A 72,089-nucleotide genomic window follows, 5' to 3' on the forward strand; every position below is an offset into this window, starting at 1 on the left:
GGCCAGTGCAGACACTCCACGGTGCTTCCAACACTCAGACAGACCTGGAATTTGGTCTTGGAGTTTCCACTAACTGACTTCAGTTATTTGACCTCTCTAAAACCATAAATGTTCTCATTTTCCGAGGGGAAGAATAACAGTCCTCGCCTCATCGGTGTCTGAGGATGACACACGCAGATGCCTAAAGGGCTAATGATGGCTGAGCTCTTTCCTGTGCTCCCAGAAGGCACTGGGACAGGTGCATGGTCTCATTTAATTCATGCAAACATCCCATAATGGTCCCCATTTTACAAAGGTGGAAAGTGACCCTCAGAGGAGTCAACAACCCGACGGAGCTAGTGAAGGGCTGAGCGCAGTGCTGGGGGCAGGGGCGAGAGTTGCATAAACGTTAGCTCCATTGTCTCCCAGATCTCAAGGAGGTTGGGACTGGAGATGAAGCCGGACCCCCAGGTGGGTGGAATCCCACAGCGACCAAGCCCAGAGCTCAGGGGTGGGTAAAATGTCCACAGTGTCTTCTCGGAGCCAAGCACTTTGCTCTTCCCATTTCAAAACTAGAAGAATCCCCTCATTTGTAATTGTCCCTGATTTTTTTGTTAACCAGTTCTTCTCAGATGGTTTCCTCTAACTGCAGCTGACAGCCCAGGGTCAGGCTCAAGCCGACAGCCAAGCCCAGACCCAGATTCTCTGGGTTTCTGTTTATGGAGCCGCAGTCATTGAACCCTCTCTGTGAACCTAAGGACAAGACCAGACAGTGGGGTGCGGACCAGACGGTCGTCAATTCTGTGCTAGATTCTCCCACTTCTGATGCTTTTACAGAGCCTGTGACTTGTTGCTTCAAGGTCCCTCCACTAAATCACAGCTGCTTGGGGGCAGGGGAGGCACCGGCCGCAGGAGCCAGGGCTGTTTTTCTAAGAAGGGATCACAGGCACGCACCAGCCTTCCTTTCCTCCTCTGTCCCCTCCCCACTATACCTCTGCCTTGTTCCAGCAAAGCAGCATTAAAGGATCAAGCATCCCTAGAGGAGTCCTGGGGTCCCATTGATAAGGCTGAAGAGGAGAAACCAGCATCAGACCCACCGGCACTTGCCCTGAAATGGCGAAGCCTTCCCACAAGGCCTGGGCCAATGGGTTGAGCCCTGTAGGCCATCATTTTCTCCTGGCTCCACCAAGCTTCTCTCTAGAGATGAATGTGTTCCATTCTTCCTGGCTGCAAGGTGAATTTTCATAGCTGCACGGCCTTTCCTGTAAGACCTGAAACTGTCTCCCACTTGTAACACTTTTCCCTGCTCTGGAGCTGTAGCATGTATGTCACACATGTCCACGTGCAGATGTATGAGTTGGCATGGGGGCGAGAGGAGTTCTGCACCTGGCCTGTAGAAGGCCTCTCAGCACCACCCCAGAGCCTCACAACCCAAGGCATGTTCCCCTGCGGAGGTCCCAGGCTTCTTGAGGAAACATTGCTGCAGCCCCAGCTAGCACGACACCCCTCCAGAGCTACTTTGGATCGCCTCATTTCTTGTTCCCTTTGTCCATCGTGTGATTTCTTTTCCTTTAAAAGTTGGCCGGGCGCAGTGTCTCATGCCTGTAATTCCGGCACTTTGGGAGGCCAAGGTGGGTGGATTACTTGAGTCAAGAGTTTGAAACCAGCCTGGCCAACATGATGTAACCCCGTCTCTACAAAAAATACAAAAAAAAAAAAAATTAGCTGGGTGTGGTGGCGCGTACCTGTAGTCCCAGCTACTCAGGAAGCTGAGGCAGGAGAATTGCTTGTACCCAGGAGGCAGAGGTTGCAGTGAGCCAAGATCACACCACTGCACTTAAGCCTGTGTGATAGAGTGAGACACTGTTTCAAAAAACATAAAATTAAATTAAATTTTAAAAAAAGTTAATGTAAGGCATTGCTCTGCTAGAAAGGGGAGGAAGGGAGAAACACACGGACTGGTAGAGCCAAGCCATCCTGTGCAGCCTGCGCCCAGAATGCCCAGAGCTGGATTAATGTGCTGCGTTCACCACTTAGAGTTCTGAAAACTTTGTAAACAAGGGGTCCCACAAATTGTAGCTGGTCCTGGTAAGAACAAACATTTGTTGAGTGCATTCTACTTTCTAGGCCAATGGCTAGCAAACTTTGCTGCATGTTGGAATCACCCAGGGACACCTTAAAAATCTTACTGTCCGGGCCACACTCCAGACAATGAAGTGGAATGTCTGGTGGTGGAAGACAGGCCTCAGGATTTTCCAAAGATCCCAGGTGTTAGGATTCCCAGGCAGCACCACTGGGAGTCACTGCTGCAGGCGCCCCGTGATAAGAGGTATTAGGACTCATACTGCCCAGATGAGGACACTGATGTCCAGGGAGGTAAAGCAGCGTGCCCAAACCCACTCCCTACCATGGGAGGTGTCAGGGTACCTGACTCGACACCCCAGTTCTTTCCACTTAACCCCACGACTTAAGCCAGCCTGCTCTGCAGTTAGTTAAATTTGGCCATTCTTAAATTCTGCTAGTTTCTAAGTAAAATGGCAAGGTATCCATGCCTTTCCACTCTACTTCTAAGCATTTCTTTGGATCTTGCCCATAAAAGGGGGACTTTTGCATGCACTGTCCACACACACGCAGAATTCTGTGTGGGACGTGCAGGCAGACATCCAGAAACTTCCCACAGCCAGCCAAGCCGCAACCCCCTGGGCTGTTTCTGTGTTGTAGAGACATTTTCAAGCACTTCCCCGGCCGAAGCCTGTCACCCTCTCAGGGGAGGGCACCTCCTTTCAGCGAAAGTCATCTGGCCTGTTGAAGAGCGCCCGGCATTTGCCCTTCACGGGGCGCCACCTTCCACCTCCCTGCGTCTGTGCGTTCAGAGCCCCTGAGTCTGTAGACACGGGAGGGTTGATGCTGCTCCCGAGACAGCACCACCCACAGATGCTGTTTTCATTTTTGTCTTTTTCCCAAAGACTTTTGTCCAAGCGTGCGGGGTTTCCTTTCCTCCATGTTCACCTCCTTTGTGCCCAGGTCCTATCTCAAGCCCTGGCTGGCTTGCTGCAGGGGCTGCGGGTGGGGTTGAATTTGGAAAGAGAAGGGGATATTTGCTTGCAAATCCTGGAAACATCAGTTGGAGGCTCCTGGTGTTTGGGGAGTCTCACCTGCTCCTGCCAGGATGCGCCACGGTCTCCTGGCCAGCAGAGAGCCAACTTTGGGGAGAAGAACATGAATGTGGCCACTCTGCTTCCCCACTCTCTGCCTGCAAAGAGGTCCATGGCCTCTGGTAGATGGAGGCCCTCAAGCGCCTGTGGAGGTTATGTGCTGTTTGTTTGTTTGTTTGTTTGTTTGTTTTTTGAGATGGAGTCTCACTCTGTCACCCAGGCTGGAGTGCAGCGGCGGGATCTTGGCTCACTGCAACCTCCACCTCCTGGGTTCAAGCGATTCTCCTGCCTCAGCCTCCCAAGTAGCTGGGAACCACAGGTGCCTGCCACCACGCCCAGCTAATTTTTTGTATTTTTAGTAGAGATGGGGTTTCACCATGTTAACCAGGATTATCTCGATCTCCTGACCTCGTGATCCATCCGCCTTGGCCTCCCAAAGTGCTGGGATTACAGGCATGAGTCACCGTGCCTGGCCGGTTTAGGTGTTTTTTTAAAAATCAGTTTTAAAGGCCACATGACAACTTTCTTCCCACAAGGCTATAGGGGGCCATGTTTCCCCAAAGGGCTGCTTAGTTGTTAAAAATCACATTTGCTATTTCTCAGATAGAATTGTCCTCAACTAAATATTTCTGACTGTCCAAGTGACAATGCAAGGACTCAACTGACCTCTCCTGGTCCAGGCTGAAGCCAGAGCATGGAAGGCCTCCTTGCACCCTGGTGGGCCAGTGCACGCATCTTTTACTCTTCGTGTTAAGAAAAATAGACACTTCTTTAGCAGTTGTATGCATGTGCCTCTCTCTGGGTTGGTATGTGCTCTGGCTTTTCACCTGACTGAGGGAGATTGACAGTGTGATGGGTGGAGCTCTTGTCTAGAATGTTCTAGGTTTCTGGCCAGGTGCAGTGGCCCACACCTGGGGGAGGCTGAAGCAGGAGGGTCACTTTGAGGTCAGGAGTTTGAAACCTGCCTGGGCAACACGGCAAGACCTTATCTTTACAAAAAATTTTAAAAATTACCCAAGTGTGGTGACCCATGCCTATAGTCTCAGCGACTTGGGAGACTGAGGCAGGAGGATTGCTGGACCCCTGGAGGTCTAGGCTACAGTGAGCCATGATCACACCACTGTACTCCAGCCTGGGCGACAGAGGGAGACCCTGTCTCAAAAAAAAAAAAAAAAAAAAACAGATTTCTAAAACCTTTGTCACCTTGTCTTTGTTACAATGCAGGTTACACACCTTTGTGTCCCATCACAATTTAATCAAAATATGCCCTGTGGAAGATTCTACAAGGCCACATCTAATGGAAGCAATGAGCACAGCGGTATTAAACTCAAAGGTGTCTGACACATTTGTTAACAAATGTCCTCCTCTGAGTCCATGGGGAGAGGTGTGTGGATGGAGGTCTCGGGTGTTGTTATTCCCCCAGGTAGCTTTAATAGCCAGAATCAGCCATCAGATGTTTTTCCCAGACAGGCTGGTATCTTATTAGAAATGCAGTAAGTAGAATTTCATGCAATTGAAAAGAAATCCAACAGACTCCAATCTAAAGAATATCATTTTAGGAAAATAGCGGCGACTTATAATTTACTGCCCCTAAATTGGAAAATCAGTTTTAGAACATTGTAAACTTTTAATTGCATGCAGCCTGAAAACAGGTTTAAAATAGAAAGAAGGGGAAAGAGAGCTCACAGTCACTGAACACCTTCGATTCTGTGCCAGGCTCAGTCTTATTGTTTCATTTCACCCTCGCCACAGCCAGATGAGATTGGAGTTCCTTCCCCTGAGTTATAAACGAGGACACCCAGGCTCAGCAAGGAAAGCATCTTTCTCAAGGTCACGGGGGAGAAAGTTGCAAGGTTTGGACTTCAAGTCAGGTCCACCTGGCTACAAAACCTGTAATCTTTGTTTTGTTTTGTTTTTCAAGACAGGGTCTCACTCTGTCTTCCAGGCTGGAGAGCAGTGGCACGACCTTGGCTCACTGCAATCTCCGCCTTCTGGCTTCAAGCGATTCTCCTGCCTCAGCCTCCTGAGTAGCTGGGATTACAGGTGCACACCACCACACCCAGCTAATTTTTGTAATAGAGACAGGGTTTCACCATGTTGTCCAGGCTGTTCTCGAACTCCTGACCTCAGGTGATCCACCCACCTTGACCTCCCTAAGTGCTGGGATTACAGGCATGAGTCACTATGCCTGGCCAAAACCTATAATCTTTGAATCCACCATGAAACATCTGCCTGGAAACATTTCCTTTCTTCTACAAATGGACCCCCATGACTGCCACTTAGGTGGTTCCAGAAAATGGTGGCTGCTTCTGCCTCCCTGCGCTTCAGATCCACTCATGGCATGTGAAACATGCTCACTGCCGTGGGAGTGGGACAAAGGAAGTCTTGGGAAGGCGCAGGTCACTTCTTTCCAAATTGCGTCCTAAGAGATGTCACTTTCATCAGCTCTTCCAGAGCATATTTAGAAAGCCAGTTTTATTTATTTATTCTTTTTTCTCTTTAATTTTAGGTTCAGGGGTCAATGTGCAGGTTTGTTACATAAGTATATTGTGTGATGCTGAGGTTTGGGCTTCTAATGATTCTGTCTCACAAGTAGTGCACAGAGGACCTGATAGGTAGTTTTTCAACCCTTCCCTCTGCCTGCTCCCTTTTTGGAATCCCCGGTGCTTATTGCTCCCATCTTTGTGCCTGTGTGCACCCAATATTTGGCTTCCACTTACAAGTAAGAACATGTGATATTTAGTTTTCTGTTTCTGCATTAATTCACTTAGCATAATTGCCTCCAGCTGTATCCATGTTGTTGCAAAGGACATGATTTCATTCCTCTTTACAGCTGCGTAGTATTCCATGGTGGCACATGCACCACATTTTCTTTATCCAGTTTACCATTGATGGGCACCTGGGTTTACTCCATGTCTTTGCTATTGTGAATAGTGCTGCGATAAACATAGGAGTACAGGTGTCTTTTTGATAGAACAATTTGTTTTCCTTTGAGTATATACCTAGTAATGGGATTGCTGGGATGAATGGTAGTTCTATTTTTAGTTCTTTGAGAAATCTCCAAACTGCTGGAAAGCAAGTTTTAATACACAAGCACCCTCTTTCCCCACCTACAGAACCCTGACCTCCTTTCTAGATTGATCTCTGCTAATCACCCTCCCACTCCCCCAACCCTGGCTTGCACTAGACTTGTTTGCTATTCCCTAGTAAATCTCACAAGCATTGGCTGAAGCAGTTTCTCTTTTCTGAAATGCTCTGACCCTCCGTACCTAGCTACGCTTTTCTCCAGGCAGCATTTATGAGGCCGGTGTTGTCTGAGTGTCCTTTGTGGCCAGGCGGGACAGAGCAAGGGCAAGATGCTGACATATGCTGAACAAGACACCGTTCTAGCCGCACAGATAGTCCAGCAAATTGGAAGACCAGCATCGTCCATTCTTGCACCTTGCATCTTGTATTTGCATCTTTTTGGTACCTTTGTTCCTTGTGTCTGGCTTTGGAGTTAGGATGGGTCTGTCTGTCCTCCATGTAGGGAGTTAGAGCGAGTTTCATGTTGCACCCCACAGAGCCCTGCACAGGGATTTGAGAATGGTAGGCCTCCAGGGAATGTTTTGTATCCAACTACGTGATTTAGGGGGCACAAAAATTTCTCCCTGGCCCTGTGAGAGTCAGAGCTGAGAAGCATCGAGAAAGTGTAGCTCTGGGTGTGGATGACTAATCAGACTGCATAAATGACAAAAGCCCTCTCGTCCCACAGCAGGTTATTGGGAGTCGTACCTTGACTTCGGTTCATTTTGCTCACATAGGCCAAAAAGTAAAGCCCAAGAAAGGACAATTTGCAAAATGGTGGTGCCAAGGTCATTTGTTTGCAACATGATGCTCTGTAGGAAGTGAGAGGACGAACAGCACCAGAGAACACAGGGCCTTCCCTCCCCTCTGCAGATGTGCCCAGCAGCACGGGAACATGTCTCTGGGGATGGCCGTAACCCTGGGTCTGGAAGTCTTTGAGGGAGGTGTCCATTCAGCCCGAGCTCTGAGAAGAAGATGCCATTGGCACCACCTGGCACCCAGCCACTGAACTTCACAGCACCTACGCCCCCAAGTGAGTCATGTTAAATCACACAAGCAGAAGGGACTGGGCCAGAGGGAGAGAGGGAGCCACCATGTTTCTTTCTTTTCATCCTCTTTTACCTTCTGATTATTGTTTCTAATGGCTCCTTGGTGAAATAAACCATTCATCACACACATCCTCTTTTTAGGCTTTCCTCCTTCCAAGTGAGGAACACGGACAGGGCTTTCTCAGGAAGCTTTCTAGGACCCAGCTGCCTGCTGTTCTCGGGAGAACACATCGGTTCTGTGCATGGCCCTCTGTGGTATGGGCACAGATAGCATTCCTCGCCAGGCTGCTGTGGGACTTTTCATCCAGAAATGGCACTGAATGGAGAATGAGTGAGGAAACAGACCCCCATCTTTTGAGGATCTGTGGACCCAGCCAGCTCTAGAAGATCAATTGCTCAGCCAATGCACAGCTAAAAACGCCCTGCCACAGGGGGCAGGGACTGAAGAGGGTGGGGTGAGTTCATAAAGGGTGGGGTTGAGTTCATTAAGGGAGGGGGTGAGTTCATTAAGGGAGGGGGTGAGTTCATTAAGGGAGGGGGTGAGTTCATTAAGGGAGGGGTGAGTTCATTAAGGGAGGGGGTGAGTTCATTAAGGGAGGGGGTGAGTTCATTAAGGGAGGGGTGAGTTCATTAAGGGAGGGGTGAGTTCATTAAGAGAGGGGGTGAGTTCATTAAGGGAGGGGATGCCAAAGGAGATGGAATCCCAGAGGGCCTGGAAATGACCTTTTCACTTCAGTTTACTCTAATCTGGGCTTCTTGTGATTTCTGTAAGCACTGCTTGGAAAAAACTCAGTTGCTACACAAAGTTCTCCTTTCCACACCTAATACTATTGGTGGCTCTGACTCTTAAGTGTTTATGGCAGGTTAAGTATTGTACATACGCCATCTCATCAGTCCTCACAGCAGCACAGTTGGGGAAACTTCATCCTTGTGTTCCAGAGAGGACTCGCCCTAGGCCACATAGCTAGAAAGTAGGAAACCTGGGACCTGAACCTGGGTCTCCCTGCCTCCAAAACCTAGCAGGACATTCTTGCGCTAGACACACAAAGCAGTTATGCCTTTTGGGCTCTGGCCTTTATGATAAAATTCTAAACCTAGTCTCAGGCAAAGCAAACATTTGATCTGCTCTGTTTCCTGCCTAACCTAAAAAGGTGCCTGCCACAAAAGCTAGATTTACCAGAGCCCTTGCTATGGCAGTCTTGCTATACTGGCAGATTCACGCCTTGATGAGATTACTGTCTATGGTGAAAGTTGATTCAAGGTCTTGGGATTGCTTTTTGCACACTACCCAGGTTTATTAGCAGGGAGTGTTGTCAGGACACACGGCCAGTGCTTCATATGACCTAGTAACACAGAAGGAGGGAGCCCCTTAACCAATCCCCCTGAGCGAGCCCGCCTCCTGCAGGGACACTGATGTGTGTCTCATAAATTCAGCCATTGTGTCTGCGAGCGCCTTAGCTGTAGCTGGTTTTATGAGATATCATGGTGCTGTGTCGTGCACCTGTGTAGCTGAGAGCAGAATGTTCGCTGCGGAGATGGAAAAAAAAAAAACCAGCCACTGGAAGGGATATAAGCACAGTCCCCTTTTGTTAGCAATGAAAGTGGAGCACATGGCCTGGAGTAACTTTCTGAAAGATCATTGAAAGAAACTCACTAGTTTCTTCTTTATACCCATATCCTTTAATCTTTTGGCTAAAATTTCATGTACCCAATGAAGTAACCGGATTTATTTTTCACCCACCAGCCAAGATGTTAAGTGGACCCTTCAGCTTTCCCTCTGCTCTCTGCCTTTAACCTGGGCCAATTAGGTTGGGAACTACACTGCAGCATGGCCACAAAACAACACAATTGCTCAGAATTGTACTTCGAATGCTGCTGTTCTCCCATGGGAATCGGAAATCCCAGAGCCTGCATGCTTAACCCTTTCCACACCATGGACACGCCTCAGGTTCTAAAGAGCAGAGCATGTCACACAGGCAGACCATGACCTTGGCTCCTAATCTGGACGGCCAGCTTCAGGGATGCCCACGTGGAGAAGAGAAAATGACCAGAGAACAAGTGTGCTCACAGCCCTTGTGGGAATAATCGTGCCCACCTGGGGGGCTTTTCTGAAGACACTGACTCAGAGCCGACTAAGATAGGGGGGCAGTCTTGTCTTCTTTGGTGGCTCATCTCTGCCTCTGTTTCTCCATCAGATCACAGTGAAAGATGTAGCCCACAGTGTTGCTCACGATTTCAGAGGAGAATTGAAAATGAGGAGGAATGGAATATTCACAAGTGTGTCTACTTGTCAACAAAGCCTGCCAGGTGTGTTCTCTCATCTCCGGGGATCAGCAGCTTCCTGTAATCTCCCTTTATGCCTTTCATTCACTCTAATCACAAGGACTTTACGAGAGGCCCTCCTTGACCCAAGGCATGAGCTCGGCCCTTTATTTGTAAGTGAACTCAGCAGTGTTCACTTACACTTTTGAGGATCTGCGCCCAGGGAAGGGGAAGCGTGGTCAGACAGCAGGCTCTCTGAACTCACCTTTCTGGACAAGGATCTCGCCAGGCATTGTGCATGCCTCCTTCTTTTCTTTCCCCTTGAGCTGTCTGGGTTTCACAGCAGGTTATAAAGCGAAAAGCCTCACCTGGCTTTGAAACCACTTCCCCTTGGCCCAGCTCAGTAGCTGGTCCTCAGGTAAGTGCATGTTATGTTCCCAGACTGTTCCAGAGAGGGTGACCGACTGTCCTGGTTTGCCAGTACTCTCCTGCCTGGGAGACCTCCTGGCAGACTGGGACCATCAGTCACCCCAGCAGGGGACAGCAGGGATCCCCTGGCTGTTTCTTTAGCAACCCGAGCGGCTCACTTGGGAGGCTGCATGGCAGAGCAGGGGAAGCACTTACAGTGGAAGCGAGGCCTGTGATGCTGTCAACTTGCTTCTTAACCCTAGGTCAGTCAATTACTTTCCCTGTGTTTCAATTCTTTTTGCCACCTGTACGGTGGGAATAATACCTATTTGTTCAATTCCTAGGATGCTGTGGGAATTAAATTACATAGAAGCTGCAAAACAATTTAGCTTTCTTGGAGTTGGACACCACCTGAACCTGAGTGAAATGATTGTGCACTTCTTAATGGCCTCCATCTCTGGCCAAGCTGCCTTGGGACTAGAACAACCGTCTAAGTCCCAGTTTCCAGCCTAAAACAGCATGAGGACAAGGCCAGGAGGCCACAGCAAGGCTGTAATCAGAACCCACAAGGATTGCCTGGAGATGCTGCAGTGCCGCCACCACCCAACGGCCAGAGCCCCCAGCAAAGGTACCACGGGGCTCCAGAGGGCGTTGGTGGGGAGAGGGAACAAAGGTTCGAGTCACAGAAATCTTTACTACAATGATAGTCATGACAGGTGGATGACAGTGCTGTCCCTGACCCTCTACTCTGTTCCTCTATTTGGTACCCTATATCTGGAATGTTTGGGACACATGAACACACCTGAGTGAGACTGAGGCCTCTGTCTGTCGCTTCCTACACACACGCACACACACACATACGCACACGCACACACACACACACGCATGTCTCTAAGGAGGTGCACTAATAAGCCCCACCCATGCTCCTGCCTTCCTAGACCCCCCAGGACATGGCTTTGTGGCTGCTCTTTCCCATGCACAGCGGTGATGGCCTTTCAATCCTAAGTCCAGTTTGCTCCTGCCTTGGGGCTTCCACACTACTTCTTTTCTGCCTGGAACGTTCTTCCTCCAGATCTTTCTGTGGCTGGCTCCTTCTTGTTGTTCAGGTCTCAGCTAAAATCTCACCTCAGTGGAGAGGCTGTTCCCAACCACCGGCTCCATCTGGAGGAACCGCATCTTATGTTACTTTCTTTCACAATGGAGTTTATTCATCAACCACTTATTACTCTATGCCACTTTCTTTTGCTTATTTTCTGACTTCTTCCTGTGGTGAGACAGCCCGGTGTCTCCTACTAGCCATCCTCTCCTTCCCTGGTCGCAGAGCCCTGGATTTTAGCCAGGCATGTGTTCACCCAGAACAAGACAGCATGTCCAAGCCTCCCTGGCCTGAGGTGTGGCCGCATGACTCAGCTCTGGCTTATTGGATATAAGTGGAAGCATGCTTGGAAGGAGGAGGTGCGCTTATTCTATCCCCTTTCCTCCTCCCTGTCAGCTGGAACGTGAATGTGATTGCTGGAACTGAAGCAGCCATGTTGGACTCTGAGGTGAAAGCCTCATGCGCAGGAGAGCAGGGCACAGATAATAAGGATCCTGAAAGCCCTGGCTCATGTCTTTCTGGACTTCTTTTATGGTAGAAAGAGATGAGATTCTAACTTGTTTAAGCTACTGTTATGTTGGGTCTTTTGTCATTTGCAACTAAACCAACTCTTACTAATGCCTGTCCCTCCCTCTGCTCACCCTTGTCCATGCCTCCCACCTCACAGAACATGAGCTCTGTAAAGTCAGAGTCCCACCTGCCTTGTTGACTGCTGTAGCCCCAGCACTAGAGCAACACCTGCAATAATAGTCATTGTGTAAATGCTTATTCAATAGATAACTTGCTCATCTCTCTTCATATTTAATTTCTTCCCTCTACTGCCTCCTTTCCCTCTTAGCATCATGTTATTTTAGTTCTCTTTTGACCTCCCTCAAATCCTCTCTTGCCTATGTGTCCCTGATAAGTAGACATTTCCCATATTTATGTCCTTGGCTGAGGTGGAAAGAACTAGGCATTTCCATGATGATGTCTACATTCCTAAAAACCCTTCCAAGAGAAGCTGCCCTTACCACAGCCCATTTCCGGCCTTGTTTAGTTCCATATGCTCCTGTCCCACCCTGATTGGATGGGGGTATCACGTGACCCACCAATGGACATGACAGCCAATCAGTAGGCTTCTCAGGAGCCTATGTCATTGCCTGGTCTAGAAGAATGAACTGCACCAAAGAGATTCTCTCTATCAGGAATATTTCCTCATTTTGATTTTAAGTTTACTTTATATGAAAAATACTCGTAAACACTTAAAAGAAAAATCACTCCCCCAGTTATACCAGTTTTTAAAAACATACATGGACATGAAATTCTTACCCCTTCCCCTTCCCAGGCCTAAGAAATCTTGTCCGCTTGACATAGCCTTAGAAGTTACTATGTTATTTTCCTGATTTTATTCTTTTATTAAAGAGGCATCTAAATATACACACATGTTTACACACATACCCCCCCACAAACTCACACTTATCTTCTATATATTGGTCTGCAGTGTAGAATCTCTCTAGGCCCAGAACTGCAGCTCTGCCAGGGACTGCTCCAAGGCTTTGAGCGAATGTCTGCTGACATACTCCATAATCTCCCCACTGATGCAATATTCAGCACGTCACAGTGAACATTCTTAGATATGTAGATTTACAAACTTGAAGACAGTTACTGAAAAGCAGGATTGCTAAGTCAAGGAGTATGCATTTAAAAAATTTTAAATACATGTTACCAAGTTAATATCCAAAATGGTTATAGCAGGTTTAAATTTCCACTCTCAAATATAAGGATTTCTATTTTCTTACACTCTCTTTAGCATTAGCCATTGCCATACTTTTAAATTTTGGGCAATGAGCTATAAAAAGATAGAATCACATGACATTTTAATTTGTACACTCTCATTTGCTGGCAAAGTTGCCTCCGAGACTCAAGTGCTGAGCTGGTGTTGAAGGATATGAAGAGAGAGGCCGTGAGATGTGATGCACATTTTGAGAGAGAGGCCAGTTGAGAGGGAGAAGGGTCGTGGTGCAGTGAAGTCACCAGGAGGGAGAAGCTATGGGAAGAGAAGAGGTGGGAGGAGAGGAAAGAATGTCAGTGGTGGGGTCAGGAGACCCGAGCAGCGTGGGTGGAGGCTGAGGCATGCTGTTGGTGGAGCTGGAGATGAGGCTGTGCCACATCAGCTGGTGGCTCTGGTGAGGCCTGGGAGGCCAAGTAACCTTCCAGCTCATCCTCGTCCTTGCGTCACCTCCCAGCTTCCTGTTTCACATTGCTCTTGGCAGGGAGGACATCTTCAACAGAGTCCAGCTGGCACTTCAATCCTAATGTGTCCAAAGGAACCTGGCTTTCCATCTATCCCCAAATGGAATCTTCTAGATTTTCCTGTTTCTCTGAATGACTCCCACCGTGCTCCTGGTCACAGGGACCTGGAACTGTGGAGACATTTTCCTCTCTACTCTTAAATCTGCTCTTATTTAATATTTGTATTTTATTTTAAATTATGACTCAGATAGACATAGAATCACCACGATGACCATTTCTAATGCGCAGCTCGGCAGTGTCAAGGACGCTTTGCTGCTGTGCAGCCCGTCTCCAGCACGCCTTTCATGTGGCACGAATGAAATGCTGTGCCCATTGTGCAACTTCCCCTTTCCTCTCTGGAAAGACGTCTTCAACCCCACAGCCACTCTGTCCAGTCACCAAGGATGAGGGTCAAGTACATCTGTACCTGCAGGACCTGGTACTGGACCTGCCATGTGCTTGGACCCATGCTGTTTATTCCTACTTCTCAAACAACCGCCTGGTGGTTCCTCTGAGGAGACTGAAGCCCATGGCAACCTCTGGGAGAGGCAGGCCCTGGGAGTCTAAGGGCACCTGTGTCCTGACCTTGGATCCTTGCTTTCTCGGGTCCACCTCGTCCCCTGTTGTGACCCTCCAGGCCCACCCTCTGCTGCCTGCATGCACAGTGGGGGACCTGGGGTGCTGTTCTACTGTGCTCCCCCTCGCGCTCCCTGTAGCTGCTGCCATCAGCCTTGCTGTCCCTGCTCTGGCCACATAACCCCTCCTTCTTCCCATGTTTCTCTGTTTCTCCACATAGGCCTTGCGTTGCGCACTCCTGGTGGAGTTCGAGCCCTCGGCCTGGCGTTTGAATCCTCCCAGCCATAGCTCTAACGGCCTTGCCGGCTGCCCCCTTCTCTGCTGTTGCTGCCAGCTCTGCCTTCATTTCTTGCTTCTGTACCTTTGCCTTTCCTGCTTCTTTTGTCCCAAATGTTCTTCTCCACTCCATTCCCCAAAAGCTGTGTCTGTTTTTCTTTGCCATTGCCTCACCAGGAGGCACAGGCCTAAGACGCAATAGGTGCTCAATACATTTTTATGGAACAAGTGAGTGAATGAATGGTGCGATCCTTCCTCTCTTGCAAGGCTCCATCTGAGCCGCCTCCTCCTTGGGGAAACCTTGCTTACCCCCTGCAGCTTGGATGTCCTCATTTGGACTTCATTTGTTCCTACCTTTTCATGTGCCATGTTCTGAATTGAATTAATTTTAACTACTTCTCTGAGCTTCTCAATTGGATTGTGAGCTCCTTGGGGTAGAAACAATATTTTTAGTTTTCAATAAGTATATCCTTCTCCCTTGCATACATACACACACACAAACACACGCACACACATGCACACACACACGCACACACTCATGATGCTGCACACGAGCTGGTGCGCACAGCAGTGGATGCTCCGTATGTGTCAGTTGGCGTGGCCTGAGCTAGCCGACAGTAGTCTTCCAACCCTCTGCTCTTTCTGCAGGCACCGGGGCTCCTTCCCTCCTCTCTACCTCATCCCAGCTTTGGCTCCCATTTCTCCATCATGCGGCTGGGGTAGCATTGCCAACTGGCATCCATGGGCAGGAGGATGATTCACGCTGGCTGTTGTGCTATCAGCCTTCCCCACACCGCACAACACGTAGAGGATGAAAATGGGTCCCTGCAAGAACCCTACATTTTTATATGTCAGAGAAAGAGAGTCAGCCAAGAATAAGCTAAGATGTCCAATGCAAACCTGGCTTCCACTGGAGTAACGATGGCAAGTATTTAGGGTGCTTTCCTGAGATACCAGGCACTGGGTTAGGCACCTGCATTCCCCCATTTAAACACCACTCCCCCACTGGCCCTGGGTGAGGACCAGTGTGGTCTCCAGTTTACAGCTGAGGAGTCAGGCAGAGCAGGGTAGGGAGTGCGCCCAGATCACACAGCTGCTGAGCAGCAGCACCAAATTCAAACCCAGGACTGTGCGCTTGGGCTCCACCCTCTGCTCCAAAGCATCCTGGTGGGTGGCAGAGAAAGCTGTCCTGGGAAGCACATCGTCCTGACCATGGGTTTTACAATGAGGAAGCTGAAGCCCCAGGGGAGATGGGGAGTCACTGGACAAGCCTCTCCTCTCCTTGTAGAGCAGGCACGAAACCCAGGTGTGTTAGGCCATTTTTGCATTGCTATAAAGAAATACCAGAGACTGGGTAATTTCTAAGAAAAAAGGTTTAATTGGCTCATGGTTCTTCAGGCTGTACAGGAAGCATGGCGGCATCTGCTTCTGGGGAGGCCTCAGGGACCTTTTAGTCATGGCGGAAGGCGAAGTGGGAGCAGGCAGTTCACACGGCAGAGCAGGAGTGGGGTAGGGGGTAAGTCTTAAACAACCATATCTCACGAGAACTCACTCACTATCATGAAGACAGCACCAAGCCGTGAGGGATCCGCCCCCATGACCCAAACACCTCCCACCAGGCCCCACATCCACACTGGGGTTTACTCAACCTGAGATTTGGGTGGGGACAAATATCCAAATGACATCACCGGGTTTCTCAATTCCCAACTCCACGCCCTTTCCAGTCTTGTACACCAAAGAGCAGAATGTCCCTCCCTTTCTTCTTTAATGAGCTGCTTATTAAGGGTGTCTAATGGCAAACTCGATTTGGGAGAAGCATTGGGGTTTTTTTTCCTTTAAGGCAAGGAGTAAATGCATGGAGCTGGGAACAGTTCAGGGCAACAGTTTAGGATGAAGAGAGTAGAGTGGGGGGAAAGGGACTGGACTGATTGTGTAGAAGGAGCAGGAGCCACAGGGGGGCCCTTCGGGGTGGCCAAGCTCTCTTCCAAGAGGAAGAGAGATGTCCCACTGACGGCTTCTGATGGGGAGACAGGCGTTCCCTCAGAATTTGGGGAAGATGGTAATTGATGGGGACCCTGATTATTATGTCAAAGCGGAGGCCAACAGGGGTGGTTGGGGGTAGAGCTGGGGGCTGCTGTGACTCAAGGTTTGTAATTTCTCAGCAGGCAGCCAGTGTGGTGGGAGAAACGGTGCCTGTGAGGCTAAAACTGGGATTTCAATCCCACCCTCTTATCTGTTGGCTTTGGACAAATCACATCACTTTTCTGAAGTTCTGTAACTCTCTGTGGAGTTGGTTTTGGGAGCAAAAGAGATTGTAGAAGTAACATCACTTTGCAATATATAACGTGCTTTCCAAGGCCTGTGTTCTTATCGGGAAAAGCAGTAACATTGCTCGGATGTGGGCAGGGTGGATGGGGACTGATTCCTTCACTGAAAACATGCATATTGATTGAAGCATACAGTGTGCCTAAGCCTGTGTTAGATGTTATGGGAACATACAAAATAATCCCACAGTTTGCCGAGGTGTGGCTGTGGGATTCACACAGAACAACACCCAGGAGGCCGCGATGAGGAGGAGAAGAGGGGTCAGGTAAGGGAAGAGGAGTGAGCCCAGGAGTTCTTGACCAGGGCAGCCTCCAGCAAAGATGAACATCATACCAGGCTGCACTTGACAATAAGGAGACCAGGAAATGCCAGGAGGACAGCGAGCATTCCTGGTGATGAAACGGGGGGCAACAGAGGACCTAGGAGAGTTCTTTTGAGAGTAGAACCCCCAGTTCTTGAGAGCTCACTGACCACGGGATGTAAGGGAGACTCAAAGAAGAGGCTGTGCCCGAGTGAATGAGGTCATGGTGGTCTGGATATTAGAGGCGGTGGCATCAGGGGAAGGTCACATTTAAGAGCAACTGTGCCAATACCTTCTGTTCTCAGGGAAAAGGGGCCGTGTGGCCATGTCCTCCAGCTGTCATGTTCCTAGCACACCCCAGATGTGCCTGGTTGGCCCTCTCCCTCCAGCTGGCTCTTCCATGTGGCTGCTCGCAACTCCTTCCCCTGGCAATTACATCCCCACTCCACCCAAACACCTTAGCCCCGGCAGTCCTACTTATCGCCATCTCCATGCCTTCCTGACACCTCGAAGGACCTTGATCCCAAGCAGACTTTTACTGAGTGCTGGTATCAACGATTAGCCGGGTATTTCCAGATGCATTTTCCCATGGAGTCCTCACCACAACCATGAGAGATGGGCATTACAATCCTATTTTGCACAAGGGAGAAATGACCCAGTTACCCAGTACGCAGAATAGTCTATTCAGTCATTCATTCAACAAATATTTAATAAATACCTACAACTTGCCAGGCTGTGTGAGAAACTCGACACAGTGACAGAGCTGGGTTTTGAACTTCAAACCCAGTGCTTTGCCTGCCATATCTGGCCCCAGTCTCAGGTATTCCTTTCTCTCACACACAACTGTCCACTGAGTCACTGTCCAGCGCAAACCCTGTTGAGCACACTTGGTTCAGTCAGCCCATGGCTACTTCTCCCATCGGAATGCCAGATATTTGAGGACAGGAACTGTTTTTATCTTTGCATCTCCAAATTTGTCTGAGAGCAAGTCCCTCAATAAAGGAGCATTGAGGGAAATTGAGCTGGCTTGCTGGATATACAGATCCTTCCTTGAGAAGCCAGGCACCGAAACCATGCCCTGGTTCTTTAGCGGCATTTAAAGCAGAACATTACATTTGAAACCCCTCCTTTCTATGAGGCACTTAGAGCACTTTCTAGATCATGGGTAATTAATCCATGACACACCCTGGGAGGAGTGGGAACAGGAGCAAGAAATGCTGCTCTCATTTTGCTGATGGAGAAATTCAGCGCAGAGCCTGTCCTGGTGTCATACAGGAAGCCAGCAGAGGACCAAGGAGGTGGATTCTCCTCCTCCCTCTGTGTTCCATCCATCCTGTCCTCCGGATCCTGCTGTGCCTCCAGGGCGGAAAGAGCTGCTCTGCCTGACAGGGACTGCTGTGCACAGCGCTGATGCCTGGATGCAGAGCTCTGACCCAGATTTCCCAAGGCCCAAAACAGTTATTTTATCTAATATACAAATGGAAAAGTTTGGGTTATAAGATTAAAAATTGATAACTGCAATCATAGCTTTTAAGTTAACCTAAGATGAAAATGTTTTATTCATTCTTTCAGGGCAGGAATTTACATTTGTTCCCTAGGACAGTGACAGACACATAGTAGCTGCTTAATAAATATTTATTAAATAAATGAGTTTATTTGTACTTATTTTACTTTGGTGAGATTTAAAGTCTGGACAGGTTGGAGTCCTGTTTTAATGACTAAGCAAGCCTCATCTTAAAAGGCCAGCATGGATGTTTGCACATCAGTGATGATGATGACGATGATCAATCCTGACTGATTGCTTGTAAAGCGAAAGCTCCTGCTTTTCCTCATGTAAGTCATGTGTGCTGAGTTTTGTTTCCTGATGTTTTTTTCACCTGTATCTCTTAAAGGACCCTCTTTTGCTGATCAGCCCATTACTCTCTCAGAAGGCCACCTAGAATTAAGGGTGTAATTTTGGCCATGAAATACTGTGGAATGAACTAATTCACGAGGGGTTCAACTGTGCCCTGTTAGCACAAGGTTCAGTTTGGCCAATGGGCACTGATCATTTTTTCTAAAGATCTCACAAGTCTTATTTGAAACTTTCACTAAATTACATTTTGAAAACTAATTTGCATTATCTATAAGATACAATTTTCTAAACCAAGGCAAGCTTCAGCCTAGCCCCTGTTTCAGCTGTGCCCAAGGAAATAGAGTATCAATTCAATTTCATTGTATTTGCCCTTCTTCCTCTACTTCCTCCACCAACAAAATCCATTTTGTGTAACATCAAAAGAGAGCTTTGATAAAGGTATCTAAAGAGTAGTCATGATTGCCACTCACAGGTCCCTCCCTTCCCCTTCTCCCAGGCACATGGTAGGATTTTGCTTCCCCATCCCCTCAAGTCAGACATGCCATGAGGCTTGCTTTGGCCAATGGCATGTGAGTATGTGGCATGGATCCATGTGGCATGGATGACAAGGGCCACCTCCCTGTGGAAGTCTTTGAGAGCAGGTGCATGATTCACACCTTCTGTTTCTCTGCTCTGGCGACTGGCGATGTTCCAAATGGTGGGGCTCCATCGTGCTGGAATAAAATGGAGTGGAATCCTCCTCTCCCATGAGAATACCATATAGGGTGAGGGGGAAGCAAATCTTTACTATTTTTCACCCCTGAAATTTTTATTTATTGTTGCAGCACAAGCTGACCCATCCTGACTGATAAAAGAGAAGATTTAAAATCAGCAGCTCTGGTTTAGAAAATGTGCATCCTTCCTCCCTGTCTCTCTTTGACTGTGCCCACACTCACATCTCTCTCTCTGTCTCTCTCTCTCTCGAGAGAGAGAGACAGAGAGAGAGAGAGAGAGAGAGATAAATTGTACTCTTACTTTGAGTACTGCTATGATTCGAATAAATCCAATAGTCTTTTGATTCATAAAAGAATGATAGCCCCAAAGGACTAGAGGCTTTTCATACCAGGTATGCACCTTCCTCAAGGTAAGGTCCTTCACTTGTGACTCAGTTGTTTGTGGGACCGGGTGTGAGTGAGGCAGTGGCCCACGTGATAAGTGCATCAGCCTTTCCAGTGATTCCAGAGACAGCATGAGTTGCCCAAGTGGCAGAACCAGCAGCTACAGTCCTCTTTTAATATGTAGTCATACCTCTGTTCATATTTCTAAAATGACTGTCCCCTCATGCGTGTCAGAACCATCGAATCAATTAAGTATTGTAGTTCCAGTGATCAGGAGGCCCGAACTCTAGCCACTGCTTTATGTCTCATCTTTCTTTGTAAACTTAATTTTTTCATCCATATATTAGGCATCATAGTATTGATTGTCTACTATTTAAAACTATCGTGTGTACATTGTTCAGACCCAATGGAGGACCAATAAATCACTTCTCATGGGAAACTTGCCACTGACCAATATCTATAGAACAAGGCAAAATGAATTGCTTTGAATAATTGGAATCATCTGATCAAACAAGTCTTCACCAAGTCAATTTTCTTAAAAAAAAAAACTATTTTTAAGAGCAGTTTTAGGTTTACAGAAAAATTGACAATAAAGCATAGAATACCTTGATACTCCATCTCCCCTTGCACACAGTTTATCCTATTGTTAATATCTTGTACTCGTATGGTATTTTGTTATAAGTGATAAATATTGATACCTCATTGTTAACTAAAGTCCATAGTTTGTGTTAAGGTTCACTCTTGATTTTGCACATTCACTGAGCTCTGACAAATGCATAATGTCATATATCCACCATCACAGTGTTACACAGAATAGTTTTGCTGTCTTCAATATCTGTCTCGTGTGCTTCACCTGCTCACTCCAACCCCTGGCAACCACTGATCTTTGTTGGCTCTATAGTTTTGCCTTTTCCAGAATGTCATATAATTAAATTATATAGTTGGCAGCCTTTTTGAACTGGCTTCTTCCATTTAGCCATATACATTTAAGGTTCCTCCATATCTTTTCATGGCTTGATAGCTCATTTCTTTTAATCGCTGATAATATTCCATTATCTAGATGTACCAGTTTATTTATTCATTTACCTACTCAGGGACATCTTGGTTGCTTCTAATTTCTGGCAATTATGAATAAAGCTCTATAAACAGCCATGTTTAGTTTTTTAAAAAAATTTCCAACTTTTAAGTTCGGGGTACATGAGCAGGATGTGCAGGTTTGTTACATAGGTAAACGTGTGCCACGGTTGTTTGCTTCACAGATCATCCCATCACCTAGGTATTAAGCCTGCATCCATTAGCTCTTCTCCCTGATGCTCTCCCTCCTCCCACCCACACCCTCCAACAGGCCCAGTGTGTTGTTCCCCACTCCATGTGTCCCTGTGTTCTCTCATCATTCAGCTCCCACTTACAAGTGAGAACGTACAGGATTTGGGCTTCTGTTCCCCATGTGCAGGTTTTTGTGTAGACATAAGTTTTCAACTCACATGAGTAAATGCCAAGGGGTGCCATTGCTGGATCATATAGTTAAGACTATATTTAGCTTTGTAAAAAACTGCCAAACTCTCCTAAGTGGCTGTACCATTTTTCGTTCCCCTCGGCAAGGACTAAGAATGCTCATTGTTCCACATCCTTGCCAGCATTTGGTGTTGCCAGTGTTTGGTTTCCAGTAGGTGTGTAATGTATCTCATTGTTGTTTTAATTTGCAGTTTTCTAATGTCATATGATAGTTAGCATCTCTTCATATGCTTACTTGACATCTGTATATCTTCTTTGGTGAGGTGTCTGTTCGGAACTTTTTCCCACTTTTTAATTGAAGTGTTTGTTTTCTTATTGTTGAGCTTTAAGTATTCTTTGTATATATTTTGGATATAAGCCTTTTATTAGATGTGTATTTTGTAAAGATTTTCTCCCAGTCTGTAGCTTATCTTTTCATTCTCTTTTTTTTTTTTTTTTTTTTTTTTTGAGACGGAGTCTCACTCTGTCGCCCAGGCTGGAGTGCGGTGGCGCGATCTCGGCTCACTGCAAGCTCCGCCTCCCGGGTTCACGCCATTCTCCTGCCTCAGCCTCTCCGAGTAGCTGGGATTACAGGCGCCCGCCACCACGCCCGGCTAATTTTTTTTTTTTTGCATTTTTAGTAGAGACGGGGTTTCACCGTGGTCTCGATCTCCTGACCTCGTGATCCGCCCGCCTCGGCCTCCCAAAGTGCTGGGATTACAAGCGTGAGCCACGGCGCCCGGCCTCATTCTCTTTACAGTGTCTTTCAAAGAGCAGAACTTTTAAATTTTTGATAAAGTCCAGCTCATCAAGTTTTTGTTTCATGGATCATGCTTTTAGTATCATATCTAAAACTCACTGCCAAACCTAAGGTCACCTAGATTTTTTCTTCTATGTTATCTTCTAGAAATTTTATAGTTTTGTATTTTACATTTAGGTCTGTGATCCATTTAGGTTTATGAGTTAATTTTTTGCAAAGAGTGTAAGGTTAGTGCCTAGATTCATTTTTTCTGCATGTCCATGTCCAGTTGTTCCTGCACAATTTGTTGTAAAGACTGTCTTGGCTCCATCGTATTACCCTTGGTCCTTTGTTAAAAGGAGCAATTGACTATATATGTGTGGGTTTATTTCTGGGCTTGCTATTCTGTTCTTTTCCTTTACTTGTCTCTTCTTTCATCAATACCACACTGTCTTGATTATTGTAGCTTTTTAGTAAGTCCTGAAATCAGGGAGTGTCAGTCCTCTGTGTATTAGTAAATACACTAGAAAGTAAAAGTCCTAGAAAATAACAGGAGAAAAAAATCTAGGTGACCTTAGGTTTGGCAATGAGTTTTTAGATACAATACTAAAAACATGAAGGAAAACTTGATGAGCTGGTCTTCATCAAAAATTTAAAGTTCTGCCCTTTGAAAGACACTGTAAAGAGAATGAAAAGACAAGCCACAGGCTGGGAGAAAACCTTTACAAAATACACATCTGACAAAGGGCTTATATCCAAAATATATACAAAGAATACTTAAAGCTCAACAATAAGAAAACAAACAATTCAAGTTGTCTATGTTTAGCTTTGTTTAGCTTATTCAATTATGAATAAACCTGCACATGGATGTTTATAGCAGCTTTATTCATAATTGCCAGAATTATGAATTTTAATACTGTATTGGCTATTCTGAGGCTTTTGCTCCTCCATTTAAAGTTTAGAATCATCTTGTCAATATCCACAAGTAATTTGCTGAAATTTTTATTGGAATTGAGTTTAATCTAAAGATTCAGCTGGGAAGAGCTTAAATCTTAAGAATGCTGAGTCGTCCTACCCATGAACATAAAATACCTCTCCATTTATTTAGACCTTCTTCGGTATCTTTCATCAGTTTTCTAGTTCCTCGCAAGTAGATCTTGCACATACTTGGTTAGAGTTATACCTAAGTATTTCAAAATTTTGGGGGGCTAATGTAAATGAAATCAATTTTTAAAAAAATAAGTTGAACTGAGTTGTTGTTTTTAAACAGTTTGGCTGTGTCTTCTACTAATTTTGCAAATTAAGCCAAAAGGTTTGCAGAAGTGGAAATACACTCAGGTTTTCAACTCTTCTTATTTGTACCAAACGCTTCTGTTCCTAAAGAATAATTATCAACTAGACTCTACTTTTGGTTATTTGCATACTCATGAGGTTAGAGATCTCTGAAATTGAGTATGATGTTAGAATTTACATTTATTATAGAAAATAAAATGCATTGTTCTGGTCAGAATATTTCACTGGGTACTGGGTCTGGTACCTTCCACTGTTGGAGTTCATAAGAAGAATGAGGAAATGCTTATTTCTTCTTGAGCAACCCCTCCCTTTCTAGCCAAGTAAAAGCCCTGGGTCTTAGAAGGGAAAACTAGTCTGTGTGGCTCAAATTTCTAAATTCCATTTGAAATTAGGACAGTGGCCAGCCACACATCTCAGCCTCAATTTCTCTCCCTGGTGACTAGAGCATCACCATTCTCATACCTCAGTGCTAAAATGCCGAGGAGCTGGGAAGCTGATGTACTGACATCCCCAAATCCACATGCTGTGGACCAGGCTTGTGTAACGTCAATCAGAAAAACACTTTCTAGATTTCAGGAGGCAAATGTTTATGCTTTGATCCATATGGGTAGTTTTAAAAATAAGCTATTTGAAGCACTCCCTTCCAGAGTGTTCCTTTTAAAATGACAGCAGATTTAAGAAATGAGTCCCCTGGAATGGCCCTGTCAGGACTGTGATATCAGCTGTGCTTTTCCTCCTGGAAGGTACTCAGCTCACAGGTAACAAGGCTACCTGGAGAGGCTCTCTCTTTTCCATCAATATCATGAATATCTCTCCTTCAAAAGGCCAGATTCCTGCTCCTTGCTCTTGGTTCCATGAGGGCCTGCCTACTTTGCTTCTGTGCTCTCTGAGGAGCTAGCCTTGGAAAACCACTGATGCTGTGTGTCACGTGTACCCACAGGCTTATTTGCTCAAGCTCTTAGTCTTCCTGGCCATTTAACACACAAGCAATGAAGTCTGGTGACCCACTTCTGGGTGTCAGGTTTCAACTTGGATTCATCCTTAGGCCTCTCACCAGGTGTTCTCCCTTGGAATTCCCTCTGCCCATGACTAAGGCAGCCACAAGGTCAAAACTCCTCATCTCAAGGGGCTGGCCTGGAAACCATTGCCCATCCACACTTCACACTTCATAGGATAGGACTAATGAATGTCAGCTCAGAAGGCTGACAATGGCAAAGCGTCTGGAGTCCTTCACAGGGAAAAGGATATTTAGGGGCTAACTTGCATCATAGTCAATAGAATAAGAACGCAGTTTTTTCAACCGCAGGACCTGGTGACAGTTTCTCCAGTAAAACTCTCTATTAGAACATGTGAATTTCAGTTTGCAGGTGGAACCCACCCATGCTGTTTGCAACAGTGTGTGGGACCTTACCATGTAAGTTCTGTGATTTGAGATTATTAGTTTCTGGCACTGTCTTGTATTTTGAGCACTTCTGTCAAATGTACTTGGGAGTTATTTTCCTTTAAAGGATGTGACACTAAAACAAGTTTTTAATAAAGTGTTTTGAAAAGGCAACAGGGTGAGAAAAAGCTGGGCAAAAATTCAAGCTAGTAATGAACTGAGTAAGTCTCTAATTATATTGAATTTACAAATAATAGGATAAGGCAGGCTTAGCAATTACTTTTGAGTGGAAGTGCGTGCCTAAAGGAAGAGCAAGCTCCCCTTAAACTTAGGGAAAATGGATAAACCTTTTGTATTATCACATTTGATTTTAAATATCTCTCACTCTAGACTTTGAAAGGTCTAACTGGTCCCAAAACACAGGTTCTCCAATAAGCATTTTGCAGAAACTGATGGTTTTTTCTCAAAACTAAGTTTGGTTTTGATTTTTTTCCTGTATGAAGCCTTGAGTATGGACATCTTGACATGTAGTCCTAATGGCCATGAATTTTCAAGGTGAGACCCCAAAGTAAAATGTAGAAAGTGCTCAGTGGAATTTCTGCACACCAAGCTGGAAATGCAAGAGTTAACCAGGGTTGAGTCCTCCAATAAAACAATTTAATCAGATGTATAAATAATTCATTTGATGACCGTAGAACTGCCTCAGCATCATTTGTCTCCAATAAGCCAAATCCACAAATAAATAGGGTGCTGGCTGAAATTGAGGCTCTTGTCTCTCACAATATGAGCCTGAATGGAGCCCCGTCTTGACCAGAGGAGCCATTCATCATTTGGGCGGATTGCTAACGAACAACAGACTAGGGTAGAAAAGCCCTACACTGTAATGTGGTCTGCACTCCCAAGATCATGTCACTCAGCCCCACACTCATGGTGAATGCAGGTCTGGTGTCTGCAGGTGAAGGCTGAGGCTCTTGGTGGCAGGACCATGGTGGGCAGGGCCCCTGAGGTCTCCAGGTTCTGCTTTGAGGGACTTTGGGGTCTCTGTTTGATAAATGCACACTTTGTGCCCCCCCATCCTATGCCTGGCACTGTGCTGAGAGCTTTCCGTTGCATCCCCACAACACCAAGCCTGGTAAGAATTATTACTACTATCCCTGCTGTGTAGAGACGGAAACCCAGAAACCAGGATTTAGAAAGTCATAGCATCTTGTGGTGAATATATGGCAGAGCCAGACTTAAACTTAGTCTGATTTCTTAACCACTGGCTTATATAAGGCTATTCTTATGGAGTCTTCTTCTAAGATACCCAAGTCTTACAGAGATATTCTGAAAAGTTTATGGGCACAGAGATCAACCAGCTTCATGGGGAAACTGAAGTACAGAGAATTCAGGGACTTCCTAGGAGTCACACACATGCCAAGTCAAGGGCAGGTTGGAAAGAAATGATTTCCAGGAACCTGCCTTCCAGTTAGAACTGCTGCTTCACACACATTGGGGTGTGTGTGACCTTCACTCAAGTGGCCTGGCTACAGTCAGGGGCCACAGCAGAGGCTTCCTTCTTCTCTCCTGGGTTTGGGCCTCAGTTTCCTCCTCTATTAAATGAAGAGAGTTATGTTTTCAAGTCTTTTGTGTATAATTTAATGACTGAAATCCTACAGCCACCACAGACAAGAAGAATACTTCATGATGCAATCAACCATCCTTCTCCCTTCTTGAAGGAAGAGCACCAGGGCTGGGGCCCTGGGGGAAACTTAAAGAGTGATGATGCTGGCCCATCTCCCGCCTGCCTCTTACTACCTGCCGATTGGGAAGCAGCCTCCCTGCCCGCCCACCCCTACCTCAAATGATAAAAGGACTTTGGGAGGCTTAAACTAAAGTATTATGGCTTTTCTCTAACTGCTCACTACCATCTTGGGGCGAAATTTACACTTCTACATGAATGGCTCTATACTCCTTTATCCTTCCCTGGAGCCATTTCGTCCACCGGATTATGAGCCCTTGAATCAGGAAGCAAGATTTTACCTTTAATGTCCTAGAAAATCATTGTAAGATATGTCACAAGGATGAAACAAAGTCATCATTTTTTTTTTTAACCTGAGGCTTTGATAACCCTTTCAGTCAGATGCTTTTGCATAAAGCTTAATCCTGGGTGAATTTACTCTGCCAGGAGTTAATGCATTTAGCAACAAGGCATTACGGCAAATGCCACTGCCTGTCAGTTGCATGACTTCAGGATCATAAAGAACCCGCCGCTCCAAGTCTCCCTTATCTTTCCTCTTCTCCCCGAAGATTGGCACTTGCTTCTGTTTTATTCAATCCTTGGATAAAAGACCAGAGGATTGCTTCTGAATTTGAACTTCTGTGTGGAACTACATTAGCTCGGCAAGTCTTAAACATTCATTATTTTCCTTATCCAAAACCCAGTGTAATTTGTATTCTGATTTCAGAGACACCGTTTTAGGTGACCTTTAAGATGCCCTCTTGAAATAATTGACATGCTAGATGGCCGATCTTCATATATGCAGGACCACTGTTTGGCTTTTGATATATTCAGCAGTCTGCCTGCTAATGTTTATGCGCCTCCAGATAGTCTTATTATATGTCATCATTCTTATTATCATCAGCATTCTGATGCTTGTTTTCTTTACTTTATCTGTTAAGCAGAAGTATATTCAGTGTTCAAAGTGATACACCATAAAGGTAGAAAAAGGTGAACCCTTTGATATATGACAAGTCTTTTATAGCATGAAATAACTATTGCCTATTATTTTACTCCTGACATTTTTATTTTTAAGGGAATTTCACTTGATTTGTGGTGCTGACACCTTTGATATGTTGTTTCCAGTGACCTTACATCCAAAATCAGTAGCATGTGACATTTGATGGCCCAGATAAAAAACATTAATGGTAGAAGAGAGGGTTTATTTTCCTGGTCATAAATTAAGTTTAAATAACTGTGAATTTATTTTAAACTCTCCAGTACTTTTTACTGTCCACGCAATAAATGTGTTTATTACTGGGGCCTACCTGGGTTTCCTAAGCAGAGCCTTTTGCCTTGGCTGCTTCGAATCTTTTTCTTGTTTCTCATGGAAAGCTCTCTTTGCCTGCAAATGCTGATTTGCACAAACTGTTTTCTAATTTCTATAAGCAGGGATCGGAGAAAGGGCTGCTTATCAGAGAGGTAAACCAAAAGTGCGTCTGTTGTCAATCAGGTTAAAAAAAGCAGGAGTTCATAAAATGTTCACTGAGGCAGGTAATCTAGTCCGGAATGGATTCAGACGTGGTTTAGAGCAAGTCGAGAAACAGGCACCAGCGGTCGTGGCCTGATCATTCTACAGCTCTGTGTGGAAGGTTTGCTTTAGTTCCCTATTTAAATTTTCACAAAAGTGGAAAGCCATTTCTCCATTTTTATCTTATGTGTGTATGTGTATGTGTTTATAGTTTCCATTCATGAGATGTATCATAGACTTGTATTGAGAATTTCTCAGCTTAAAAATTCTTTGATTTAAAAAATTCTATGTATATGTTTGAAAATTGTCTTATATATGTTTTATTGCAATATAATTCACATATCATAAAATTTACCATTTTAAAGTGTGCAGTTCAGTGGGTTTTGGTCTATTCACAAGGTTGTGCAACCTCACCATCATCTAATTCCAGAACATATTCCATCACCCAAAAAGGAAACCTCGTACTCATTAGCAGTTACCTCGCACACCTCCCTTCCCCAGCCCCGACAACTGCTAATCTACTTTATATCTCTATGTATTTGCCTATTCTGCACATTTCATATAAATGACTCATACAATATGTGGCCTTTTGTAGCTGGCTAATTTTATTTAGCATAATGTTTCTAATGTCCATCCATGTCGTAGCATGTGTCAGTGCTCCATTTTTTGTGGTTGAATAATATTCCATTGTATAGCTGTCCCACATTTTGCTCAGCCATTCATTTGTTGACAGATTTTTCATTTAAAATTTTCATCTATATGTTCAAAAGTTGACTTATAGTTACTTCCCTAGGCATTTCTCCTGTTTAGAAGATTTTTAAAAGTTAAACCTTCAAAAATGAGATAAAATATACGTCGTTTTTATATCTGCAATAATAACCATCATGTATCTTTTATTAATTGTATATAAATTTCTTATAGAGTTTTCCACAAAATGGGAGAAAAGTATACTCTAAGAAGCTCTTCCTTCTATGAGTAAGGTAGTGAAATTACAAGTCATTCACTAAATATAAATTCAAATGTAAAGATATATGTGATTCTTGAATATATGAAATGTGTTCAGATAGTCTTTCAAGGAGGCCAGCTGCCTGACCCCTATAAGGACCCCAGGACACTGTCCTCTGGAGTGGAGCTATATTTGATGTGAGTTTATCCATCACTAGACTGTAAGTGACAGATAAATCTTACAACAAGGCTCATGTCTGCTTTATCTTCATTTTATCTCCAGAGCCCCGATACAATGCTTTGTACCTAGAAGGCTCTCAGAAACAGAAATCTGGCGAATTGGTTAAATTATATGCTTCTCTGCCCTCTGCCCTCCATAAGAAAAAAGGAAAAGACCTATAAAAGGCATTCTGAACACTGGGGTTTGGCTCCTGTTTACCACGTACATCTAGAGAAGTGTACAATTCATGCTTGTATGAAACGATGAATGTTCACAAAGTGAGTATACTTCTGTAACCACTGCCTAAATCAAAAGCAGCAATGTGACCAGCCCCCCGGCAACCCTTGGTGCTCTCCCAAGCACTCCTCCACCATCTTCTCCAACTGCAACCACTATCCTGATTTCTAACACCCTAGGGGAGTTTTGCCTAGTTTTAAATTTTACATGAATGGAGTCTCATCATATGTATTACTTTTACACTCATAATATTTTCAAGGTAAGGATAAAAAGCAAAATTTTGGTCTTATCACAAAGATATACCTGATACACGATCTTTAGATTTTAAATGACAAAGACTGAACTAATCTAAAGGACAAAAATGCAAACCCCATTTTCACTTCTGGCTAAACTGAATTTTTAAAAAATTTCTCTTATGCTTTCTTATGTTTTAATGATCATTCATGATATTGCTTAATTTCAGAGCATAGAAAATTGCGAAGTACAGTAGCAAAGATATGGAATCAACCTAAATGCCCATCAGTGGTTGACTAGATGAAGAAAATGTGGTACATATACACCATAGATTACTATGCAGCCATAAAAAGGATGATATCGTGTCCTTTGCAGGAACATGGGTGGAGCTGGAGGCCGTTATCCTTAGCAAATTAATGCAGGAACAGAAAACCAAATACTGCTTCTTCTCATTTGTAAGTGGGCACTAAAAGATGGGAACACATGGACACAAAGAGGGGAACAACACACACTGGGGCCTATCAGAGGGTGGAGGGTGGGAGGAGGGAGAGGATCAGAAAAAAATAACAGGTACCAGGCTAACTACCTAGGTGACGAAATAATCTGTACAACAAACCCCCATGACACAAGTTTAGTTACATAACAAACCTGAACATTAAATCCCTGAACTTAAAATAAAAGTTAAGTTTCTTAAACAGCGTCAAGCAGACTAAGTTTATACCACCTCCTTCTGTCTTGATCTTTTCTATCTCTCTTTCTCTCAGGGACCCTTTCCTGGCCTTCTTCATAATTTATCCCAACATAATTCTTCCCAACTGATAATGAAAGTGTTCAATAACGATTAGTGACCACTTCCTTCTAGGGGACCTCTCAAGGTCTGCAAGGTCTTAAATCCTCAGGAGATATTGGGATTTGAGCTGGTGTGGCTGTGAGCCATGGTACCCGTGAGAACAGGAAGCTGAGAGGAATGAGTATCTTGAGTTCAAGCAAACCTTGTGACAAAGTCGCTCAGGTTATCCCTGAGGACTGGAGGAAGAGGTGTGTGGCTGGCAGAATAACAGCCTGATTCAGAGCTAGGAAGTAAAACTGATCCACCAGGTGACAGAATTATGATGCAAAAAGGTCTTGACAGTCTAAAATGATAGCCCCAAACTCACTGAATTTAATGGCGATAAACATAAGGTTCAGTCATCAGGATAAATAACCAATGACACACCTACAGGCTGAAGGGGGCTGACATCCAGTCAGCTGTAAAAAAGAGTCCTGGGGATCCCAGGTGACTGTCAAGGGAATATGGGGTGGCTGCCAATAGGCTGCTTTAATCATAGACTTCTCCAGAACAAAAGAGGTCACTTCCCTTTTATTTTGCCAGAGTCAGACGCGTTTTGGCTGTTTTATTTGGTTTTGAGCACCGCATTTTAAAAAGAACATAGTAAGAGTGGAGAAGGTTAAGGCAGGATGAAAAGGATGGTAAGAGATTGGGAAACCTTGCCATGTGAGGAGTGGTTGGGGGCCTGGGCCTTCTTAGTCACAGGTGTTCTATAGCCTCCACCCATCTGAAGGGAGGCGGGAGGCGGGAGGCAGGAGGCAGCTGCTAACCGGTGCATGACCTTGGAAGGCATCTAATCTTTTGCAAGTTGTGAATGTGTTTTGACCAGATGATCACTAAGTTCATGCCTGATCAAAAAGCTGTGAGTTTTGTAACCCATATAAACCAGAGACATATGTGGCTCAGTCTCAGAGCAGTGTCCCATTCAAACATAGTTTAACAGCCAGACTTAATTAAAAATCAATTTCACTAAGAAACTGATTTTTGTCAATGGTCACTGTATTTACCACACTCACTCTGATCCATCAACCTGCCCTCCCCTTTGCTGCCTTATCCCTTCCGAAAGTCCCCAGAAGAGAACCAACGTTTGTCAAACACTCGATATGTGCCAGGTCACTTTTATACAGTGTCTCATTTCATTTTCATGGGAACCATGTCATATATACACGTGTGTGTATATATACATATATATATGTATGTGTATGTATATAATCTTATGCCCATCATTTGACCGAGGTCACAGCTGGTGAGTAGAGTAGGGGATTTGAAGCGAGGTTTGCCCTCTCAGGTGGCAGCCGCCTCCCAGAGCTTGGCTGGGTTTGCCTGCAGTTGCCTGTTCTGTTTGCTGTGTGTATCTGACTCCGTGCTTCCAGCCTGGCTTTTGATCTGTGGACACAGAACCCGGCCAACATTATGGGGCAGGATATTTTTTTTGCCCTAAGAAAACTTTTCTCTGCTCCCTGGTTTGCTCTTCCATGTTGAGAACCCTTATGTCAGTCCTTCTTGTACTCCCCGGCATACACATTGGAGACTGAGCTGACCCAAGGAGAAGAGACTCCAAGTGACAATTCTGTATTTCCTTTAGACTCACCAAGGCCGAATGCTGGCCCTTCCCCCAGCTCACTTCGCTTGTCTTTTATGCACCTGGCTTTGCTCTCCAGTTTCCTTGATTTACAAAGACTGCTCCACAGCCAACCAGAGACACAAATGTTTTCAATAAATTGTACCATCATTAGATAAGTCACTGGGGTTCAGGGGTCAGGCCACTAGGCTACAGGGTGTACTGGCCCAGGCCTATTCAGAAAACTCCATATTTTTTTATGTGAGAAAAGAAGATTGACTCTCCACATTCAGGGTCTAGTTCAGTGCCTGCCAACAAACGCTTATCAAATGGATGAGCGAATGAATGAATGCACAGTGGCACGCTCAGCACAGCTTTCAGTTAACTCCCAAGTGTTGTGGGGAGCCTGGGGTGCTGCTGCTTCCTGCCTGCCTATGTCCTGGGCAGCTCACCTCCAAAGTCTGACCTCCAAAAGTCAAGTACATTTGTAGAATATGCACTCGTTAAATCCTCTGGTTAATGAAATAATGTATTAATGAAGTAAAGTTTATCCCAAGGATTTATTTTAAAAAAGATAAAGAAAAAAGAAAGAAAGAAAAGAATAGAAAGAGAAAAGATTGATTCTACACACCAGAGCTCATCAGAGTCATAGTGAGGGCAACTTTGAAAGCCTTTTCACTCATCACATTGCAAGAAATCTGAAGAAGCACATCCACTCTCCTCGCACCCATTTGCTCCAGAGTAGAAAAGACTTGCAAAGCAAGAACAGCAGCGGGGGGAAAAAGCAGGTAATGGGGCAAGAAAACTCTACAAGAAAAAGAAAAACGCTAACCTATCTTTTAGCTTCTCATGGAAAAGGGAGGCTGGATCACTCCATCATGGCAAAGGACAAAGCTGCAGAGAGGAAAGCTGACCTTCTGCTGGTTGAGGCTGAATATAGAGCCAGGCACTGTGGCATTTTCCAATGGAGGGGTCTCTACCGAGCAGGAATGCAACATCTCATTAGTATGGGGCGCTGCTAATGATCTGATAAGCTCTTTCATCCATTACTGATGGATGTCTTCCAGAAGACCTCTGCACACATAAGCCCTCAGCCAATTCTGTGAACCCCTTTTCCCTGGTCTTCATCATTAACCCCAACACCTTCACTGCCAGGAACTCCTGCTTTAGTACTGGCTACCACATCCCCATGGTTCTGATGTTTTCTTGGAGGTTTGGGAGGGTCAGGAAGCAAGGGGGAAAGAAGTTCGGTTATCTTTTGAGTTTTCAGCAGGAATGCCCAGCTGCTCGCAGCCAGTCATGGTGAGCGAATGACTGTGAACACTAGGACTACCCCCCCACCCTAGTTCAGACCCCTTCCTAACACCAACTAATTGATTAACCAAGGGCTCTTGAAGAGAACGATTTGAGGAGGGTAATTTATAGAGATGCTATCTTTTGTCATCATTTGTCTTTGAAAACATAGAAGAAAACTGCTTTCAAGAGGATGTAGCCCGCCAACATGAGCAATGGCGGGCGGAACATCATCAGTTACAGCAGACTGCTCGATTGTGTGCCTTTCCAGCCAGTCACATATCCAATAACCACAAAGGGAAGAAAAAAATGCACCCTCGCTCCGTGTGTCTTAAACTTTTCCAGCACTGGCTTATGAAAATATTTGGGGTTGTTCACTGCTCTGCTCTCTGTAGCATAAACATTTATTTAAATGGGGCTGTCTCTAGTAATGAAGAATGAAGGAAAAACAATGGTCTGATTTTGACAAATTAACTTGTGATTTGGAGAGTCAGTGAAGCAGGGAAGAGACATTCCTAACTATACTAATTAAATGAGCTTGCAACATTTATTTTAATGCAATGGAACCAGCCATATGAAGATGAACATTTTAATTTATTTTGCAGTGACATTATGAAAAATTTCGCTGCTGCAGATTATCTACAAAAACAAATCTCATCAGCATCTAGGTTTGTGCAGGAAATTTCCATCTTTCACACAAGCCTGACCTTCCCTGGCGGAAGCAAGTGCGAATGAAAAGTTACTTGGAAAGTTTTTCTGAAGGTTGTCTTTCCACTGAGGCTGGGCTTCACGTTCAAATGACTTCGGCGCCAAACACATCCATTTTTCACGGTGCAGCGTAGATGAAAAATTCCAAATCCATTCTATGGGGAATGCAAATATAGCTCATTAGTTCTAAAGCATTTTTCATGAAAGACTGCGGAGTGTTTGCTGGCAGATGAGGCTGCATAGTTCCAGCCAAGAATGAACACCACATGTCCCGCTAATTGTTTTTTAAAGTTGTTCCTTTTTTTTCTCTGGCACCCAGTAGCTATTGAAAATAGGGAACAATATGAAGAATGGACTTGGAGCCTAGCTCATTTTGACACTATTCAGTACTTGTGTCTTTGGGGTTTGTTTTTGTTTTTCCTTTTTCTTCCCCTCTCAACTTGCAGCTCTAATCTAGAACGAAAGAGTGGTTTGTAGATCACTGACAACTTTTGCCTCTCCTAGAGACACATAGAGGTGATTGACTCTAGAAGGTCAACTGTGGCCTGAGGCAGTGTCCCTGGAGCCTTGTCTTCAGGCTGCAGGCTCAGGTGGCCCCTGATGCAGCACCAGCAGACAAAACGACCGCCTTCCAAAGAGAGTGGGAGGGCTGCTGGCTCCTGGCCACCGCCACAGCCCGCTTAGAAAATCATGCAGTCCAGGGATGTCTTCCAGGCTGACATTCCCACTGGAGCTCTGCCAGGGCACTGCAGAGGACAGCAGACCACCTCCCTCGCCAGGCCAAGGAGGGAGCTGGGGAAAGGGAATGGACAGTGGCTCCGGGCAGGGCTTGGTGGGCAAAGCCTCTCTTGCTTTGGAGACCCCCAAACCCACCTATTGTTTTCCATCTGAGGCACCAGAGATGGTCTATCTGGACCACACTGCTCTGAGGAAACCATTTAGGGCATCTGTGTGGGCCTCAGGCCTCTTCTTACCCAAGTCATCACACGTGGTTGTGACTGAAGCTGAGACGAGGCCACCCCTCCTGGCTTCTTGGCCAGTTCCCTTCGGTTGTGGACTCGGCACATCCTGGGGGAGCTCCAAATGGGGTCTGCATTACCCGCTGGGGCTGAGTTTTCCAGCCCCTGGTTCTTAGCATGATAGGGCCTCAATGTCCTCCTCCTCTGGGCTGGCATTGGAGCGTAGGGCACAGGGGGCAGCTGAGAATGTGTGTCTCACCCCCGCGCATCCTCGTCTCCGGCATTTGCAGGACAAGGGGCTGCTGTTCCAGCAAACATGCATGGCCCACCAGATGAGGTAGGGTTGTCTACCTACATGGGAAGGGCCTGTTTTCTCTACCCTGACCTGGGTAACCTCAATAGGTTCTGAAACACCCATGCCACCTGCAAGCTTTGGGCAGGCACCTGGCAGCTGCGGGGTCTCCTGGAGGTCCCAGCCCTGTCTCCATTCAGTCTGAGGAGAAGGGAGTGCTTGTCCTCTGGCGAGGGTTGGTTGCTGCAATGCGTCAAGCTCTGTGGGAATGAGAGCAGGCTCCTCATGTGTGCCCATGGTCTTGTTTAGAAAAGCAACTGTCACTGATGTTCTTCAATACAGAACATTGCCTCCAGTTCAGCTAGTATCTGTCATTTGAGGAATGACTACTTTGCATGAAAAAGTCACTGTGCTCAAAAGAAGAAATGCATGTTTTCTCATGGCAGGGAAGTAAAATGAATTACAAACAAACCTATTGATAGGACCAATTATTCCGATCTCTCCCTCTTCTCTGCCACCTCCTGGCAAAAGCCAAATAAGCCAGTTAAGGATTCAGAAAATTATAAATCACAGGCTAAGAAGGGCTTATTCAGGGTTCTGTTGGGGCCTAGCCAAAAGCCCCATGGTGATGTCCTAGAGCGTCCTATGAGATGATAGAATTAAGTTTCCTGGAATGAGGGTGATAAAAAAAAATCTCAGAAACTGACCTTCTGCAGAGAATCTGCCACACCCTGCCCCTCCATCCCACCCCTTTTAATAGCCCTTACTTCAGATCCCAGTCCAAGCCCAAGGCTGCCTGGCGCACAGCAGACATTCAAGAAATGCTTGTGAAATGAACAAGCTAGAAAACAATCTTTTGAGAGGGAGGGCAAGTATATCTTGGAGTGAAAGTGTGCCCTGGCAGTAGGGACCTCTACAGATTCCTAAACTCAGGATGTGTGGACTGCCCTCTCCTCCCCAAAGCCAACCTATCAGCCACTGGTTTCCAGTCCTAAAGGCAGCACAGTGAGGTGGCCCCGACAGGACTATGGAGCCTGTCTCTGAGTTTGAAACCCAGCTCTAACACTTGCTGCAAATTATATTTGCAAATTGTATAAAAGAGATGCAAATTATATTTTTGACACATTTTCAGCACAATTACCTTGTCCTTGGGCAAGTTATTCCCTGTGTCTCAGTTTTCTTGTCAATAAAATGGTGGCGGCAATAACAGGACCTTCTCTAAAGCGTTGTTGTGGGAATTGAATAGGTTAGATTACTTAATATAGGACAACCTCTATAGCCACAGTTATGACTATGCTGCAGATCTCCAAATGGCCCACTGGGGAGATACAAGATGGAACAAGACATCTCAAATACTCATGCAAGAGGAGGCTTGAACAGGAATCTTAAAAGTCCATTAGTTCAACTCTTTTGTTTTACAAATGTGGAGACTGAGGTCCTGAACTGGAAACTGACTTGTTCAAGGTGCCATAGCTAATGTCAGGGCGGGGACCCACCCCAGGAGTCCTCAGCTAGGATTTTGAAGCTTGCTGCAAAACCTACAGACACACTCAAGTTCCACCAAAGCAGGGCAGCATCACTGCTTAGCTGACAAACACAGAGCTCTGTACTTGGCACTCTTTTATGTTTCTGCTCAAGGGGAGCTTACAACACAGTTGGGAAGATAAAAGTATATGAATGCCACCCTCTATTGTATTAAATGACACAGTACAGCTTACCTATAGTAAGCAAGAGGGAGACAGAATAAAGGGTGGATAGGCAGGCATCGTCTTTACAAACTCCCAAGATAACGAGTTTCTAGAATGTGGCGGTAGCTGGCCCCAAACCTGCCTCTCCCTGGGAAGAGGTGCCCTCCCCAGGTTCCTCTGTAGTAACTCACGAATTCAATCTGAATTACAGCTTGTGTGGGTAAAGAGATTACTGTTTTATTTGCCTGTGACTAACCTAGCCTTGCTCTTGAGCCCCCACCTGCAGAGAGGGGAAAATGAACTCACTTCTAATCCTGTTGACATTTAGTCCAGATGACTTAGGCCCTATGGGTGATGTCAAAACTCTCTTTGATAAAAATGTTCCATCTCTCAGTGATGTCATTTCTGCCACTTCTTCTTTCCCTCAGAGGGTGTTTGGATATGTGGAGGGAGGGACAAGTCTGACCAGGTCACTCTGAGCAGGGCAGATTGGGGATCACTGGGCATGAGGTCCTTGATCTCCTCTGGCCTCCAGGGTGATGCCCATGTCCACCTGAGAGCTACTTGCTCTGTTGGCAATGGCTCCTGAAGTGTGTGGCTGGGGAACTCCTAGTCTGGTTCTTTCTGCTGCTGACACCCCTGGCTACCAACTTAGTCTCACCTGGCACTGACTCAGGGGTCCGCTCTGCAGCCAGGTCATCCTTCTCACAGCACCCACTCTGGTAAGCTTTTCCCCACCCAGACTCTGAGCAGCTTCTAGGTCCTGTCTATGCCACATGGGCCCCAAGAGATGAATTGAAAGCAAAATCTTAAGATCTCTGTCTTAGTCTGCTTGGGCTGCCATAACAAAATGCCATATAGTGGGTGGCCTAAGCAACAGGAACCTTTTTTCTCACGGTACTGGAGGCTGGAAGTCCCAGATTAAGGTCTGACGGGGTTGGTTTCTGGCAAGGGCTCTTTTCCTGGCTTGCAGAAGGCCGCCTTCTCATTTTGTTCTCACAGGACCTTTCCTCAGTCAGTGTTTGTGTGGAGAGAGAGATCTTGCTCTTCTTCTTCTAAGGCCACCACTTCTCTTGGATTAAGGGCAAAGTCTTATGAATTCATTTAACTATTTCCTAAAAGCCCAATCTTGAAATACAGTCACAATGGGGGTTAGGGCTTCAACATACACATTTTTTGGCAGGGGAGGTCATATTATACAGTTTCTAGCGGTTTCTCTCTCCCTGACCACACTGTGGGACCAAGTTCCCAGGGGAAATCTAAAAGGGGATTTCTTTCTAGAGTTCAAAATAGGATAGAAAGGACAGTGGCCTCCCTTGGCCCTAGGTATTGTCTAGTTGAGGAAAAATGATAGGTGTGTGGCTTGTAGATGAGAAAAAGAAACTAAGGTGACACTTCCAACAGCAAAGCAGAATACTTGAGACTTGAGTTTTAATCTTCTAATGATTTTCTGTGTGACCCTAAAATGACATAATCTCCTCTTTGGCTTTATTCCTTCTTCACTAACTGGGGGGATGTTAGCTTGCTTCCTAAGGTGGTTGAAAGCAACCAACAAGACATAATTGCAAGTCTTTTTTTAAACAAAGATACTATTAAATGCTATAAATACAAATAATGCAAAAGAATATACCTCCTCTCGAAATCCATGACATCCACAGAGTAAAGCACGAGGGCTAATAATCAAAATCTCAGTTCCCCGTAGTTTGCAGGATTGCTAAGAGGAAAATGAATCTTCCCATCTAGGTATTATGGAGAAGCTTTGGGAAATTTGCCTAACTGAAGAGAGATGGATTCTATGAAATTCAGGACATCACAGAAAACATTCTGCATAATCCTCCAGTGACAGTTTGTCAAAGAGAAGCAAGTCCTTCAGGACATTCTCTTAATATACTTTTAGTAAATGTTTTATTGTATTGGATTATGGGAATTAGGGGAACAAAGGATCTATACCATGTTTTTCAAAAGTAATATTTTTAGAATCACAAATTATATTGAAATCTTCATACCAAGCAAATAAAAAGATCAGAAGAACTAAACAGCATTTATATATGTCTCTACAGAGATATATATGCATATTAGCAAACTGAAATATAGCAAATACACACAAAAACACCCACATAAAAGAGATGCAAATTATATTTTTGACACATTTTCAGCACAATCACCTAATACAATTTTCTCTTATAGGCAGAGGTAATAAATAGTGCAAATGTATATTTACAGTGTATTTGACAATGTATTTGCTTTGAGTCAGAGGGAAAAGCTCGAGTGATTTTACCGTTGAAATGCCTCTCATCTACCTCAACTAAATTGCTGTTCTTTCTTCTGGATTTTTCACTGTGACTGGGACTGAGGTGGGAAGCACCTTTCAGTCTCAAAGCTGGGTACATGCTTGGAATGACGATTTGGAGCTCACCTGAAACTCAGGATATCATTAGACTTGTGTGTGTTCCTATCTCATCTCCCCTTATGACTGCATGCTTCTTGAGAGTAAGAACAAAGCCTGCTACTTCTCTGCAAACCTTTCAGCCTCTGGGGCAGTGACTCGCATGTAGCAGGTGCATCAGCAGATGGGCTGGCTGTCATTCTGGGGTGTGGTCTGCAGGGAACCAGACATGTGCTGTGAGCTCCCAGCTGATCGTCCACTTCCAAGTTTCTGAGGACTAGAGGACTAACTGACTCTTAATTCAAGATCTGAGAGTATTTCCATAGCTAAGGAAGCCAGTTAGGTTCATTCCTTGAAGTGGATCTATCTCTCCAGTGTGTCACATGGAGGTGCAGTGTTGACAGGTTGGTTTGGTCAAAGGGTCAGGTTAAATCAGGAGAGGGTGGCGTGCTCTGCAAGCCCAGGTAGGTGAGGACCGAGCCCAGAGGCTCAACTCTGGCAAGGAAGGGATAGCTGGAAGGTAGGAGTAGCAAATGAGGGTTTAGAAGCTGTGTCCCTCCACTAGAGAGCCCCTGCTGCAACTCAGCCTGTGCATGCAGAAGGCCCTGGATGTGGAGTATTGCCAGGGGAAGCCTGTGGGTGATCCACCCTCAAAGGAGGAACAGGGAACCATCCCACAGGAGGAGAGGGAATGGGCAGTCCTGAAGATAGGAGGGAGACAGGGATGTGGAGAAGCCATCAGACCCAGGCTCCCTCCTCCCCACCAGAGCCAAGTGGTGTTCACCATAAGGAAAGTTTCTGGAGCAAATCCTTGGACGCTGGTGGCTAACATAACAGAGACTCCGCTGGTGGGCAGCCCTTTCTCCTCAATACCATGAGGCCAGAGGGCTCCTGGAGACAGCAAGCTTGCCAAGCGTCAAATGTACTTTGCGAAGGAACTGCAGGGAAATGAGAGACCATTACTCTACATGGCCCTCCCCCTATTTGCTTCTCTTTCTCAGTTCCCCACTCTGGTCAGGGGGGCCTCATTAGGAAGGCTGGTGTTTCCTTCCTTTAAATGTGCACATCTCTCTTCAGGCCTGGAGAAAATGAGACCAAAACCATCCCCACCACGCTGCTGTGAACAGATATATTTAAATTTCTTTAAGCTCGGGTGACGTCCTTGGATGAGGAGCTCTAAGTACCAAGAGTTATTGTTATTACTATGTAGTTACTGCCTAGCATGCAGCGAATCACCCTGCCCTGCTGTGTAAAAGATGTATAGTGGGATGGGAGGTGTGGAGGAAGGAGCGGCGTCGAGACTACAGAGGAAGCAGAGTGAAACGTACTAGAGAGAGAAGGGAACAGGGGGCCCCCAGTGCATGGGGGTCTCTACCAGGCCTGCTCTTATGGCTGGAAACAAGAAGGAGTTTCTTTCCACTAAGCAAACATAAAACATCGTGAAGACAGTGGGATTGAAGAGAAAGTATAGCATGGGGTTTAAGAACATGGGTTTAAATCCCAGCTCCAACCCTTATTAACTGCATGCCTTGGACAAGCTTATGAGCCTGTCTGGGCCTCAGTGTGTGTTACCTGCATATAGGAAGTTCTAAGTAACTGTAGTGATTATTATTACTACTGTGATTAGGCCTTGGTACAGTTGTCAGTGATCTGCAGAAGGACCCTGTACATGATCAGAAGCAATGTTTCTAATTAGAATCAGGATTTTCTGGAAGGGGTCACTAAAGAACTCCAAGAGAAATGGGAACCCATAGACACTATGGAATCACTGAAAGGGGCCAAATGGACACCTCCTAGAATTGCCAAGGACACCCCAGTGGGGAGTCTCAACTCAACTTAAAAACAGGCGGTCTTGCTAATGAACTCAGATTTCTTTGTGGAAGAAGAGCCAACATCGCATACTATTGATCAATGAGGAGTAAGACCAACAACCTACATCTGTCTCTCCAACAAGAGGCCCTGAGACTACTTTGGAAGCTGCACATCGTATGCCTGGTTCTTCTCCAAGACATTTAGGAGCAGAGGTGGGGCTGGGTGATCTTACTGAAACTTAACGTTGCATCTCTGCTGTAAGCATGCCACACAAGGCTGGGACAAGTGCTGTGGTTCTACAGTCATGTTACAAGCTTTGCAGGGCCTAGGAAGTCTACCATATGAACTATCAAACATGGAACTGCTCACAGAGAACCAATGCCAGAGGACATAAGCAACCATGGAAAGTTCAGTAAGAGAGACATGCAGGAGAGGAAAGCAAGTTCAACTGGAATGTGGGTGCAGAGAGCCCTTTCAGCTTCAGCTGCCAGGGAACTCATGGCTCCTTTTTCCGGGGTCATGAGGCAGCTCAACATAAGAATATCTGATGTGGAATCCAAATACACACCTCCTTCCCCCAGAACCCTACACTGTTTAGTGATGTGCATATGCTGTCAAACCAACGTTTAAAAACGATCAAGTCATAGTAACCAGTTACCTGATCCACAGATGGGTTGAGGTTGTTAGATTGCTTCCCACCCAATTATTTGGAATGATCCAGTGATGTGGCGGTGGGTAACTAGGAGGCCCCTTAGGAATGGAGCAATGTGAAGTAATTCAAAACAACAGGCTTCTCCCTGACTAACACCTGCAGTTCTTTAGGGGCAGGAACTACTGGGCTATTGGATGGGGCAGTTGCCCTCCTCAGCTGTCATGCCATTCCCTACTGTTTTCCTTTCATTCATCCCTATCTTGATCTATTCCTGGGGTCACAGAATTTTGAGGGACAAATATATTTAAGTAATTGTTAACTCTGGCATTGATTGAAAGGTGTCCTTTCCATCTTCCCTCTAAAAGCCTCAAGGATTATTTCTCAAACTCCTCTCTCCATTAAACTAATAAAACAAAACAAAGCCACTTTTATAAAATAATAATACTCTACTCAATGGAACAGGCTGTGAGACGCCAAGCAATTTAAATTCTAACAGTATATTTTAATGATGCTTTTCTATTACAGGGAAACAAGGCACCTCAGAGGACTGAGAGACTCGGGACTTCCAGACAGAGGATCAGGCGTACCTCATGCACGCGTGTTTTGGAAGAAGGCCATTTTGAAACCTACTCTGTATCATTACAGACTTTCAGTGAATTAATTTAGAATAAATCCACCTCCTTCCCTGTATGTGGTAGAACTTCACTGGGATGCAACGTGGGGACAGAGATTTGAACCCTCAGTCCCACTTATGATGTGAGGCTTCAGGGGCACCACGGACATGCTCCACATTCACCCATCTGTTGGGGAGGACTAAGGAAGCTGCGCTGTGTGTGAGAAAGTAATGTGCTCTTTAAAGCCCTTTTACTTAAAGCAATAAAAGAATAACTGCGTCATCTGCTGGAGTAAAAGTTTTCAACAGATGACCGGCTTGGTTCTTAAAACACACACACACACGCAGGAGAGGAGTGAACCACACAGCATGCAAATGAGAGGAACAAATGCTTTTGTTTGTTGGAGATTAATTTTTATGGAAAGTTGTACATTGCAGATTGCAATCAGCCTGACACATTCTCTCCCTCCTGCTCCTTCTCTCAGTTGGCTTTGAGGAGATGCGCTTCCAAGTTTGAGAATTCATCTTATCTGATTAATGATGTGTACACAGAGATTTCAGTCTCATCTTCCTTCTCTGGGTCCTTTTTATTCAGTTGTTTGCTGTGCTACAACCCTGCGGATAGATGGTTCTGCCGTGATAAATGTAAAGTTTGCATAAGCCATGTAACAGCAGGACAGCCTATTATCACTGTACATTTTCCATGGCTGTGCAAACCTCTGTAGGCTATTTTATTGCTAATAGATCCACAGAGAAACAGTAGTGATTTTATGACTCTTTTTAAAATGGAAATTCATGTTTGAGAAATACAACTGGGAGGAAACAGATGTAAACCACTTAAGCATTTGCAGAAAATTGAGATGCACACTCTTATTTACAGACCTACATAGCCTCCATCGCTTTATTTTCAAAATTAAAATCAGCAATCTGTTTACCATGGGAAATGAGGAACTGTAAACTTGTTGTTTTTCCTTTTACATGGCAATGGCCGCCATCGTTGGGTTTAATGGCAGAACTGAAGCAGACAGGGTGGCAATTTTTTCCCCTTAGGTTTTATTGTCTATAATGCATTCCCTCTGTAATCTAAGCAAGAGGCAGGCAAGTGGGAAAGATTTTCTTGTAACTGTATGTCTGCATTCACATTATGCATTAACAGCTAAAATGATTACCAGACACATTAGAAAGATTTTAACCAGGTATTTAACCCTATCTGTAAATTGCTTAAAATACTGGAAGAGTCAACCTCCACAAAAATGCTTTCACATGGCCGAACACAAAAGCACAACCCATCCAAAAACATTTATTCTGGCCTCATCCCAACTGTCTCACATCTTTCGGAGTTGTGACAAATGTCACACGTTGGAAAGGAGATACAAATAGAAGCATCACAAAACAATATAGCAATGAGATGTCTGTGCACCAGACTCATCAGAGCAAGCTCCTTGTGGCATGTGGAGGTTCCTCTGGTTTTTAATTTCAGTATTGATTTTTTTTTTTTAGTTCTAGAAGTACATTTTTTTGTTGTGGTAAAATATATGGAACATAAAATTGACTGTTTTAACCATTTCTAAGTATACAGTTCAGTGGCATGAAATGCATTCACATTGTCATGCAACCAGCACCACCATCCAGCTCCAGAACTTCTTCAGCCCAGACTGAAATTCTGTACCAATTAAAGCAAAGACTCACCATTTCCCCCTCTTCTCCCAGCCCCTAGTAATTTCTATTCTACCTTCTGGCTCTATGAATTTGCCTATCCTAGGCACCTCATATAAGTGGAATTATACAGTAGTTGTCCCTTTGTGACTAGCTTATTTCACTTAGCATAATGTCCTTAGGGTTCACCCATGTTGTAGCATGTGTCAGAATGTCTTTCCTTTCTAAGGCTGAATAATATTCCATGGTGTGTATATACCACATTTTGTTTATCCGCCCTGTGTGACTAGTCCTGGGATTTTAATATTGAGGGGGTATCCCCATCACCCCTGGGGATGGAGGTGGCCTGGTCATTCGTGAGCACTGCAAAGCAGGACGGCTAAGGAGAATGAGAGGCGTCCAGACTAGGTCTGCAGAATCAGGCAGGGAGGCCTCCTGGAAACTATAGGTTTCTGGTCTCTATATAACAATCACCAGCTGTGGGAATATTTTGCTTTCATCCTGAAGCTTTGTTTTAAAGGTCAAAGGAGGCCGAGCTAAGCCCTCTTAGGAACTGAAATTTTGCTCGGAGACAAGATATGATGGACTTTGGTCCAAAGTCAGAGAACAGAATGTGTTTCCAACCCCATGCCTCCCCAAGCCACTCACTGCCACTGGGGAAGGCACTCGGAAGACTCCCTGACCATGGCCCTTGGATTGCATCAAATGAGGCACAGCCACAGTGAGCAGGCTCTGAGCTCGCTCACTCTTGGTGGAAACCATACTATATCGAGATGGTAATAAATGCACTTGCAAACCTATTTGCCATGCACTCAACTCTCTTACAATAGACAAATTAAACAACTGCCCTCTATTTACCTTGTTATCTCATGGCCCATGTGATATAGAGGAGCTTCTGTTTATGGCCCCTTGGTGACATCAGCTAATGACAGACCTATGTGGAGGAGGCTTTGTGGCTCTTCTGCTGTTGCTGCTGTCACAATTACCTTCGTTTTCTATGGACTCACCCGTGTGCTGTGTACTGCTGGGTGTTGTCAGTAGCAAAGCAGGGTATTTCACAGTACCTGTGTAATTAATTTCCATCACCAGTGTGTTATTATCCAATAATTAAATAACCTTGGGAGTTTTCCTAAACATCTCTGACATTTTATAAGGAAAAATGGACATTTGTTGAAGGGACATCTTATTAATGGAGAATTTTTTTTTGGAATTACATATGTGTTGTGGCATTACCATTGATTATTTTCACATACATCTATTTATTTATTTTATACAACAATCTCATGAGGTATTCAGGATAGATCTAGTATCCTCATTTTACTGATGACATGAGGTGATTTGCCCACAATCATGGCACTAGTAAAAGGTAGAAAAGAGCTCTTTTATGGGGTACAAAAGAACCAGCTTTAATTCATTCTCCAGGCAGGGCAAGTAATTGGAAGCTTCATATCCAGAAGGAAGAGACAGAATGAAGGGAACTTGTATTAATTGAGCTTCCACAATATACATCATTTTGCTTTTACTGAGCTCCTACACTTATCTCATTTAATCTTCACAATGTCCCCTATACACTGAGATCCCATTTTTATAGAAGAACCTCAGAGGTTATTGGCCCATGTTACACAGCTGGGATAGAGCACGAAATCAACTGAATGCATCAGATTTAAGAGTTCATTCTCTTTCTAAAACATAATACAACTGCTGCTTAATTCCAAAGCTGGTACCTCAGTGCAATTCCCACATTGGTGCAAGTGCCCACCAGATGTCCTGTGGACACTGGTCCTCTGGAACACTCTTTTGCCGATAAAAAGTTACACTGTTCCAGCTGGGATTGCAGAGGAGGTGGGTGTCTGGGGCTCCATCTCTAGGACCCTTCCCTTGCTCTCTCTAGGAGGAACTGTAGGACCCTCTAACACATCAATGAAAAGCTGCTGCATTGGGCCATTTGCCAAATAAATCGTTATTCTCTTATATTCCCTGACCTGTTGCACCTCGTTCAAAGACAACGAAAGGAATCCACACGATGGAACTCTATCCAGGCTTCGGCAAAAGCCAGATTCTTAGATGTCAATATCCTGCGGAAGTTCTGTTTGTTTTTCTTTGCTAATTACCCACTTTGAGGTACCCAAAAGGAAATGGAGGAAGTCCAGCTGGGCACAGACATAAACCTGAAGTGTCCCCTTGCCACAGCCATGGGCTTCCCAAGCATTGGGTCACTGTGGCAAGATGCACACATATGTGCATAGGAACCCTGGAAGAAGGCTAACAAAGGTTATTCTTTAAATATTTACACCTCCACTTACATCTTTAGAGGAGATATTGAGCACCACATGGTTCCAGGAGAGTGAGGGAGGATTGCTTGGTGGCAGACTTTTTGTCTCCACTGTTGTTCTGAGAAATTCTGCTCAGACTTTGAATTCCCATCCAAAGTCATTCCACTGAATCAGGCCCACAGCTGCCTTACCATCCTCTCTAGGGGACTGTTCAGCACCATCTTTTGTTATCTCAGCAAAATTGGTTTTTCCTCCACCTTTGATGTTCTCCTTGAGAAGAATCACTTGTTGCATCTCAGTGTATTCCCCGCGATGTTTTAGCATCCCAGCAGTTTCTGAACTTTGTAAGAGCTGGTGCCCTAGGTTTCTAGCTGCCTGGTCTATCCCCTAATCCAGTGTGGGACACAGACATACAGAGAGACACACATCCTAATGCTCACACACACACACACACATGCAGATACACACATTCACACACACAGTGCAAATAGGCAACAGCTCTGTTGGCGCAGTATATATGCTGGATGTTCTATGTGACTTTGATCCCCTTTCTCCTCCTCTTTTCAATGGTGTGATGGCCCATTTGGATAGTTGTCCCGGTTCTTTTACCCGTTCAGGAGCTTCAGAATTTCTGCTCTCTGGACTAGAGGAAAGATCACCAGAAGTGTGGTCAGAAGACCAGCTCTGTCACTCACAAGCCTCGTGTCTTATACATTTAATATTTTTCTTGTTTTAACAAAATTGAGCCAATATTGTTGTGCCTTTTTGCACATAAGTTCTGTTGAACTTACTTGCCCAACATCTGTTGTTGGTAGATACGCTCTTTATTCTTACAGATGGGGTTTAAAGACTTGGCTCATTCAAATACTTGGCCCTTTTCATTATTTTTCCTCCAATTTCCTTTTTCCAAGCTCCTGACATTTTTGTGTACATTACTACACCCACAAAAAGTGCCAATTTCTGAAATAGCTATGTCGCTTTGTATTTAGTTAAGAAGCACAAACATTCACAAGTTTGGCACTTGCACTTGTGAACTTCAATCACTGTATGCATTATCCACAGTAGACTTTTAATTAGTATGTATTCAATAAAGAAGCGAAGTTGCGTCTTATAACTTCCCACACATTCACATTGGGTGTTTAATTTCCTGTTTCCCCCTATGGACCAAGGGAAAAGCCTTATAAAAGCTTCTTTCACGTGGAATACAGGTCTCACTTTTTCAATACAGTTCTGTCATTGAAATGCCTTCCATTTATTTTTCTTTTCTCACTCTCATAAGCTTCATTCTCCACCTTCTGTATTCCACGGCCTTGATGACAGTGGGTTTTACTCGTATTTTTGTGATTGCATGTGCTAGTGATGATGTCCCCTAAGTCCTCCATCTGAGGGCAACTATCCCACCCCAGCCCCTGAAGATTATAAGGGTTGGCTGTTTGCTGGTGGGTCCTGGGGCCTTCTGTGTTGCTGGTCACAGCTGAGTGGGTCCAGGGTCATCAACAGATCCAAGTGTAGCCTGAAGCTGACTCATGTTTTATAGTGATACCTAGTCTGGAAAAGGTGAACCAGCCAATGAGATTTCTTATGGAAATTTGAACCAAGAAACACAGAGAGAATCAATGGGGTAGTAGGGATGACAGAAACTGAAGGGCAGAAATAGAAGGTCGCTTTGGGGGCTTGTGTGAGCTGATGATATCAGAGGGGTAGAGATGATAAATGGCTAAGAGAGAAGCCACATGACCCTGAGAGAGGAGGCAGCAGGAAGAATCACAGAGAAAAGGAAAGGGAGAGGAGAGACCTCAGCAGCCACGCACTGCCTCATCATCCTCAGCCCTTCTCCCGCGACCCTTGTGTCTGAAAGCTCTAGATCCTTGCGTCCTCTTCCTTGTCATGGATGTCAGGACGTTGCTGCTTCTATGGAGGACTGCACCATCGCTCCCAGCCACACCAACGTCACCTCAGTGCTCTCTCGCTATCTCTGGTGGGGTGTCTGGCCCGTCACCCTTTTCTCAGCCTCCCTGCAACTATGACTTTTCTAGATCATCCTCAGCCTTCGACCTTTAACTTCAGTCACTCCTCCAGCCACCTTCCCTGGAACAGAGGAGAACCCTTGGGGGAGCCTCCCTGCAGGCCGAGGATGCTGCCAGGCCTGGGTCACCTCCTTGTCCTGGTGACAGGACCATCTCCCAGGTGTGCACTGGTGTGCCTCGTACTAAGGTTAAATATAGTCTCTGCCAAATCCACTTCTTCAACACCTAGAACATGTTTCCTGTTAGGCATTGCATCAAGAGGTCATTTGTTGTTTTTAAGCATGCTTGCAATGTCTGGGCATGAGCTTAGGATCCATCATCTTTGGTTTCCCCTAAGCTCTCCCATGCTCCCATTGCCTCTGCTGTAACTCCCCCCACACAGCTGCTTACGTTTCTGGGCAGCCTCCCACTGACACTCATATCAATGCAAACATTTCTTAGTGTCACCTAAATACCAGACATGTGTTATCTCAATGAATCCTTGCAACAACCTGTGAGATGGGTTCAATTACCAGCTCCATTTTACAGATGAGGAAACCAAGGCACAGAGAGATAGAGTAACTTGCTCAAAGTCACACAGCTTGTCTGTGGTGGACAGGGGTTTGAACCCAGGCATCCTGGCTCCAGAGCACATTGACTATTGCGCCCCAGCTAGCTCCTGGCAACATGTCACCATCTGCCTCCCTTTCTGTCATGGGTGCCCTGTGTCTGCTACTTCCTTCTTGAAGAGACTGAGTTGAGTACTTGACCTTGGCCCACTAAGTGGAATCATGATAAAGTTCTTCCAATATTCCCAACACTTTTTAAAAAAATTTATGGCCTCCAGAATAAAACCAATGTATCTGCTGATGAAGCTTCTGGGCCGAATGACTGCAAATGTGACCCTCGTCTTGATTCCACTGGTAGCTTACTAGAGGGCTGGCAGGCCAGGTGCAAGGTCTTGTCACAGGTGAGGAGCATTCTCACGTATATTGTCCGTATTATTTTCCTCTGCCTTTTGCAGAAGACCTGGGGGTTCTCTTCTCTTCTCTTCTTCTCTTGTGGCTCATCTGGAAGATGAAAGCAGGCAGCCAGGCCCAGTTTTCCCTTTGTCCTCAGATCCCTTGTGAGTCTTCCTCCATCAACATCAGAAACGTGAGCCCTGTCCAGCTTCTCCTTCCAGCTGACTTGCTCCACGTGTCACTGGTACCTCTGACCCAAACCCATCTCCAAATTCATCCGGATTCATTCTGGTCACTATAGTTATTCTGGAAACTTTCTTCCCTGCACCGCCCCCACACACCAGCAGGTTTTGGCAACACTTACCCACTCCATCCCTCCCTGAGTTCTCATCCATCTCACCAGCTCCTCCTAGACACATGACGTCATTGAACATGTCTTGAACCTCTTAGTATCCTGTGAGGTAGGGAGAAAAGACTCCCTAGCTGATCAACACAGTAAGTTCTTCCTCCTTCAGGAAGCCTTCTTGGATCACCCTTCTCAGACTTTTGTCTGAACTCACATCTACTTTCTGGCTTCTGCTTTCTATGATTCATTCCCTTCTGCTTGTGGCATTTCTTGTATTACTGTCACGCATTGCTATTAATGTTTTATATATCTATGCTTTTGTCTCCTCAACTGAATTTTTAGTTTTCTTAAAGGAGTTTATACTTCTAATATTCTTCATACTGCCTTGATTTGAATAAATTTGCCGTTTGATTTAAACTCTGGCTGGATAGCAAAATAAATCTTATTGAATGTTCAGAGAAACAGGGTTAGTTGAGCCATTTTGAAGTTCCTTGAATTCCAGTTAATCATTTTCCCTTTGCCAATCAGGATGTTATTTCTAAATTAGTTAACAAATAAAGCAGCCCACAGTGAGAAGTCATCCTTCAGCTGGAACAAGAAAGGTTTTTCCAATGTGACTCTGCATGGCTTGAAAATAAAATTTTTAAAAGTTATAAAACAAGTTCTTTATGGGTAGCAGAATTATTTACTGATTAAGAAGATAAATGCATGTAATTGGCTACACTGTATCTCCACCCCCACCACCCCTACTCAAAATTCATCTGTTGAAGTCCTAACCCCCAGTGTGTCATGGTGGCTGCATTTGGAGATAAGGTCTTTAAAGAGGTAAGTAAGTTAAAATGGGGTCTTTAGGGTGGGCCCTAATGCATTATGAATGGTGTTCTTATGAGAAGAGAAAATTTGGACACACACGGAGAGACACCAAACATGTCCACAGATCAAGGGGACACCATGTGCAGCCCTCTGCAAGCCCAGAAGAGAACTTTTAGAGGAAACCAACCCTGCCAACACTTTGATATTGGACTTCCAGCCTCCAGAACTCTGAGAAAATAAATTCCTGTTGTTTAAACCACCCACTTTGTGATATTTTGTTATGACAACCCTAGCAAGTAATACAACACAACTTGTACTAAAACAAACTTAGGATTCCTTCTCTGTCATTTAGTCACAAACCACCTTGGGCAAGGTACTTAGTTTGTCTGTCAGTTTCCTCATCTGCAAAATGGCAGTAGTGATACCTCTGTGTGTTGGGAGGATTAAATGAGATCGTGCAAAGCAAGAACACAGTGCCTGGCATAAAATAAACACTATTAGTTAGCCACCAATTGTAGAAAATCAGGAAGAAAAAAGCATACATTGTTCTATCACCAAAGTGAGCCACTGTAAACATTTTGGTGATTCTCTAACCATCTCGTTATTAAACATAACTATGGTCCTGCTGTATACACAATTTTAGATCCTGCTTTGTTTTATTCTACATTGTATCACAAGCATTCCCTGAGTTACTAAAACTAAAGGATAATAACTGGCTGCCATTTCAGTATTAGAGAATTACAATGAGGCAATTTATCCAAGAACTTGTAGATTATGAAAATAGGCTCACCCTAAGAGTAAAACTTTACAGTCAAACATAATGGATCACATACATACATACATACATACATAATACAAAAATGTTACAATCAAACATAATGGATCACATACATACATACATACATACATAATACAAAAATGTTACAATCAAACATAATGGATCACATACATACATACATACATACATACATACATACAATATATATGGAATAGGTTGGAGCCAGGAGATGTGGAGTCACTGAGAGATAAAATGGCTCTCAGCCAATGCAGCTTTAATTTGACAGACTGGGCTACTCTGTCTCAAGAGGGTATGTGGTCATGAGGAGAGCAGCCTGGAGAACAGAGAGCCAGTGCTGCTGGCTGCTGCCTAGGGCTGCTCTCCCTTCCCAAGAGAGGCCGTGGAGCTTCAAGGTGGACAGGGCTTTGGAGGTGAACTATACAGCATTTGAATCTAGGCTCTGCAGCTCATTTCACTGCAGAATCTTGGGGAATGATCCTTAACCTTATCATGCCTTTCCTTATCTTTAAAATGGCTTGGAGGGGAGGGCACTACCTACCTCATTATGTTGTTCCGAAGATTAAATGTGGGTTTGTCACACAAGTTCCCAGTAAGTATTAGCTTCTCTTTCTTATTCAGGGGAGAGGGAGTCTTGGACAATGGGTCTCAAATTCAAGATAATCCTAATAGGAGATGAGTATATCAAATTGCTTGGGCCTGATGCTGTTCAGTGCTCAATTCCTCACACTTCCTTTGCTGAGACTCCACACTTCAAAAGCAGCCTTCTGATTATGCTTCCCCAGAGGCCTGCCAAGCAGGAGAAGACTTTGGTGATGTGCACTGAGTTTTCCAGTCCCTCTGACGATTGTATTTCTCCTTGTGAATCTGCCACTTCCTGACTTGCTTGGGCAGTAACAGAACTGCTCTGTCTTATTTTTCTCATTTGCAGAGAAGGGATAATGTCACTTAGAAACCACAATGAGATGAGGAGGATAAGTAGGAGGAGTAATAATATCAGTTAACAAATATGGAGTACTTACTATGGGTTGGACATTCACTAAATGCTTTGCAAATGTGATCTCATTAAATGAGATATTGATAATTGCTTGGTGCAGTACCTGGTATACAAGACTCAATGAATAGTAGCAGGTAAATGGATGTGTTCAATAGAAGGTTGCGTCCCATATCATTTATTTCTAGGGAAAGAATGTGCTGATTATGCCAGTCTAAGTATTCCAAAGCTTGAAACAGATTTCTGGATATAAAATGCTGCATCGAATTCTGCTTCAAGGTATCCATCTCACGACCTTGGTTAATGTGTGTCCATTCCTGAGAAACAGATCCCCATCTCAGTATGCCCACAGCCAGGTTTCTGATCTTAAGAGAAAAAGGCCAGGCAGAGGCAGGTGGATAACCTGAGGTCAGGAGTTCGAGACCAGCCTGACCAATATGATGAAACCCTGTCTCTACTAAAAATGCAAAAATTAGCTGGGCATGGTGGCATGCACCTGTAATCCCAGCTACTTGGGAGGCTGAGACAGGAGAATCACTTGAACCTGGGAGGCGGAGGTTGCAGTGAGCCGAGATCATGCCATTGCACTGCAGCCTAAGCAACAAGAAGGAAACTCCATCTCAAAAAAAAAGAAAAGAAAGAAAGAAAGAGAGAGAGAAAGAAAGAAGAAAGAAAAGGAAAGAAGAAAGAAAGAAAGAAAAGAAAAGAAAGAAAGAAAGAAAGAAAGAAAGAAAGAAAGAAAGAAAGAAAGAAAGAAAGAACCAACCACACTTTGACCGTGGAAGATCACCAAAGTAGCAGATGTATAAGGAGCTTTTGCTTTTTTTGCACTTCTGATTCTGGTGAACTTTATTTTTAACAGGTGTGCTATAGATTGATGTTTGACTTTAGCATAATTTATGTAACCATTTCCCTAGTCTAAGACACCTAGACTTAATCCTTTTCCTCCCATTTTTATAAATCACACTACAATGAAGACCTTGTATATAAAAGTTGGCTTTTTCCCTGCTTTGGGCTGTGGAAATGTTTCCGAAGATGCTAAGTGATGGTAGGTGATGTCAATTAAGTTCACCAGCCTCCCCTCAAAAGACTCCAAAAGATTGAGGTTGGTTTCCTTTTTTTTCTTGCCCCTGATTCCCATGGTAGTTTGCCATAGGCTCTTCAAAGATGGAGGCATTCAGTCCCATTTGGAGGGAGTGTATGGGGTTGAGATGGGTAATAAGGTAATAGAGGCAGAAGATTCAGGAATATTCCCCTGGGGTGTGAAGTGAGTCACTGCTGAAGCCATTTATGGAGAGCATGCCTCCTAACTCATCATCTTTGACTCTAATCGCCTGGGCTGGCATTGCATAGCGGCACTTGGGAGACATTGCCTTCAACAGCCATGTCTTAAGGGGGTGCACATGGGGCAATCAAGACTATTGAGAATGTAAGTTAAGGTTATTGCTTCCTGCGCGCACATTCCACTCGTAGGCTGATTAGTGCATTGAAGAGCTCTCATTGACATTTCGTGGTTTAACATAAAGATTTCTTGTGCATAGCTCAGGAAAGAGAGACAGATTTTCAAACAGCTGTCTAATATCTCTGTCAACATAGAAATTAAATAGATTTAGGAACTTCAGGAAAACATACGCACATTTAATGCCCAGTAATGATCAATTCAAATTTCCAGTTGCAGAGACAGGAATTGTTTTCAATGTGTTCTATGGGTTATTCCAAATAAACATCTGGCATCATTTTATTTCTTTTTAATCATTTGAATGGTGATGTTATAGGTCTATCTATTTATTTGTCCAGCTATAAAGCTGATGATACTATGAAGATATTGAAATGAATCCAATGTCTCAATCAACTTTCAAATGAAAACATTCCATTGTTTTAAAGCAACCATTTTCGCTTTTAGCATATATCAACTTTGGATTTCAAACTTCCTCCAAACTTGTTAGCAGTATTTTTGTTTCTTCTTGTACTAGTGATAATGAAAGACAAAAACATCACCTTGCCTTCAGTGTCAGAGATGTGCTTCTGTTTGAAGGAGACCAATCCCTCAGAGTCCGTGTTGTAGAGAGAGGGCGCATGGGAGAACAACCTAACTCCTGACCCAGGTGTGACGTTCTGTCCATTGATTTGTTACTCTCAACCAAGCAGAACGACTCTTCTCATGTAGGTGCCATGCACAGTAAGAGGAGGAGAGGGTCTGGCTGATTAGAGTTCAAATCCCAGCTCTGCCCCTTTTTAATTTTGTGGCATTCTTCAGTGTGATTCACTTCTCTGAGTCTCAGGTTCTTCCTCTTTCATACAAATTAGTAATAACACATCATTCAAGGAGATGATATATATGGGGCATCTCAACGGTACAGTAGGTCTCAAGTGATAGCGATTTCTACTGTGAGGTAGATTCCAAGCCACAGAGCCCCTCTGCCCACAGTAAGCCTCCTCTGAACTGAGCTTGGGAACATGGGTGGGAGTGTGCCAGGCTGCCTACCTGCCTACCTGCAGACACAATCCAGAGTAGCAATAATGAGAGCAAAGTCAAATTGACTTGGGTCTAGAGGGCCAACCCTTTCCTCTCTGAGGACCACCTCAAACACATGAGCAGTCCAGCCTCTATTCAGGAAGAAAATGTGTGAATCACAGCCATCAGGCCCAGGCCTCTGCTGAGAGCAATAGAAACTAATCAAAATTATGGATCATTTTAATAAGAGGTCATTTTGGAACCCCAAGGACAGTTATAGTTAGAGTTGATTTAGGCTGGCCTGAGGATTGTAAAGAAAGTATGCCTGTCGTCTTTAAGTCCCAGAGCTTCCTTTGGGTAATTATAAAGAAATACAGCAGCACATAGTTGCAGCTCTTCTTGATGCAGAGCACTAGGCTGTGTACCTGCAGACACACATCTGGGCCAATCCCCGGATGCAGACACACATCTGGGCCAGTTGAAGCCAGCAACTACACTCAGTGAAAGCTTGGTATAATGTGGCTTTCCTACTACATTAGCTATTTTGTCCCCACACTAGGGCAATAAATGCATTCCTCAGCATGGATGTTATTTCAAATGCCATTTTGCTTTATCCAAATCAAATTCCTCAAAGCACCAGTTTTATTTTCTGACAATACAGCATGTGGACAAACAGGATTGCAACCAAATCTCAGCTCTTCCACATCCTAGTCATGTGACCAGTTTCCTTATCTGAGAAATGAGGATAATTATGGCAGGTACCTCAGGAGGGAGAAGGAAAATAAGCCAATGACTGACATATTTAGTCTAGCACCTGGCACATAGTAAGTGTCCAAGAAAATGATGGAATGAATAGTAGCTGCTCATGTATGGCATACACAGATTCTAATAGAAAGTATAAAGGGTAATTAAATCTCAGCTAAGCTAGATTTGCTTTAGGCTGAGGCATAACAAAGTTGATAAGAAGCCTTTTGAAAGAGCCATGGAAACAATGCTGGCCCACACAGTTGAGACCCCAGAGAAGTGGGAGAAGCCTAAGGAGTGTCACTTGCTCTTCCACTCACTTCTCTTTTGGTTTGAGTTTCTAAAGAATCAATATTGATGGTGGAAAATGTGAATGATTGACTTGGTGAAGCTATAAGAATGCAGGGAATGCCAAGGAAAAGTTTTTCTTTTCTTTTTTTTGAGATGGAGTCTTGCTCTGAGGCCCAGGCTGAAGTGCAATGGCGTGATCTCGGCTCACTGCAACTTCTGCCCCTCAGGTGCAAGCGATTCTTCTGCCTCAGCCTCCTGAGTAACTGGGTTTACAGGCACCTGCCACCACACCTGGCTAATTTTTGTATTTTTAGTAGAGATGGGGTTTCACCATGTTGGTCAGGCTGGTCTCGAACTCCTGACCTCAGGTGATCCACCTGCCTCAGCCTCCCAAAGTGCTGGGATTACAGGCATGAGCCACCATGCCCAGACCGTTTTTCTTTTTTTAGTGGTAAAAGTTATCATGCATATAAAAGCATATATATTAAATTTTTGCTGGTTTAAAGGATAATAATCAAATGAGCACCTAGGTACCTACCACCCACTCAATAAAATATTGCCCACAACTCAACCCTCCTGAGGGCGACCCGCATGTATTCTTTTCCCCCACTGCCCTGAGGAAATGCTGTTGCGTATTTTGTGTTAATCGCTACCCTGCTTTACCTAAAGTTTTCTGCCTGTCCCTAAAAGATATGTGTGTAGATGTGCTGCTGTCATGCTCTTTTTGCCCACCATTGTGAAATTCATCCACATCGTTGTCTGTGGCCATATTCCTTGGAACAAATATAAAACAATGTATTCATGCAATCTACTGTTCATGGACACCTGTGTTGCTTCCAGTTTTTGCTCCTACAAACATTCATACACATTCATATATTGCATTTAGCTTGCAATAATTTTTCTAGGGTCCTTATGATGAACGGTGTTAGAATTTTACTGAATTCTTCACCTATTGAGATGATCATGAGGTTTTTCTCCTTTAATCTCTTAATGTGGCAAACTAAGGTAATAAATTTTTTTAATATTGAACCAACAGTGCATTTCTGGGATAAACCCTACTTGATCTCTTACTTGTTGGTAATTTTGGTTTACTTTTATTTTATTCAGTATTTTTGGATCTTGATTTGCTTTTATCTAGGTTTGGTATCATGAAATGAGTTTGAAAGGATTTCCTTCCTTCTTTCTTTTCCTTCCTCCCCCTCACCTCTTTCTTCCTGCCTTCCTCTCTTCTCTTAGTGTTTCCTACACCTACAGTTATATCCTTTGTTAGGCCATTTTTGCATTGCCATAAAGAAATATCTGAGACTGGCTAATTTATTTTAAAAAGGTTTAATTAGCTCACAGTTCTGCAGGCGGTACAGAGAGCATGGTGCTGGCATCTGCTCAGCTTCTGGTGAGGCCTCAGGAAACTTACAGTCATGACAGGCGAGAACTAGAGCAAGAGAGAGCAAGGAAAGATATGCCACACGATTTTAAACAGCCAGATCTCATGACAGCTTCACTATTGTAAGGACAGTACCAAAAGGATGGTGCTAAACCACTCCTGAGAATTCACCCTCATGATCCAGTCACCTCCCATTAGGCCTCACCTCCAACGCTAAAGATCACAATTCAACTCGAGATTTAGAGAGAACGACATCCAAACTAAGTCATATCCTTTTTCTCATTCCCAAAATTGTTAATTTGAGTCTTCTGTCTCTTTTTCAAGATCAGTCTTGCCAAGGGTTTGCCCACATTATTGATCTTTATGGACAACCACTTTTTAGTTTGGTCAGTCTTCTGTATAGTATTTTTGTTGTTCTGATTTTATTAATTTCTGCTCTTTACTATTTTCTTCCATTTTATTTGAGCTTATTGTGCTATTATTTTCCTAATTTCTTATATTGCTAATTTTAAGACTTTTCTTTTTAACATAAATGTTTAACTCTGTGAATGTACTACTTTCACTGCATCCCATAAGATTTTTTAATTGAATCTTTTATTTTGAGGTGATTGCAAATTCACATGCAGTTGTAAGAAATAATACAGAGAGATTTTCTGTACCCTTAACCCTGTTTCCCCAAATGACAGCATCTTACAAAATTATAGTATGGTATCTTGGCCGGGATATTGACATTGACACAGCCAAGATACAGAATATTTCCATCACCACAAGCATCCCTCACACTGACCTTTGATAGCCACTCTCTCTTCCTCCTACTTCCACCCTCTCCTTAACTCCTAGCAACATCTAATCTATTTCTAAAATCTTGTCCTTCCAAGAATGTTATATAAATGGAATCATACATTATATCACCAGTCAGATTGGCTTTTGTCACTTACCATAACTCTCGGAAGATTTGTCTAGGTTGTTGTATCAATTGTTTTTTCCTTTATATTGCTGAATACTATTCCATGGTGTGAATGTACCATAATTTGTTTAACCATTCACCCATTGAAGGGCATCTGGTTGTTTCCATATTGGGTATTGCCAATACAGCTGCAATGAAGATTCATGTACAAGTTTGGTATTAATAGTTTCATGCTTAGTTTTTTCAGAAGTTTCCAGAGTGGCTGTACCATTCTACATTCCCACCAGCAGTGTGTGACTGATCCAATTTCTCCACATCCTTGCCAACATACAGCTGTCATTATTTTTTATTTTAACCATTCTGTTAGGCTTGTAGTGATATCTCATTGTGGTTTTAATTTGCAGTTCCCTGGTGGCTAATGATGTTGAACATCTTTTCCTGTGCTTATTTGCCATCTGTACATACATATATATATATAAATTTTTTGGTGAAATGTCTCCTCATATCTTTTGCCCATGTTATAGTTGACTTGTTTGTTTTTTTACAGTCAAGCTTTGAGAGTTCTTTATATGTTCTGAATATTAGTTCTTCATCCACCAAGTTTTAATTAATATTATTTCCCCTCCACTTTTTTTTCATTTTAAGCATCTTCTCATTTCTATCAGGATTTCTTCTTTGACCGTGATCTTTAAATGTTCAAAACAAATGGCTTAATATCTTTTTATAATTTATTTATAACTTAATTTCATCATTTATCAGTTAGTCAGTAAATACGGCTTAACTCATACCAAATATTTGTAATTTGTCAATACTTACTTTTGGTTTATAATGTAGTCAATTTCCATAAATATTTTCTGTGTGTATTAAAATAACATCTATTCTATGGTTATTGGAGATAGTACTTACATATGTTCATTAAATTAACCTTGTGTTTCTCAAGTCTTTGATATTCTTACTGATTTTTTTCTCTGCTTGATTTATCAACCATTGAATGTCTCTCTTGATAGTGGTCTATTTTTCAGTTTCTTCTTGTATTCTGTCAATTCTTGTTTTATATATTTTGAAGCTTTGTTACTAAGTACATACATATTTCTGGTGAGTTAAATCTTTTTAAAAAATATGTACTGATGCTCATTACCTATAGTAATGCCTTTTGCCTAAGGTTTGCTTCATCTGCTATTATACCAGCCTTCTTCTGTTGTTTGCTTGTGTGACGAAGTTGTTCCTAAAATTTGTTCTCCCCATCTTCTGTGATAACAGAATCCTCCCTCCAATTTTTAGTGGGAAATTTGGCCTCCTGGAGTAAATATTACATTTCTCAACTTCCTTAGCAGCTAGATGTGGCCATATGACTAATGTCTGGTCAGCGAGGTGAAAATAGATGGGTTAACAGCTTCTGAAGACCTTCCTTAAAAGGCAGTGCAGAATATGCCATTTCTTCTTCTTCTTCCTCCTTCCTTCCCTCATTATCCTGGACTGTCCAGGTGCTGCCATCTTGGACCTTGAGGTCAAGGGCTCCCAATGTAGAGCTATAGGATAGAAAGAATCTGGGTCCTTGATACAAGGCAGTACTATGGACACTGACCTACAACAGAGAAAAAGTACATTCTATCTTGTTTAAGCCTCTGTTGTTTGGAGTTTTCTGTCACTTGTAGTGAAATCTAGTCCCACTGAATACATCTGTTATATCCTTTTACTTTCTTTTACTATGAAGTTTCCATATCCTTATATTTTATGGATATTAATTATGAACATAATTCGGCTGAAGTGCTGAAGTTTTTTTTCCTGTTACTGCAGTGAATTCTCTTTTATTTTGAATCAGATCTGATGGCCTTAGTCTTTTAACTAGAGCCTAGTCCATTTCCATTGAGTGTGATCATTAGTATATTTGGATTCATTAAATTACTCTATCTTATTTTATCATTTCTGTTTGTTCCATTTCTATACTTTGTCTTTCCTCTTTTCAGATTTAGTTTTCCCCTTCATTCCATTTTTTCCCATCTGCTAGTTTGAACAATCTTTTTTATTATTTTATGGTTTAACTGATAAATTTTATTATGCCTATTTAATTAATATCCAAACAGTGTCAGTGAGAACGCTGCAAATTCTGTGTGAAATTCTGAATTTGTTGATCCTGATAATGTTGGAGGATTCTTTCATAAAGGCATATTATAATATCCTCTTCCTTCACAGGGGAATGGCACAGGTTCTGGCCCATTGATAAAAATACTAAGCTTCACAGCTGGGCATTTATCCCAGAGTCAGCCCTGAGTTTCTCAACCTTGTCAAGGTAAACAGCCTGCTGATCACTGTTCCCCTGGTGACCCCCATATTTTGGAAAAAATGTAACATAGAATAAGAATTTTTATGCAGTTGTTTATTTATGTCATGCCTCTGTCCATTGAGGCTTTTAGGACCACTTACAGGTATACAAACCTTACAGTAAGATAAAATAAAATAGTTGAATTTGAGGACAGAAATCGAGGAAAGGAAATCTGCATTTATTAAGTAATTAATTACCACCCCTATTTTTATTAATCAGAGACATGGAACTGCCAGTTGGAACTTCTGATTAGCACAAGATAAGCAACTTTGGCCCAGGGCATATGAAATTCCACCAGAACCCTGAGACGTAGGCAGTTTCTTTGTCCTGCTTTCCTTATGTAGGTTCCATCCCACTTTTGGAAATGTGATGAGTCATCTCAGGGGCCTGTCCTTACCATCACAAACTGTTAGAGGGCGAGGAACCTCCTGTAGGAATCTGTAGTCTGATTTCCACTTGAAAGCTGGAAAAGATCATCCTTCTCTCACAGCCCCCACACTGCACAGGCCAATCTCCTCAGGCCTCCTTCTCCCTTCCTAGTGAACCCTTTCTTCTCCTCAGTTCTCAGCCTAGATATTTTTATATTATCACCTCCTCTTGGAAGCCTTCCTTGACCAGCCTCCCAAACTTGAGTAGAGAGTTGTACAGTGGGCTGCCATCCCACCCTGCCTGGGCTTGTCGTTGTGTTGGAAGTCACCCATTTCCTTATCTCCACTTGATTGTGACCCCCCGTACAGGTGGGCTCTGTGCCTGGATTTTTCATGGTTGTATCCCCAGTGTCCGGCACAGTAACTGGCATAGAGGGGAGTGAAAAATGTGATTACTAGGTGAATAGATAGATGGATAGGTGAATGAATTAACAAGGCTAAAGCCACTATAACTGATGTACAGGGGATGTGCTTAAGATACCCAGATAAGAGTTTTGTTATTTCCCACCAGATAAGTTGTGACCAATACAGGCACTGATGTTCCAGGTGGATTCAGATGTCATCACAAAATTTTCTCCACTGATCGAAGACGCAGCCACAGAATGCACAAAACAGCTCTCAAGATCTTTGCATGCAATATCAGCGCCCATGGGTCCTTGTGGCCATTTCTCAGTCCTGCCCATGAGCCACCATCATCTCTGCCTCATCTTCTGTGAGAGCCTCCCACCTGATTGTCTCATGAGCTCCTCAACACATTCTTCATACTGCAGCCAAAGCCATCTTTTCGGAATGTAAACCTGATGGTGCCACTCCTCTCTGATGAAATCATTCAGGGGCTTCGCATTTCTGTGAAAAGACCAAAATCCTTAAACTTTTTTGACCTTTACTCCCAAAAAGAAATACAGTTTATATTGAAACTCAGTACACTTGATGTATGTTTTATAAAAGTGTCACAAGACAATACTTACCCTTTATTTGATTAACAAATACTTGCATGACAGTTACTGATTGCAGACACTGTTCTTGGTATGCTGCGAACAGTAACTCAAAACTTCTCCAAACTGAAGACAAAGCTTTGGTGGGTAGGTTGTAAGATGACCTCCAATGGTCCTTGCCTTCTGGCATTCATGGCCTCATCCTCATGTAATACCTTGAGTGTGGGATCTCTTCTGAAAAACAGAATATGACAGAATTGATTGAATGTTACTTTGGAGATTAGAAGGTCTGTAGATTCTGTCTTGGGTTCTCTCTCTGTCTCTCATCACTTGCCCTAGTGGAAGCAAGCTGCCATGTTGTGGGCAGCCCTGTGGAGTCACCATGTGGTGTGATGGACCCTGAAGCCCTGAGTGCAATAGCCTGCAAGGAGCTGAGGCCCGCCAGCAACAATGTAAGTGAGCATGGAGGCAAAACTTTTGGAGGTAGTTGAGCCTTATAAGGTGACTGCTGTCCTGGCCAACTGTAGCCCTCGAGAATACTTCACAAAGACCTGGAGCCAGAGGCACTCAACTACGTCACCTCTGGTCCCCTGTCCCATAGAAAATGTGAGATAATACATGTTTATTGTTTTTAGTAGCCAATTTTGGAGTAATTTGTTATACAGCAATAGATAATAGACTACACTTGAATGGCACCTCCAAGGTGCCAAGCTCTGTGCTAAGCACATTCATTCAGGTGAATCCTCATAGCCCTACAAGGTGGGTAGCATTATGTCCATTGTACAAGCAAAGGAAATGCACCATACTGGGAGTGACGCCAGTATGTAACTCACTCTCTCCTCTCCTCTCCTCCAACGCTGTTTCCTTTGACCGTGGTTGCAGGAAAGTCAGGAGCACTGACTCTATTTAAAGTTAAGATGACTGGCCCATGCTTCTCTCCCATCAGAGCTTCTCCCTGCCCATCTGCTAGTTGCTCTCAGGTACTAGGCAGCCATCAACAACTCCTGCTGGGCGTCCTCAATAGCAAATATTGCCACCATCCTCAGTGTGCAGGTCAAGCCACAGCTGGTCAGTCTCCATGCACCAAGGGTCAGCTTTCCACACTCTTAAGCCAGTCACCTAGAGAGAAAACCCTAGGCCCAAAATCCTCCGTGGAGCGCATCATCCCCAGGTTGGCATCAGGGTCATAACGCCTGTGAGGTCAGGGACCTCAACAATGAATCCTTCTTGTCTTCCTCAAATCCAGTCCAAACACAAGTTTAATTTTTCAGTGTTTGAAAGCCTGCATCCTTAAGTAAAGCAGAAAATAGCCAAGCAAAAGGCCCACTAAGATGTTTGGGTTTTTGGTTTTTTGTTTTTAGTTTTTTTTTTTTTTTTGGCAAAAAGATTTCTTTATCAGAAATTATTTAGAAGAAAATATAGGATAATTAAGTCACACTGGGTTGCAAGTCACAAAGCAAAATATATTTCATTTCCAATAGGTTTTTTAATGTCATAATTAGTATTTATTTATTTATTTATTTATTTATTTTACTTTAAGTTCCAGGATACATGTGCAGAACATGCAGGTTTGTTACATAGGTATACATGTGCCATGGTGGTTTGCTGTACCTATTGGTCCATCCTCTAGGTTTCCTCCCCACACCCCCCACCCCCCATCCCCCATCCCCCAGCAGGCCCTGGTGTGTGATGTTCCCCTTCTTGTATTCATGTGTTCTTATTGCTCAACTCCCACTTATGAGTGAGAAAATGTAGTGTTTGGTTTTCTGTTCCTGTGTTAGTTTGCCGAGGATGATAGCTTCCAGCTTCATCCATGTTCCTGCAAAGGACATGATCTCATTCCTTTTTATGGCTGTGCAGTATTCCCTAGTGTATATGTGACACATTTTCTTTATCCAGTCTATCGTTGATGGGCATTTGGGTTAGTTCCATGACTTTGCTGTTGCAAACAGTGCTGCAATAAATACAAGTGTCCATGTGCCTTTATAGTAGAAAGATTTATATTCCTTTGGGTATATACCCGGTAATGGGATTGCTGGGCTAAATGGTATTTCTGGTTCTAGATCCTTGAGGAATCGCCATACTGTCTTCCACAATGCTTGAACTAACTTAACATTCCTACCAACAGGAACTAATTTACATTCCAACCAAAGCATTCCTATTTCTCCAAAGCCTCACCAGCATCTATTGTTTCTTGACTTTTTAATAATAGCCATTCTGACTGACGTGAAATGGTATCTCATTGTGGTTTTGATTTGCATTTCTCTAATGATCAGGATGTTGAGCTTTTTTTCATATGTTTTTTGGCTGCATAAATGTCTTCTTTTGAGAAGTGTCTGTTCATATCCTTTGCCCACTTTTTGATGGTTTTTTTTTCTTGTAAATTTGTTTAACTTCCTCACATACTCTGGATATTAGACTTTTTCAGATGAGTAGACTGCAAAAAATTCCTCCCTAACTCATTTTATGAAGCCAGCATCATCCTGTTACCAAAACTGGGAAGATACGCAACAAAAAAAAAGAAAACTTCAGGTCAGTATCACTGAAGAACATTGATGTGAACATCCTCAATAAAATACTGGCAAACTGAATCCAGCAGCACATCAAAAAAACTTATCCACCTCAATCAAGTTGGCTTCATCCCTGGGATGCAAGGCTGGTTCAACATACGCAAATCAATAAATGTAATCCATTACATAAAGAGTTTTAAAATGTGTTTCCTTGGCTTCCTATTAAATTCTTTTTCAGGTACATCTTACACTGACATTTTGGCTTTTAAAATTAGCTATATAGGTCCAATATACATCCCACTAACATTTGAGCTGAATTGGACTCAGAGCTGGGTAATGGAGAAGCACTGAGTCTGTGAAATCTTTCATCCTCAGTTTCTTGGACAGCTCCTCAAAACTTTAGGGCTGGTCTCCAACAGTTCCCTAATTCATATAGATTTTTTTTCTTTTATAAGTAGGGAAATATAATTTTCTTTTACTAAATGCTAAAAGCAAAGGGTACAATCCCTATGACTTTGCTCATGTTTGAACTCTGTGTGGTGACACCTTGCAAGTTTAATAATCTTCTGAAATAATTAGCAAATTAGCTATTTCCTTTTGTCTTTCTCTTGAGGTTAAAAAAAGTTTCAACCTGATGAAGTTTTTCATTCCAGTGTAGGAAGGTGTGTGCTTGCCAATAGCACCCTCTTATTGCACCGGTGCTTCTTGGGTTTTGGTGTGCTTTCTCTTCAGCTGGGGAACAGACTGAAACACACTTCTATAGATCCAGGAGGTTTAGAGAAGAGTTCGGGTGTCTATTTTTTAATCAAATCCCCAGAAGATTATAATGCACCCCATTTAAGAACCAGGGCATCGTCTTCTCAAATTACCCATGCCTTCCTCCTCAGTGAGGTAAGGAAGGGCAGGAGGACCTGGGGCTAGCACACCAGGTGGGCTCTCCAGGGCTAAGTGGGTGGGTGATGATCATCCATGCCTACAGGGGGCGCTATACTAGAGGAGGGGGCAGAACAGCAAGTTGAGTCTGCAGCTCAAGTTCATCAAACTGAAAAGAAACTGCCCAACATATTGTCAACACCAAAGAGCCCATGACTGGAAAGCCAGGAACCCAACAGGAAGCTGAGAAGCAAATGCAGAGGAAGGGCCAGGGCCATTGGGAAGATCAGCATTGTCTTTACTTGCAGATGGATGTTGGAGCACGGGCGGGAAAGTTGCACCTTAAGCACCAGCATTGTCTAACAATTGGAACAGATACAATGAATCTGCAGTTTTGCCAGTGATATTCCAGGAACGTTTGAATGAGAGACAGGTCTTTGGCATATTAGACAAAGGTCTAATATCCACACCTGGCTCTGTAAACATAACCACTAGATGTGCCGTTAGGCTGGCCAGCTCCTAAAAAGACAAGTGCCGTGTGGTGGCGAGACCTCAGAACCAGAAAACAGAAGACCAAGGTTGGAATCCTGACTCTGCCGTCACCACTGTGTGACTTGGACAGATCAAAGTCATCTGGAAAAAGTAGTCTTCTCGAGATGCCATTTCCTCAAGTATAGATGGGAATAGTGCCTACTTCACAGGTTTGTTGTGAGAATGAGGAAAATGACTAACACAACGTTGGCATTTGGTCAGTGTCGTTAAGCTTGAGAATAGAGTTGTGCTTTTATTTTATATTATTTCTTTTTTATTATTATTATACTTTAAGTTTTAGGGTACATGTGCACAACGTGCAGGTTTGTTACATATGTATACATGTGCCATGTTGCTGTGCTGCACCCATTAATTCGTCATTTAGCATTAGGTATATCTCCTAATGCTATCCCTCCCCCCTCCCCCCACCCCACAACAGTCCCGGGTGTGTGATGTTCCCCTTCCTGCTTTTATTTTTTTTATCTTTGTGATCCATACAGCAGAGTGCTTTACACATGGTGAGTACTCAAAAAATATCTGTCGAATGAACAGATTCCTAAAATTAATAAAAACAATGTAGTCCAAGTGATGTGATCCATTGATAGATAAACCAGAAGGCTTACCCTGTTAGCCATGCTCAGCCATGGTGAGATTTTCAAAGCAAATGGAAAAGTAGGGTGATGAGGGTATAAAGACGATTTAATGAACAAATGAATGAATAAATACATGAATGAACAATTGGGACTAAACTAGTGCGTGGCTATTTGAGCACAAGATACTAAATATCCACATGAAAAATGGTGCCAAGTATTTGATATGTGCTGTTAAAAATTCAAGTATTTTAGTTATGTCCAAATGCATATCTGAATATCTGGGATATCTGGGTTAAGTAAGCCAAATAACTGATAATTGACTGCATTTTTCGCTTTTAATTGAGTCTGTTGGAGGGTCATGCAGACTGAGCCACTCTTGAAAGCACAATGGAGGGGAAATGCAAGGGGAAGCCACGCCCTTAGGTGGCCTTGGACTCATGAGCCCAGGTTGCCAACAGAACTTCAAAGTCACAGTAGCTATTGCAGATTCACAGAGAAGGAATTACTTTTTGATTCCATCATAATAAAGTAGGATTTGAAGTTTTCCAAGACCTTTATCTCATAGTTTTTAATTAATGAGAGTTGCATTAACTCTTAGGTTAAGTATATAATCTTCTCTGAGCTATAAAGTCCAGCTGGCAGCCAGTTATGTTTGAATCTGTTCAATGAAATTCCTAATAAAACAACTGATCAACGAATATTTGTATTGTATATGCTCTGCACTAACACGTGGTGACATAAATGCCTAGTCAGAGGTGCGTGTATGTTTAGGTACATCAAACTGACAGATTTATAACCTATCAGTTTTCAATATTTTCTGAACCTTTGAAGAAAAATCCCTTGTTCAGCTTAGGTTTCTGCTATTCAAATTTATATCCAGATTTTAGTCGCCAAATGTAACTTAGTTACCTACCACTAAGCATTTTACGGGCAGATTTTATGGAGTTGCACTAAACTGAGCATTGCAAATCTATGGTTTGCCAATTTCCTGCTTTTTTATAATATAGTAACTGCAGAATTGTAAAATAAAAGACACAAGAATTTCTCACTCACCTCAATCCATGGACTGAATGCAGCAATTCAATGAGTGCAAGAGTTCTAAAAGCGTCTCGACTCAGTCTTAACATTTCTCCCCACACTATGCTACTTTTGTGCAAGGTTTTTCTCTAACCCTGGGAAGGGAGGATTAAGTAAATAATGAATAAGCATGTCTCATTGAAGCGATTTTGACATTTCATCTAAGTTTACATATTAATTAAGATAAGATTGTTCTAGTCCCCCAAAAGGATTTTCTGTTTTCCTTTGAGCAACTAGACTGAAATATAGTATAAAAGTGTATGAACACTCTCTTAAATGCACAGATTTAACCCTGCTGTTTTGCTCCTAATCATTATTAATTGCCTCCAGTGGTGGACATTAATTTCCCTATTGCAGCAACATGCATCTTGAGCTTGAGCATATCCTAATACATCAAATGGGACAGGTGATATAATTCAGCTGGTCACAGCTGGAAAGGAGACAGCCACCCACATGCAGGCAGTCTGTCAACCTTAGTTACACTGCAGACACCACCACAGCCTCTGAAACAACATTGTACATTTATCTCTGGGGATAACTTTACAAGAAGTATGGCTGCTTGGTTCATCCTATTTAATCTGTTATTGTCTTAGTAGCTACAAGAATGAAACAGTGGAAACTCAAAATTCTGAATTTGTTTGAAGCCATTGAAGAGGCAAAAAGTGGAGACATATGGTTGGGCTCATGGTGCAGATAAACTGATAAGTACTGGGTTCAGAGTGGATTATATTTTAATATAGATGTCACTGAAAGATTTAGAGTGAGCTGCTGATAATATTAGCTGGGATGTGACTTCAGGGTCCTGCCTTGTTCTGTGGGTGTTTAGGTAGATCCTTGACAAGTTGCCCAGAGTGCCTCCTGTTTACATATGGCTCTGGCTCTTGGGAACAAAGTTATTAGCTTTGTTTTCCTTGGAAATTAGTGCAATGCTGCTTAGTAGTGATACAGAAAACAGAGGTAGGATGGCGTTAGCATCCTTGATTGCATGGTTGAGAAAAGTGAGACGTTGATGGAGTTGTGTCAGGTTAGGAGTCAACCTCAAAGCTATGGCTTGAACTCAATTCCTTCATCTTGGCCTCTGGGCCTGGCTCTACCTTGCAGAGCTACTTCCACTTCCTCTATAGGACTGGTTCTAGGTTAGGAAAATTCATATCAAAACCACAGTGAGATATCACCTCACACCCATTAGGATGACTATGACCCAAAAACCAAAAAATTACTAGTGTCAGCAAGGATATGGGGAAATTGGAGCCCTTGAGCACTGTTGGTGGGAATGTAAAATGGTGTAGCTATTATGGAAAACAGTGGGTGGTTGCTCAAAAATTATAAATTAAAATTACTTTAAATTCATTTACCAAATGATTCTATAGATTCTATGCTTCTATTACCATATGATTGAGCAATTTCACTTCTGAGTATGCATCGAAAAGAATTGAAGGCAAGGTCTCAAGGAGATATTTGTACACACACATGTTCATACCAGCACTCTTCACTGTAGCCAAAAGGTGGAAGCCCAACCCAAATCCATCGATGGATGCATGAATAAACAAAATGTCGTATCTCCATTTAATATGGTTTGGCTGTGTCCCCACTCAAATCTCATCTTGAATTGTAGCTACCATAATTCTCAGGTGTCATGGGAGGGACCTGGCAGGAGGTAATTGAATCATGGGAGCAGGTCTTTCCCATACTGGTCTCATAATAGTAAATAAGTCTCACAAGATCTGATGGTTTTATAAAGGGGAAATCCCCTGCACACGCCCTCTTGCCTGCCGCCATGTAAGACGTGACTTTGCTCCTCATTTGCCTTCTGCCACGATTGTGAGGCTTCTGGAACTGTGAGTCCACTTAACCTCTTTCCTTTATAAATTACCCAGTCTTGGGTATGTCTTTATTAGCAGCATGAGAATGGACTAATATGCCATTCAATGGAATATATTCAGCCTTAAAAAGGAAAGAAATTCTGAGACATGCTTCACCATGAATGAACCTTGAGGACATTATGCTAAGTGAAATAAGCTAGACAAGAAAGACAAATACAGTATGATTCCACTTATATGAGGTATCTAGAGTAATCGAACTCATTAAAAACAGAAAGCAGAGTGGTGGTTGCCAGGAACTAGGGGAATGGGAATAGGGAGTTGTTTAATGGGTACTATTCAGAGTTTTAGTTTTGCAAGTTGATATGTTTTGGAGATTGGTTGCACCAGAATGTGAATATACAATGCTACTGAACTGTATACTCAAAAATGGTCACGATAGTACATTTTATGTTATGTTTATTTTATCACAATTAAAACATTCAAGCAAACATCAAAAACCCTCATTCTAGGAGGTGGCCGTGCTCATCTCCCCTGAGTGTGTCTATGGCCTCCCTTTGCTGCTGGTCACCCTGACAAACTGAGTAATGTCACCACCTCCCCTACTTTGCCCAGTGAGTGAGATTACCATCCTGTCTGTCAATCTAAAAGCAAAGGAAGCACTCTGTGCCTGATAATGCTGGTCTGTGCTTTTCCCAGGACTCAGAGATCCAGTATCCTCAGGTCAGGTCACTGTCCACCCAGGTGACCCCACTCCCAGCTCATGGTATCTCACCTGTGGCTTCTACAGGGCCTTCTCCCCACACTGTGGGCCTACTTCAGCTCTACACACAGAGGAGCACAGCTGAAAGGGCTGCGCAGTCCACAGACCACAACACAGGGGCCACCTCCTGCAGAGGACCTTCCAGATGCCAGCAGAAGCCTGGCTAAGAAGCACATATCAGAATATATACCCATCAGTATAGAAAGATATTTGGAATATAAATGGTAAAAGCATATTACAAAACCACATGTGTAATATATAATTTTAATTTAAAAAATAGATTGATAAATAGAAAAGTCTAATGGATTATCTCACACAATGTTCAGTGAATGGTAGAATTATGGGTGATATTTTCTTAATTTTTTCTTCATGCACCTATATTTGTACTTTTTTTGCTCTAATTGTATATATTAAAATTCTGTTTAGAAGTTAGTTTGTCATAGTAACAACATTTTTTAAAATAGCCTAAAGCGGCTGGACGTGGTGGCTCACGCCTGTAATCCCAGCACTTCGGGAGGCCGAGTTGGGCGGATCACTTGAGGCCAGGAGTTCAAGGCCAGCCTGGCCAACATGGTGAAACCTTGTCTCTACTAAAAATACAAAAAATTAGCTGGGCATGGTGGTGCGTGCCTTAATCCCAGCTACTAGGGAGGCTGAGGCAGGAGAATTGCTTGAATCCGGGAGGCAGAGGTTGCAGTGAGCCGAGATCACGCCACTGCACTCCAGCCTGGGTAACAGAGCAAGACTCTGTCTCAAAAATAAAAAATAAAAAAAAATAGCCTAAAGCCCATAAGTGTCTTGCCAGAGAACACAGAAAGAAGCAGTTAGAAAAACCAGGGGTGCCAGATCAGTTGCTCTTGCAGACAGGCACTCAAGTGCTCCTCTTCTGCTTCACCTTCATGGACACAGACAACAAACCAGGCAGGGATTACTGGACCTTCTACACCAAAGCATTCTTGGGATTTTCCTTACCACCTCCCCCACTACCTCCACTGTCCAAATTCTGCCCATCCATTAGAAGATAGCTCAAATAAAACCTCCCCCTAGTGAGGTGCAATCCCTCGTGGCATTTTCTTTCATGTCCATTTTTGCAGTTATTACATCCTGCCTCGTACTATAGTTACATGTGGACTTGCCTTCTCTTTCTTATTAGATTATAAGCTCATTGAGGGCAGACTCCTCATCTGATGGATTTGTGTGTCCCCAGCACAGTGTCTGCCTCACAGCGAGCTCTGGTTGGATAGCTGCTGAATGAATGAGTCAGAGAGTGAGTGAGTGAGTGAATAAATGGCATGATTGCTGCTCTCTCCATGAGCAAAGCAACAAAGCAAGTCAGGCAGGGCAGATTCTTTTCATCATTTCTGGGTTGGTTTGTATTTTATCCAAAACATCAATCCTTATGTTCAGAACTTCTTTTTCATCATCCCAGTTTTTATTCCTTGAGCTTAGTAAGAATTATAATAAGAACAAGTATAATGTTTGTAACTGTCATCTATCTCAGTTCATATTTTAAATAATATGGATCTATTTTCACCTCGGGAAAGGCAGATTTTACATTACTACATTTACTTTAACATGGAGCTCAGACATTTTATACCAAGAGTGAAGCAAACTGCCACACAGTATCAGATTTTAATAAGACAAATCCCACACTTGCGGTGACCCTGCTTCCTTCCTTGCTTTTCTCTCCCCTGCTTTTCCAGAGAAGACTCTTGCAGGATCCAGGCCCTGGCGTTGTTCTCTTCCAAGTCCTCTACTGCAGCTGCGTATCTCTCTCTCATTCTTTTTCTCAGAAGAATCTTAGCTCCCCTGGAAAGCTGGCATCACATGCCTTTGAGCTTGAACTCAAAGGGCTGGCTTAGCTTCAGCACTAGGCCCTCCCTGCAAGGTTTGCTGTCCCTTACCTGCCTGCCAGGTCTGTTCGGCCTGTTTTCCACTATAGAGGAGGTGAGATTCACAGCCAGGCGGGCAATGAAGGGCTTCAGATGGCAGATAGACCACGTCCTGCCAGCGCTGCCTCAAACCTGGAGCTCCTCTGGGGTTGCTGTCAGGGGCTCAGACGTGACATTTTTGTTATCTAGGCAGAAAGTGTGTTTGGGTTAAACTGCCAGGGCCATCATGTCACTGAGTTCTCTGCCGAGCCCCAGACAGGCATTCCCTATCAGTGATAGCTACAGCAGGCTGGGATCAGCTGCCTTGCCCCCCTGAGCAGCCTGCTTTCTGCTAGCCATAGTGTTTACAGGGCATCTCGGGCAGCCGCCAGGGCTGGAATCAACATTCTCCCTGAGCTTGCAAGGAACAAAGACTGCTACTAAAGATGCACTTGA

At 43.7% G+C, this 72,089-nt stretch overlaps 2 long non-coding RNA genes across 3 annotated transcripts in view; one reads left to right on the plus strand and one right to left on the minus strand.

Annotated features, from left to right (window-relative positions):
* Positions 1-7,396: 7,396 nt before the first annotated feature.
* On the plus strand, positions 7,397-42,499 carry LOC134731382 (uncharacterized). Its single transcript, XR_010113605.1, has 4 exons — positions 7,397-7,704; positions 9,445-9,556; positions 10,264-10,547; positions 42,195-42,499. It is a non-coding gene; the product is annotated as an uncharacterized lncRNA (long non-coding RNA).
* A 26,943-nt stretch (positions 42,500-69,442) lies between these two features.
* Positions 69,443-72,089, minus strand: part of LOC129490595 (uncharacterized) — a 6,982-nt gene continuing 4,335 nt past the window's right edge. The window contains exon 3 of one of the 2 annotated variants that reach the window (XR_008660295.1): positions 69,443-69,925. This is a non-coding gene — a long non-coding RNA (uncharacterized lncRNA). Of the gene's footprint in view, positions 69,926-71,172; positions 71,840-72,089 lie in introns of those variants that run through there. The other variant, XR_008660296.1, reaches the window with a different exon arrangement.

The sequence above is a fragment of the Symphalangus syndactylus genome, chromosome 9 (assembly GCF_028878055.3).
Source record: "Symphalangus syndactylus isolate Jambi chromosome 9, NHGRI_mSymSyn1-v2.1_pri, whole genome shotgun sequence".
Classification (NCBI taxonomy): Eukaryota; Metazoa; Chordata; class Mammalia; order Primates; family Hylobatidae; genus Symphalangus; species Symphalangus syndactylus.